A 72,089-nucleotide genomic window follows, 5' to 3' on the forward strand; every position below is an offset into this window, starting at 1 on the left:
TCTCAAGGATTAGTGGACAGGAACGATGTCATAAGCCGTATGAACGTGTATTGGACTGGAATGATGTCGTCATAGACTTTATTAATTTTTAGTGGATAGGAATAATATCTTGAACCGTCTGGACGCGTTGTAGACGAAATCTTAACACAAACCTTCTCAACAGGTTGTGGTCAAGGAAGATACCGTAAACCATCTGAACGTGTAGTGGACGGGAATGATGCCATAAACCGTCGTCTGATTGCGTGCTAGACTGGAAGGATGTCATACACCGTCTAAACACTAGATTGCGAATAAAAACATTGAGAAGCAATTAAGTGGCGAGCTAATATTTAGCACATTCTTTCGAAAGACGTATTTACAAAAATATGGTTGTAACCATAGGCGATTTTATATACCTTAGAGCAGAACTTTTAATTGAAGGGCTAGCTATGGCCTCCTAAACTGAACAAAATCGTCTTGAGCAAAAAGGAAACAACAAAATACGATTATTGGGCCTGAAAGGTTAACATATTCATGTTGACAGTCTTTCCTGAAGTTGAGTAAAATCATCTAAGGATATCTTGCACATAATGCTAAGTATTTAGAATAAAAAGACATAATACCTATTAATATATTTAAGAGATATTTCTTCTAACCCCTTATTACCAAAAAATTTAATAATACTGAGCTTCAGTTGAGATTCAGGAACAGTCTTGGATATTCTTTCGCAGGAAGAAAAATAGTATCTTGTACCATCTATATGTGTACTGCTGAAATAAATCATAGTTTCAACAAATAATATTCTCGTCACTATGGCTTGATTTTTTAAGGACGACAAGGGAAGGCGAGTCCTTTCTATTTGTCCTCCTACAAATTCAGGTAATACTTGGTACAGAGAATTACTAGTAAGTTTGCGAGTACATCACATCACTGTTGGGAGCTGGATTAAGTCATTTGGCTCAGTGACTGGGAATGGTTTGAGTTAATGGTCGTAAACAGAACTAATAAACACACTGACAAGCAAGTGATGCGGTGGCTGCAACAATAAAGAAGTTTGGTTGTAGCAATAACAAAACTGTGACAGCAGCAGGAAGGAATCACATGGTGGTACTGTACGAAAAATATACGGTCGTATTCAACGAAACTTATTAGATATCTTAACACATGTTTCTTTGCTGTTTATTCTGATTATTACACCCCGTTATCATTTTGAATATTTTTGTGATAAGTATACTGATATTAAAACGATATAAGTAACCTGCAACGGAATGTTATGGTGCAAAATAAAAACATATCCCTAACAATGTGGTGCTACGTAGTCTCCACTGACGCTGATAATGCGGTAACTGTCGCTTCTTCGTAGTGAAAATGTTAACTGAGGCTCTGCATCACTTTAATTACGATATATTTCCTTTAATCTACGTAAATGCGTCTGCTTTTGTGACTGGACGTGTTAGTGTGCGAGGTTACTATCATAAAGTGTCAAATCACTGGCCATATTAATGGCAAGGAAGTGTTTGGCCAAACTGGTTAACATTCTTTACTCTAACAACAACACATATTTTTATCTTATTCTTGCTACCGGGAGACAATGGAATTTTCTGTGAGGCTGATCAACTCTTTTTTGACAGTGTTGCTGTTGCATTTTCCCAGCTAACGCCAGACGATTGTTTTTTCATCTGAGTGAATATGAGGAACCTGAGTGTGATACAGTGGTGCGATATGGTGAGAGAAACTGAGCTCGAATGATCCCATAAACCCGCCCAACACTGATCATAAAGACGGTGACTGGGGATTGAGATGTGCAGGATATGACGTGCACGGTGTACGGGTTAATGGTGACAGCACTCTCACATCATCATTATCTTCGGCTTACTCTCGTTGTCAAATCCTTATACAGTAGCTGCCTACTGTGAACGTACCGGCCAACTACACTTATCCCCATTACTTTTAGTCGTACTGCTACATTTTCCCATCTATTTTCACTATGGTCAATTGATAGATTCAACCCAAGTAAAAGGCGGTGGAAGGCGGAACATCTGAGGAGAGTGATGCTGGTGAGATCTACTCAACTTCCTCCCCACTCCCTTCTCTATTCCTTCTCGTTTATCTCTCCTCCCATTCTTCCTCCCCGTTTCATCCCCCTCAGCACCATGTTCTTCCTATCCCCCTCATCTCCCTTCATCCACTGACCTTCCCCCTCCTCATAATTTCTTCTCTTCCTTTCACTATTTCCTTCCCCCCACCTATACACACATTGCATATACTGCCAAAACAGACGAATAAAGGTGTACCTAGATCAGTCTGTATTAAGATCGTTAAAAAAGATTTAGCGACTTGGATTCTAGACTTCGGTGCAAATCTATAACGTTTTGTTAACCCTTCAGTTATGTAGTAAGGTATATCTTTACAGTAACACATTCAGTAATTAAGCACATTTATTCTAGAGGAAAATGTGAAAGTCGTAAAAATCAAGTAGCAAGGGATGCTTCCGTATTAAGGAGAACAGAGTGCAGCTGAGCAGGGAGCCGTATATAAAAGTGTAAATGAGCAGTACAGAGCTCTCAACATCAGCCTATTGAGAATTACTGATTTGGAGTTTGGCTTGACACGGGGTCCACCAAGACGTAAAGTAACGTATTGGTAGGATGAGTATGTAGAGACGCAGTTGAAGAGAAAAGAAACCATTTTCGGGAATGGAAAAGGGGAAGGTAACAAAAGAATATTGGGCTGCTACGAGTAGAGCTAGAAAGAAGATATACTTGGCAAAGTCTGAGTCTCGGAGACTTTTACTGGATAACCTAAATAGTGCCGAATGGATAAATATGGTACCTAAGGTAACTAAACAGATGGCAAGAGAAAATAGGGATGGCACATGTGGGCAGTGAGTGTAGAATGATGAAGGAATGATGGTCGTGGATAATGATGATACTGAGGGCGTTTGGATAGAGCATTATAACAGGTTGCTGAATAAAGAGTTTAATCGCAACAGCGAAGGTTTGGAGACAAAGGATTCAGCGTTTGGGTCATGGCCATTGATTGATGTTGGAACCGTGAAACCGTAAGCAGCTGGAGTAGGTGGCGGGTGTGTCTGGGATACCTTCTAAGATGTTCAAGGCTTCCGGAAATATAGGAATGGGTATAGTAACCGATTTGATAAATTCTATTGTACATTTTTTTTTATGTGTCCGACCCTGGGCATAGGCTTCACAGCATGCTCCCAAGACCCAGTAGTCCTCCTACATACCATACACCTCTACATGTCACCTCTACATATATGAGTGTATTGTTTCAGATCTCTGAAGTAATTGTATGTGTGTATAAGGGAAAGGGGTGATGCCGTGGAAAGAGGAAATTATAAAGGAATAAGGCTTTTGGATCGGATAATGAAGGAAACAGAGAGAGAGGAAATTATAAAGGTATAAAGCTTTTGGATCAGATAATGAAGGAAACAGAGAGAGAGAGAGAGAGAGAGAGAGAGAGACAGACAGACAGACAGACAGACAGAGACAGAGACAGACAGACAGACAGACAGACAATTTGGAAAGGTATGATATGCGAAAGGACGAATATTGATGAGATACAGTTTGGACTTACGCCAGGCAAAAGGGACACCGCTGATGCAATATTCATTGTATGACAGACTCAGGAAAAAATAGAGTAAAAAAAAGGGAATCGTTTTTTATTATCAATGATTTTAAGAAGGCCTTTGACAGAATGCCCAGGGAGGTGGTGAAGTGGGCAATGAGAAAGACTGGGACTTGGTGATGGCTGATTCGAGTATTCGTAGCATTGTACGGGGGGGTTCACACACAGGCAAGGTTGAACGGAGGTTTGAGTGATGAGTTTTCAGTGAATGTTGGTGTTTATCAAGAGTAAACATTAAGTACCTTGTCGTTTATCATAGTGCTTGAAGCTCTCTCACGTGACTTCAGACCAGGACGCCCATGGGAGGTGTTGTATGCTGATGCCCTACTGTTGATTGCAGAGAATGAGAACGTAGATGAGGAAAGATTTAAAACGTAGAGAGACGGCAGGGGTACAATGGTTTAAGAGTATGTGCACATAAAAGAAGAATGTTGATATCTTGGGCAGGTGGTGTACTGTCAAAACAGAGGAAATGTGGCCATGCGCAGTTTGCCACAAGGGTGTGGTATGTAACTTTTCCTGTGTATTGTTTTTAAACTGCGGGTTCAATAGAGATGCTGTTGTATTAGAGGTAGGCTAAATAATGTTGCCTTTGTGCATGCGGTGTGTATGAGAGAGCATGCAGAAGCAGAAAGGAAAGGAAGGATTAATCTTGCTGGAGAATTTCTTGAATGTGTAGAGAAATTTTTTTTCATTTCGGGGATATGATATGTGCTGGAGCTGGAGCTGGGGCTGCAGCTACTCGTAGCTCTGTGGTTAAGGCAAGGAGTGGTTGGAAGAAGTCCAGGAAGGTGTTGCATCACCTTTTATATAGAGGGCTCTTCTTCCATGATATGGAGTCTTTTATGCTGCATGTGTTAGGAGTGTAATCCTATACGGTAGTCAGACTTGGGCAAAATGAGATGAACTGGGCATATGGTGAGAATGGAGGATGACTGCTTGGCGCAGTGTGTGAGAGGCTGGGACGATGAGAGTAGTGAGGGGCGAGGTCAAAAATGACTTGGGACAAGGTTAGTGAGTGTGAATTCAGGGACAAGGATGAATGAAGAGGCTGCTGGAGAGACTGGGCCTCCCAGAGTGCCGCCATCAGGTAACCACGGCCGACGCATCCAAGCATATCGGAGCTTTCTCCGAATCCCACATTCATTTTCACCGGTCCTGTCAAGAAACAGTCACTAAAGACATTATTTGATGAAACAGAAATAATTGATGTGAAGGATGTCAGGAACGATTTTCATCACATTTAAGTAGCGATCTGAAAACTTACTGAATGGCAGTTCAGAACTTACATGATGGAAATCCTTATTTATTATTCATTTACTATAGTCCCACAGGACTGTAGGTCAGGTATAATTATTCCTTTGTACGAAGTAGAGAGAAACTCAGTGGAGCACGACTGTCAGACAAGGGCAACGTAATTTTCAAACCACTCCTCATAGTGGGTTCGGTTTTCTCAGCATTGATTAGGGTTTCGCAAAATGTGTTTCCCGGATCCATAACGTGTAATACAATCTGGATCGAACTCAAAAGATAATCGATTGTTCCGTGGGACATGGGCTATCCACCCACCAAATTTGGTCCAAATCTTTCATTTGGTTTTTGAGTAATTTTGATAACAAACTAACAAAAAAAAAAAAATGAAACTACCATAGGCAAAGCACATGCCGGATGGACTGGATTGGAATTTGGATTCATTCAAACCATGTAAGCACCGCTGAAATTTATTCTGGATGAAAATATGAATATTTCTCAGTACACTGTATTTTCACTCCTCTGCTTACTTTTCACTGGCGTGTAGGCTAGGCAGTCATCAGGCGAAAATTTTCGTGCTTCAATGCGAGCCACGGGATGGGTTTAGGAGTCCAAAAATTGCATTGCCAGGTGCGCCAGACGTTTCTCTTCACTTTGGTAAGAAATTAAATTTCCATTTTCGGAATGAGAAAAAACAGTGCTGGGGTCGGCCACTGGGTCCTGACCTTTTCCGGACCCACGGCCACCAAGGGATTTCAACCCCCCACCCAGCCCAGGACCTTTGACTGATTTTGATGAAAAACAATAGGCTTCCAGGGTTTATGGATATCTATCTTTTTTTTTTTTTTCAGAATGGTTTGGCTCAAAATTGTGACCTGTAGAGAGCAGACAAACAACAGACAGACAGACAAGTAGACAGACAGACAGAACTGACCAAAATGCTTGTCGGATCTTTCGATTCCAGCACGCAACAAAACATACGAAACTGACCAACATGACTCTGGCAAGCAACAAACAGGGGTGAAAACATCCCCCATCCTTACCTCAACACATTACACGAATGGTTCACCACAAAAAGATTCACAATGGCCCCAGCCAAATCTACAGTGACCCTTCTCACAAACTGGACAGCAGGACATAGTCACATTCCACACCCCACCATAAATAACACTCCCCTACCACACACACACACACACACACACACACACACACACACACACACACACACACACAGATTTTGAACAAATTAGAAAATCTGCTCTTGCTTCGCGAATGCAGGTGTAGCAAACAAACTACTTCTGGATGAGTCTCATTCAGTTCAGGAAGGGACAGGGCTTTATCAGTTCAAAGCGGGCTCAATCAGTTCTGGAAATTACTACATCAATTCTGGAAAGGGCTTAATTAGCTCTAGGAGTGAATGTATCAATTCTGGAAAGGATTTAATCACTTGAAAAAGATGCTTCATCAGGTTTGGAACGACTCAGTCACTTCTGGAATGGAATATGTAAGCTCTGGAATTAATTGTATTATTTCTGTAAGGGTAATTTTCAGTTCTGAAGTGGGTTATTATTCCAGTTCATCAACATCAGTACAGCAGTGGAAGAGGTACTGCTCCACCCAGTCCCAGAGACACTGCAAAGTGGTACAGACTTAGGCTGGAATCCATCCCCATCCGCCACTACAGAACGTGACGTTTGTGACCTCTATTATCATTCCATTACTCTGCAATTGCCTCAGATTAGGAGAGATTGGGGTCGATTTGTTCCTTGTATACCTGTATCACGGAGATCACGGGAAAGGGGTGGGGTATGGAGATTAACGACAGACAGACAGACATATGAGTAGGTAGATGAATATATAGGCGCATGGATAGATGGAAAGGTTGTCTTATGCTCTTTGCTTCAAAATCTGCCGTGTATCTCGATGATCATAGCTTAGGAAGTATTATATGGAGAATGAGGGATGGGTTATAGCTAGCTAAAGAGAAAAACAGATAACCTAGTAGTCACATGGATGAATGATTAAATTTGGTTAGGTTGTTGCTTCTTTGTCAACATTTATGAGGAAGCTGCTTGGACGGTGAACAAATGGATATAAGCCATTTGCGGGCTCCTGGCCTTTGAATCCTTCTTTGCATTGGAGTGGCCAAACTTGGGCTGTCTGGACTTTTTTACTCCTAACCCTGCCATAGAATGGGAAAGAAGGTCCAGATGATAAGATAAAATGATATATATATATATATTATATATACCTGACTTCCAATCCTCCAGGACTCTACCTTCCTCCCAGGCCAATCTGCACATTTTCCACATCCATTCTACTACTATCTCTCCCCCATGCTTCAGTATTTCACCACACACTCCATCAATTCCTGGGGCTTTCCCCAATTTAACTTTCTTCATTGCTTCCACAACTTCTATCCTATTGATTTATTCCTGTCTTCTCACCTCCCTTCTTCTCCCAGCCATTCCCCAGTCACTTATACTCGCATTACTTCCATCCTCTATGTTCAACAATTCCTTGAAGTGTTCTCTCCATCTGCTCACTTTTTCTCCCTTCTCCACTAGTATTCTACCATTTTCATCTTTCACTCCCCTGCTAACTTCACTTCCACCCTGTCTTACTTTTTTCACCTCTTTCCAGAACATTTTCTTACAGTCCCTCCACTTTACACTCAAGTTCCTTCCAAATTCCTCATCCTCTCTCTTCTTACTCTCTTTTACTAATCTTTTCATCTCTCTTTCTTTCTACATATAACTCTCTCTTCCGCCTCTCAACTCCTTCCACGCCCCTATTTCTCATCCATTCATTGTATGCTTTCTTCTTTTGTGCCACAGCCCGTCTCACCTCTTCATTCCACCACGCTGTTCCTTGCACACCCCTCCGTCTTCTCTTCATGCCACACACCACATCACATGCTGCACATATTTCTTCTGTGAATATCCTGCACACACCTTCCACGTCCCCCATCTGCTCCAATTCATATTTGCCCAATCGTTCCTCCACTTCTCTCTTATACTCTGCCTTTTTCTCATCCTGTTGTAACCTTTTCACTCTCCTTACAAATACTCCTTCTTCCCGTCCTTCCCTTCTTCTATTTCTCCATCTCAATTGGATCTTGATTCTGGCCACCACCAAGTAGTGGTCAGAAAGTCCACTCTCCCAATCTCTATAAGCTCTTGCATCCATTACACATTTTCGCATCCTTTCATCCACACACACATAATCAATCATTGCCTTCCTTTCATTCAGTTCACCACCCACCCTTCTCATTACTCGCCATGTATACCTGTGGATCATTTTGTGCCTGAATAGGGTATTGGCTATCACCAACCCCCTCCCAACACAAATGTCCACTAACGCACTGCCATTCTCATCTATCTCAGCAGGCACACCCACTCGCCAACTATTTTATCCACTTTCACATTCCCTAGTTTATCATTCATATCACCGATCAATAACACTCTTTCCTTCCAAACTTTTAAATGCACGCTTCCACATTTGTCCAGAACTCTTCTCTCACTCTGCTTGCACGATCTTGCGTTGGCGCATACACACACACAATTGCCCACATTTGTATTCCAACTTTCAATCTTACCCACACAATCCTTGACCCAACTGATCCATACTGTCTTATGTTCCTCTTCCATCTTTTACTCACAACTATACATATTCCTTCTTTTGCCCTCTCATTCTCACCTACTCCTGCACATATACCCCATCCATCCTCCCATTCTATCACACTCTCACCTCTCCATTTAGTTTCAGTTATTCCGCATACATCAACTTTCGCACCCTCAAGCACCTGGACAATCTTTCTCTCTTACACCTCATCATTCGCTCCCCTTACATTCCATGTTCCAATTACCATGTCCTTTGTCCGGTCCTTGATCGTCATGTTTTGGTCAGTTCTTGTCCGAGGCTTCTTGTTTGTCTTTTTATTTAGTTGTTTTCTGGGGATGGGCACTAACCCTCCGCCAACCTTTTTAGTCTCCTTTTACGACAAGCAGGGATACTGGGGGAGATTTCTTGAAAAAAAAAAACTATATATATACACACACACACACACACACACACACACACACATATATATATATATATGTATATATATATATATATATATATATATATATATATATATATATATATATATATATGTAAATAGTAGAGCATGTGTAAGAGTGGGAAATGCTGTGAGTGATTAGTTTCCCGTGAGAGTGGGGCTGCGACAGGGATGTGTGATGTCGCCTTGGTTGTTTAATATTTATATGGATGGTGTTGTAAGGGAGGTGAATGCAAGAGTTTTAGGTGGAGGTCTGAGTCTGGTGAATGTTGATGGTGGAGAGTGGAATCTGATGCAGGTGCTGTTTGCAGATGATACTGCACTGTTGGCTGATTCAGAGGAGAGATTGGACAGTTGGTAGAGGAGTTTGGAAGGGTGTGTGAGAGGAGGAAATTGAATGTAACCGAGAATAAGAGTAAAGTGAATAAGTGTACGAGGTTGGTAGATGGTAGGGGGATGAATATAGTTTTGAATAGTGAGTTGCTTGAGTAGGTAGAGTGTTTTAAATATTTAGGGTCACATGTTGCTGTGGATGGAAGAATAGATGCAGAAGTGAAGTTTAGAATGAATGAAGTAGGTAAGGTGCTGGGAGGAATGAAAACTGTGTTTAGATGTCGCTCACTTAGAATGGATGTAATGAGAAGGCTGTATGAGGGTGTTGTGGTACCGACTGCGTTATATGGGTCTGAAACATGGAATATTGGTGTGGCGGAGAGGAAAAGTTTGAATGCAATGGAGATGAGGTGTCTGAGGAGTATGTGTGGAGTGACACGAATGGATCAAGTGCGAAATGATGAAGTGCGAAGGAAAACTGGAGTTGTTCGGGAGATGGCTGGTAGAGTTGAGCAGAGGGTGTTGCGATGGTTTGGGCATATGGAGAGAATGGATAATGAGCGATTGGTGAAAAAGATAACTAGGTCTGATGTGAGAGGTGTAAGGCTGAGAGGGAGACCATGAATGGGATGGATGGACAGTGTGAAGAGAGCGCTGGATGCGAGAGGGATGTCTGTTGAGCAAGGAAGAGTGGCTGTGCGTGACAGAAATAAATGGAGGAAAATTGTGAATGAATAAATGATGACGCAGCCCTGAGGGGATATTCTCCCGCATTTGGTCTGATCAGCTAGTCAGGTCAAGTGCGGGTAAGGGGATGGGTCTATTATGATGTGGCAGGGGTAATCCAGCTCTGCTGTCGGGCCCTGTTGCGGATGTCACTGATTGCATTGCGCAGTTGACCCTTGTGCGGTGTGGTGCGGTGAGGATCTGTCCGTTCTCCCCTTTGGGGGCCGAGATGCGAATGAATGTATTTGAATGGATGAATAAATGGGGAGTGTGTCGTCCTGTCTCGGCTACCTCCCTTTCCTTGGGGGAAGCAGCCTAGGTATATATATATATATATATATATATATATATATATATATATATATATATATATATATATATATATATACACTGAGGTGGTTTGGCCATGTGGAGAGGATGGAGGGTGAACGACTGACGAAGAGAGTGTCTGTGAGTGAGGGGGAGGGGGGAAGAGGGAGGGGGAGGCCGAGGATGATATGGACGGATGGGGTGGAGAGGTATATGAGAGAGGGGGGTGTGAGTTGGGAGCAGGGCAGTGAAATGGCGGGGGACAGGGCGACTTGGAGGCGATTTGTTTGTGGCCACCCCAAACGGGATTGAGGCGTCTGGCAATATATATATATATATATATATATATATATATATATATATATATATATATATATATATATATATATATATCTATATATATATATATATATATATATATATATATATATATCTATATATATATCTATATATATCTATATATATATATATATATATATATATATATATATATATACACACACACAAATGAAAAGGCATACCTCGACATGAATACACAGCATCATCATCCTGATTAATTTGGCTGATGCTTAGGTACCAACACGTACCATACCATCTTCGGAGCCAAAATCACGAAAAGCCGAAACTGTAGAACAGAATGAGCGATATCTCAAGAGACTACTTTAAAATTTAAAGTAGAAACCACGGAAAGACAAAAGGCACCTTAGGGATCAGAATCTTAACACTTAGGTAAGTCTGTCAGAACAGGACATCCTTACACCAAACCCCTGTTCTTCGCGATTCTAGACCAATCACACACTCACGACCACCCAGCGTCTTCTAACTCTTTCTCAGTTGTCGCCAGTAGCATGTCAGAAATGGATCTATTAATATTGGAGTCATTGGTGTCTTATCGTGATAAACCAAATAAAAGAAACTATGAAGTTCCAGTAGAACTGCTATGCTTCTAAGGGCACTGTGCATACCTAATTTTAGTAGTGCTACATACTCGTAGGAAACTTCTGTCGGTTTCAACTTGTCTAGCTGTGATTATAGCTTTCTATTACACGCACTATTTCTCCCTATGTAGGGACAGTTTTGATTAACATTAGGAGAGGTTATTTGAAATGTTTCACCAACCTTCAACCACAAGACCAATTCATTGAACTAAAAAGAAAAAATAATCAAGAGAATGCAATATCCACTCCCACCTGGATGAAGGGCCGGATATTTGATGTTAACAGCTTACCTTTTTCTTTGTCTTTGACATTTGACTGATTGTTCTTTAAATCGAATCCTATTATCAATGCCTTACCCATGAGCCTTCCACAAAATATATTTCTGAATACAAATTGTAAGCTGACATTGGTCCTTGATATATTCCCCAAAACAGTAGGTCAATCCCTTGCTAATCCTGATTCCATACAACTAGTTTGCTGAAAAGATAACAGTTTTAGCTTTAAATCATAAACATGCAAACAGGTTGAAGTTTGACCCTTGTCGGTAACTTCAGCCTTTGATTGTTTTAAAAAATCTGTTATTTTTATTCATGCCTTACCATTACCTCCTCCACAATGTTTCTCAAAATCAAATAAAATCTGTTCAGGTTGGCCTAACTTGGTTAACGTTTGACCTAGTTCTGCGAGCTTGACCTTTTGCCTTTTGTTACCGTTTATTGTCGGTGTTCCCTCAGCTACACACACACACACACACACACACACACACACACACACACACACCTAAGCTACGAAGAAAGACTAAATAAACTGAATCTACCAACACTACAGGAGAGAAGGAAAAGAGGTGACATGATAATGCTTTATAAGTGCATATCAGGAAAGGAGAAAATAGACATAAATGATTACTTAACATATGGAGAAGCATCAGCAAGAGGACACTGCAAAAAACTGCATAAGAAGAGAGGTGATAAAGACGTAAGGAAATTCAGTTTCCCAAACAGAGCAATTGATCAATGGAATGCACTACCGAATGAAATAGTGTGTGCCAAAACAATTCACAAATTTAAGGATATGTACGATAAATATGGTCTAAGACACGGGACAGTACGAGCTTGACTCATTCCTGTAAAGATACAATTAGGTAAGAACAATTAGGTAAGAACACACACACACACACACACACACACACACACACACACACACACACACACACACACACACACACACACACACACACACACACACACACACGCGCGCGCGCGCGCGCGCGCCAAGCAAAGTATAGCACCTGCACTAATTTGGCAGGTACGGGTGTCAACAAGTGAAGGGGGGAAGATTATACCAGTTGAAAAAAAATAGCATCAGTGCCGAAGTTAAGGACGGCCTGTTTAACTACAACGTGCAAGAAAAAAAATTTATAGATGCTGAATATGCTGGAGAGGTGGCCAGTTCTTGCCCATGCTTGAAGCAATTGAGAGAGAGAGAGAGAGAGAGAGAGAGAGAGAAATTAACTTCATTTACTTCGGCAATACTTCTCGTTTGTCTTCTTTGTACTCCCAGATGATTTCGCCAATATTAGAAAGAACCACTTAATGGGCACGTTAAAATCTTCCTTGGACAATCTTCATCTCACTGCACTCGTTTTTTACTAACTCTAAACTTCCTGCACGCACTCTCAACTAAATCAACTCGTCCGTCGTTTCTTGAAATGGATTAGGCTACTTGAGTTCTTCGGACCACCAGATGTTAGTGGTGCTAACATTAACTGAACAACATCATTTTGTGTTATCTGAATAAGATAGTTTGGAGAATTATTCAAGGATTGGTCCCATTAGTACAGTGACGTCCTGTTTTACAAGAGTTTTAATATCCTAGAATCTTTAGTTTAGGTATAAACAGATTTTGCGATACGGATGAGTTAGATATTACAGTTCTTAACCCATTTACGCCCAGTGTCCTCACTGCAGGACAGAACTGGTCATTTTCTAAATTTAACTAGAGGGGCACTCAGTGGAGTACATCTCGCCAACAAGGGCACCGTAATTTTCAAACACTCTTCATAATGAGTCAGGGATTCTCATCATTGAGTAGGGTTCCACAAAATAAGTTTACCCGATCCAGAATCTGTAATACAATCCTGATCGGTTCCAAAAGTTAATCGATTGTTCTCTGGGACATGGGCTATCTACCAACCAAATCTGGTCCAAACCTCTCTTTTAGTTTTTGAGTAATCCTGCTAACAGACTAACAAAGAAACGGACAGGGGTTAAAACATCCTTTTCTTGTAGGAGAGAAAAATATCCAGTCATCTCTTGGGAATCAAATATTCGCGTAATCAAAGTTAACTCCGACCGGGGCATTCTGACCACTACACCACCAAGAGATCTGCCCCAAACCTTTATCGATTGTTCCCTGGTACATGGGCTATCTGCCCACCAAATGTGGTCCAAATCTCACTTAAATTTTTGTGTAATCCAGCTAACAGACAAACAAACTACCAAACAAATGAACAGGGGTGAATACATATTCTCCTTGTCGGAGAAAATAACGAAGGGGACCCCGGATCAGTGACCTACGAGCTTCTTGACTATGAGCCGATAGGCGGATGTCACCCCAAAGTGGGTGTCTCCAGATTCTTTAAACTAACTGTACAAATGACATAGCAGAATGTACAAAGAAGGATACACAAACAACCTTTGTATTTGCAATTAAAAATTTAATTTCGAATATCAGATTTAAACCCCATTTAAACTTACACAATTCCCTAATGAAACACATTTAGCTATATACGAAAGCATACAGTATATATCGGTATATATACATAAACCCCTCCCTACAACAGGGACTTAGCAACACACACCTACACACACACACACACACACACACACACACACACACACACACACACACACACACACACACACACACACACACACACACACACACACACACACACACACACACACACACACACACACACACACACACACACACACACACACACACACACACACACACACACACACACACACACACACACACACACACACACACACACACACACACACACACACACACACACACACACACACACACACACACACACACACACAAGACTAGAGGGAAACCAATTAGGATAACATACACCCAAATACCATACTTATTACTGTCCCACTTCAAAGCAACACCGCAGTCCCCCACACAATAACCCCCCTGGGACCTGAAACAGACTAACGGTGTACTGAACTCGTACACCTCGCAGGGTATCAGCTACCTTTAAACTACCAGAGTCTCGGACTCCGATACAGCCAAACCTAGACACAATAACATAGCATATTAATACCAGACAATATGTAAATAACAAAAAGGAATGTGCTACCTGAGCTCCACAACAACTGCTGCCCTTCCACCGCCTCCACTGAACACTGTCACTCGCACTGAGTTACTTGACTGCTTTATAATCTCAGCACTTAACTGGGGATCCCCTTAGCCACAGTGTAAATCCCGTCATACACCCAAGGTTCACCATAACACTAGCACCAGTAACGAGGCAGCAGGAGGCGCGACACAGTCCGGGCAACAGCTGGTATGGAACTGCCAGGCCACTCTTCCTTCTCTCTCTCCTCAGCTCGGTAACTGGTTACCAAAATAGATTTGTATACATACGAGATACACCAAATCATTAACTAAAGGTTCATACTTTTGCTTGCATTAAACAATTCCAAATACACACAACTCATTAAACTAACGAAAACCATTTGACAATATGAACAGAACAATTACTAAAGACTTATTAATCATTATCAGCTATTCTTCAAATATCTGAACCATCCAGCCAAATTTGAAACAGGTACTCGACTCATCTTCATAAAGCATACCGCCATAAATGAACCCTGGAAATATATATATGAAATAGTATCGAATTTATTAGACTACTCAAGAAAAAAAAAAATCAAAACAAAACCAGCGGAAAAGTTGCTGACAATACCTCCCCATTTAAGAAGAAAATCTATTTTCTTATTACATTCTGCTCAAGTAATCAGCTCCTACATTTTCACTACCCTTAATGACCTTCATATTCAACGTGTATGGCTGCAGAAATAAGGCCCATCTCATCAACCTCCCATTAAGGTTCTTAGCGGATTGCAAGTACACAAGTGGCTTATGATCAGTTTCCAAATTAAACGGGTGCCCATACAAGTATGCCTCAAACTTTTTACACCCACACCAGAGCAAGACATTCTTTATCTATAACCGAGTAGTTTCTCTCCCTGGGTAACAGTTTTCTACTTGCATACGCGACAGGTTTCTTCACTCCATCTTGCTCCTGCAGTAGCACAGCACCCAGTCCTTGGTCAGAGGCATCTGTTCGTAGAGTAAAGGGCCGATTCACATCTGGCAGCAACAACACAGGATCTCTGGAGATACGCAACTTCAATGTTTGAAATGCATTATTTTCCCTGTCAGTCCATTCCAACACATTTGGTTTCTGTTTCCTAGTTAGTTCAGTGAGGGGAGCAGCAATGGTTGAGTAGTGGGGAATAAACCTTCTATAATATCCACTAAGTCCAAGAAAAGACCGGAGTTCCTTCTTTGTCCTAGGTGTGGGAGCTTCATTGATACTGGTTACTTTGTCCTTCATTGGTTGAAGCCTGTCACCCCCACAACGTGGCCCAGATATTCCAAGCTGGCCATGCCCACATGGCATTTGGAGGGACGAGCTGTAATTCCTGCCTCTTTCAGCTTCCGTAACACCTCACCCAAAATGACCAAGTGTTCCTCCCACGTCTGTGTGTGGATTAATATGTCGTCCAAAAAGTGCTGTACTCCCGCCATACCTTGAAACACCTTCCTCATTAGCCGGTTAAAACTAGCTGGAGCGTTGACTAATCCGAAGGGAGAACTTTGAACTGGAATAATCCTTTATCTGTTTGGAATGCAGTGTAGGGTTTACTGTCCTCTTCTAGTGGGATCTGCCAGTATCCCTTACTCAAATCAATCTTCGTGAAAAACTTGCTTCCATTCAACACTCCAAAAATGTAATCTGGGTCAGCCATTGGTTCACAATCAAAAACAGTTAAGGCATTCAATTTCCTAAAGTCCAGACATATGCGGTTGGACGAATCTTTCTTTTGACTACCACCATTGGTGTTGAAAAAGGTGAGTTAGAAGGCTCAATGATATCCCATTTTTTCATCAGTTCTATCTCCTCATTTATGGATTCTCTTAAAGCATATGGAATGGTATAGGGTCGAGATCTCACTATCTGTGGTTGGGTTAGCTCTATCTTATGCTCAAGCAAAGATGTCAAGCCAGGTTTACTGGACAATACTGGACTAAATCTTTGCAGAAGTTCTCTTACTTGGGTTTGCTGCTCCGTAGATAGATATGGGTTGATGTGTACATCGGTGTAGGACTCCTTACCCTGTACCCCGGGCAGAACCAAATCTTCACTCCCGTAGTCTTCCTCATCTTCGATTACAGCCCCAACATCATCTGTTCCTGAATTACCATTCTGCCTGGTGAAATAATACTTGAGCATATTGGCATGAAACACTTTAAATTTCCCATTAATTTCTATTTCGTAATCCATTTGACCTTTCCTACGTTGGATGGCGTATGGACCTTTCCACTGTAGAAGCAATTTATTATTTGCAGTTGGGAGCAAAACCAATACTTTGTCCCCAATAGAAAACTTTCTCTCTTTGGCATTCCTGTCAAAATAACGTTTATACTTAGTTTTTGACTTTTCCAGCTGTTCCTTTGCTAGTCTACACGTCTCCTCCAATCTTTCTCTCAGGTTAAAAACGTATTGGTAGCTAGTAAGCACTTCTCCTTCCTGTTTTTCCTTGTCCCATAACTCCCTCAAAATACTAAGGGGGCCCCTGACTGTCCGCCCATACAAAAGTTCAAAGGGGAGAACCCTAGGCTAACCTGGGGAGCCTCCCGGTAGGCAAAAAGAACAGCGGGAAGGTACCTATCCCATAACTTTGGCTGCTCAGCACAGGTTTTTTTCAACATATGCTTAAGTGTTCCGTTATACCTCTCAACCAGTCCATTTGCCTGTGCATGATAGGGAGTAGTGGGAAGATGACGAATGGAAAGCAACCTCCTTACCTCTCCCATCATATCAGAAGTGAATTGAGAGCCTCTGTCAGAAACAATTTCTTCTGGTACACCCACCCTTGAAAATATCTCCAGCAGAGCCTCTGCCACGGTCTCTGTGTCCACCTTACTCAATGCCACTGCTTCAGGATATCGAGTGGCATAATCCACCAGGGTCAAAATGTAGCGCTTACCGGACTCACTTCTGGGTTCAATGGGCCCCACCAAATCCACTGCCACTCTCTGAAAGGGTGTATCAATCAAGGGAACCTCACCTAATGGTACTTTACCCACCTTCCCTTTGGGAACTGTACGTTGGCAAATGTCACAGGATAAACAAAATCTTTTAACATCAGCCCCCATTCCAGGCCAAGCAAACTCCTGTTCTATCTTTCCCAACGTTTTATCACTTCCCAAATGTCCTCCAAAAGGCGATTCATGGGCAATACTCATCACCATCTCTCTAAACTTCGTAGGTAAAACCAATTGTTTTATATCCTTCCCCTGAACACACTTTGTTCTAAATAACAAACCCTTTTCCACAGAGAAACTAGCTTTCTTAACGGTTTGAAACCCAGAATGGTTATCTTGTGCATATTTGAGCCAACAGCGTAATTGTTCGTCATCCTGCTGGGCCTCCTTCATGTCTTGTGCATCCAGTTGCAAGTTGTCCACAACTTTTAACTTCTTTGTGGTACGAGTTCTCTGGGATGCTGCCCTGGTTGCAACGGCATGGCTCTCTAGTAGACTTTCTAATTTTGTAGCACCTGCAATATTCCCAATTATTAATTCATAAACTGGATCATCCATGCAAACTGCCTCCACTTGTCCCGTGTAGTATGGAGTTTGAACTTCAAATTTTGCCAGCGGATGCTGTTCCACCTGTCCATTGACGAGTCTCACCTTCCTTTGCTGTCCCGTGAAGCACTCCTTCGGTACCAGTCCTTTCTTTACTACTACCCTACTGCATCCCGTGTCGCGCAGTACATCCACCGCATGGCCACACACAAACCCTTTGGACACTGGCATCCTCGCTAAAGCACTCACTACGTCTACTGTCTGTCCACACAGTTGATTCCTGGAAGTCTTGTCCTCACTGCCTGGGTTAGAATCAGTCTCTGTACAGAGATTCACTTGTGGTCGACTCCTGTAACCTGTACTCGCATTACATTGTCGTGCCTGATGACCTGGTTTCCCACATTTGAAACACAATCCTTTCTCTACAAATAATGTCCTCTTATTACTTTGTTCCTCACTGTGTTTCACTGCAGCATCAGGTTTCTTTACCCCTGAAGAGGAGCAGCATGGTGTACGGGCATTCTGTAATAATCCACCATGAGCTCGGACAAAACCTTCTGCAAGATTTATCATCTCCTGCAGGTTCTGTGGTGTTCGTTCTCGTAGATATACCTGCAAGCTTTTTCTACAACAATCAAGAAATTGTTCTGCTACAATTAATTCACACACCCCTTCGAATGATTTATCTGTATTAGATAACTCTATCCACCTGCTTAACAAATTTTGCAGCCTAGTTATAAATTGTGATACTTTCTCAAAACTTTGTGGTTTTGCCGTACGAAATCTCTTCCGAAATCCTTCTTCCGTGCACTCAAATCGGTCCATAAGAGCAGTCTTAACACACCCATAATGCACAGCTTCCTCCGCACTGAGTCTTGAATACACCTCCAGTGCAAGGCCCTTTAGATAGGAACTGAGTAACACTGCCCACCTATCCTCTGGCCATCCCACAGCCCTAGCAAAAATTTCAAATCGTCGTATATATGAATCCATGTCGTCAGTTTTCTCGTCAAAAGGCGGCAGTGAAGGACCTTTAACTTGCATCTGTACCAACGACGGCTCTAACACTTCCGCCACCCCCTCCTGAGTTGACTGAGTAACCATTTGACCCCTAGTCTGAGCAAGTCGCTCTTCCAAGTCCAATCGCTCTTTTAATTGTCTTAGCCTCTCTTGCTCCATTTCTAATTGGTCATTGTCCTCCTGTCGTCGTTCTGCCCTTTCTGCTCTCCTATTCTGTTCAACGTAACTTCTTTCAGCTTCAATAAATTTTCTCAGCTCTTCTCCTTCATATCCCAACTCCTTTCCTAAACTGACCAAAGTCCCAAGGTCGGACATTTTGAGGTTAATACTGTCAGCACTCAAACCCAACAAATCCTCTTTGTAAATTCTGGTATCCTGGCAGGAGGTCGCCATATGTCACCCCAAAGTGGGTGTCTCCAGATTCTTTAAACTAACTGTACAAATGACATACCAGAATGTACAAAGAAGGATACACAAACAACCTTTGTATTTGCAATTAAAAATTTAATTTCGAATATCAGATTTAAACCCCATTTAAACTTACACAATTCCCTAATGAAACACATTTAGCTATATACGAAAGCATACAGTATATATCGGTATATATACATAAACCCCTCCCTACAACAGGGACTTAGCAACACACACCTACACACACACACACACACACACACACACACACACACACACACAAGACTAGAGGGAAACCAATTAGGATAACATACACCCAAATACCATACTTATTACTGTCCCACTTCAAAGCAACACCGCAGTCCCCCACACAATAACCCCCCTGGGACCTGAAACAGACTAACGGTGTACTGAACTCGTACACCTCGCAGGGTATCAGCTACCTTTAAACTACCAGAGTCTCGGACTCCGATACAGCCAAACCTAGACACAATAACATAGCATATTAATACCAGACAATATGTAAATAACAAAAAAGAATGTGCTACCTGAGCTCCACAACAACTGCTGCCCTTCCACCGCCTCCACTGAACACTGTCACTCGCACTGAGTTACTTGACTGCTTTATAATCTCAGCACTTAACTGGGGATCCCCTTAGCCACAGTGTAAATCCCGTCATACACCCAAGGTTCACCATAACACTAGCACCAGTAACGAGGCAGCAGGAGGCGCGACACAGTCCGGGCAACAGCTGGTATGGAACTGCCAGGCCACTCTTCCTTCTCTCTCTCCTCAGCTCGGTAACTGGTTACCAAAATAGATTTGTATACATACGAGATACACCAAATCATTAACTAAAGGTTCATACTTTTGCTTGCATTAAACAATTCCAAATACACACAACTCATTAAACTAACGAAAACCATTTGACAATATGAACAGAACAATTACTAAAGACTTATTAATCATTATCAGCTATTCTTCAAATATCTGAACCATCCAGCCAAATTTGAAACAGGTACTCGACTCATCTTCATAAAGCATACCGCCATAAATGAACCCTGGAAATATATATATGAAATAGTATCGAATTTATTAGACTACTCAAGAAAAAAAAAAAATCAAAACAAAACCAGCGGAAAAGTTGCTGACAGCGGAGGGCAATACGCTTACTGCCCTTCCGGCACAATCTTTCGCACAGAAGACGTAGAAGCTAATGGGTTAAGTCTTTTACTACGAGAAGTCCTAAACCAAATAAGAGTCCGATGGTAACTACAGTACAGGGTAAAAATTGCGATTACACTGAAGGGGTAAAAACTGCGGTCACATTGAAGGGGTAACAACTATTTTGTTTTTCTTAGTTATCCTAGGCTTATTATCCCTTTCATCCCGAGGACGTCTTGTTTGGGACCTTTGTCCTTACTTCTAAACGATTTTATTCATCACAGATAAAGCGGGGTTAATGAAAGGTCGCCCACCTGATCCTGGTGAAGGCTAAATTATTCCACTGAATATCGTTTCCCTAAACCCCTGCCTACTTATTCCCGACTTTTCTGTCCTCCACGCTTCCCTCTCCTCTTCCGTTACATCTCCTCCCAACCCTTTTCTTTCTCACTTCCATTCATCTACCTCTTTCTCTTTTTACCTCCACCTCCACTCAGTTGTTTCTCACCCCTCTCTTTCTTCTTCCTTATTGCACTCAACTCATTACCCTTACACCCCTCCTGCCTCCTTGTACAATCGCTGTCATAAAAATTGATCCGTTCTTTGCTGATATACTGTAGTTCCATTCTCTCTACTCCCACCTCCCTCAGTCACTTTCGGGTGAAAGAATGGAAAGGGGGTGGAGTTGTCAGGGGTGGAGTTGTCAGGGGTGGAGTTATCAGGGGTGGATGGAAAAGGTGGCGAGTGGTGGCAGAAAGATTGTAGACAGACGTATAATGAAGAAGAAACATTAAACTCGATTTCTCCTTGGTTTCTACAAGCAATATTACCTTTTGGCAAATATACTTGGGTTTTAGGTTTAAAATTGAAGTGTTATTCATGCAGCTTTAGAATAAGAGGCCCTGACTTGGGAAACAATAGTCTGCTGCTAGTTTGGGAAACTATCAGCTTGATCTTTGTATGGTTTAGCAGTTAAATGCTAGGGTGGATAAAATCACATATTGACATTTGTGTTAACATTTGTAATAACCTTTATCTTCTGGTAATTATATTTTCTTTCGAACGCATATGCACTTTATTTCCATTTTAACAAACATTGTTTCACCAAAACACCATTTAATCTAACAACTGGGATCATATGATTGCAAAACATACAGTCCTTATGCCATACCGCGATAGTGACGTAGATCTACGTACCCCTCTAAAGCGCTGCAGGACGTAGATCTATGCCCTGCAGCACTGAGAAGCCACTGCAAGCAGCCGAAGTAAAAAGGAAGATAATATCGTATCTCGGTAACATCAGACATTTCTCTGCTATGCTTACAATACTGATACAGGAGCGCGGGAGGCAAGTGACAGTCATTACATAGACTAGTGGAATATCAGGAAAATGTGGCTGTATAAAAATCCTCGGTCATTTTAGAGTCAAAGTTGGCAAATAGGCTTTCCTAGGGTGTTTTTTTGTGCTGAATCCATTTTTGCTGTTTGCCAAGCTGTATCCCGTGCGGTTTTGCTTCTAGTGGACAAAATCCAAGATGGCCACCATTTTTCAAGAAAATGCATATTTTGAAGAATTGCTTCAAATATAAAATATATTAATGGATATAATGCATTGCACAAGCTCCTAATGTACATATTGATAATAAAATATGTAAAATGTGTGTCTGTGTGTAAATAAAGCATCATAAACAGTGAAAATCCAAGATGGCCGCAGTTTTATTTGATTGTTGATATCTTTGCTTCCGGGAACGATGTATATGGTATGTTTTTGTTTTATTCTTGTCCCTTTCTCAACATTACTCTCTGAAAAGGAGGAACCAAAACTGATACCAAAATAACAGGCTCAAGAAGGATTTATTGAGATGATTCATGTGGCTTTGAGACTGAGAGGTGATATACTGGCACATCCCATGTACAAGGGATTTGTTGTCAATGAAGATGAAATGATATCCTGCATCCCAAATAGCCTTTTTATGTTCCTTCGGTTGATGTTTGGTGGACAGAGTCTTTCGGAAGCAGACCCAGACGACGTAGCAGACGATACAAAACAGGATGACAGTCAAGCAAAAGTTCTTAGTATTGCACAAGACTTGGTTTACAACGTCACTAGAGGTAAGCACTGGACTCCTAAACATCTTGGGCTTGCCAGCACTTTGCACCAGGCTACACGGTCTAAAGAACTTGTTGAACTATTTCACAAAGCTGGACACATTATAAGTTACCCGAAACTACTGCAGGTTGACACATCCCTGGCTGAGAGTACACTGAAAACAATGGATGCAGAAACAGGAGCAGTGATTCCACCAAACTTTGTACCAAACAGATTCGTGCACTTCACGTGTGACAACATTGACATCAACGACAACAGTTTTGATGGTAAAAACAACTTCCATGCCACACACATCGCTGGATGGCAAAGAGGTCCCGAAGCGGACATAGGACTGAAGGACCTTCGACCTTCCCCAAACACGAGTCTGAAAGTTCCTGAAGTCATGGATCAACTTTCACCTGCTTCAGTGTTGACAGGAAGACTAGAACCTAGAGCAACTGAGGGCATCAACAAAGAATGGTACAATGAATCAAATGATGACAGTCCATCAGCAGCTCAAGCCATTGCCAAGGACATGGCCTTTTTCCTGAAACGACAAGATGTGGACATCAAGACAGGCTGGACACATTTTAACCAAAGCAACTGTAGCGCCAATCCTGAAATGACGAGTGTTGGTTACATACCAATTGTCCAGGCCCCAGGCCATGAACTTGACACTCTCCATACGGTGGTTCAGAGATGCAAACACATTGCAACACAACTTGGACAACACCAAGCCGCTCTGCTGTCTCAGTAACCTTGAAGATTTCAGAGGTCGAGTGGTGCCAACTCGACTCGGTTCAGCAAACTTACTGGCTTTGATGATTAATATTTTTAGTGTAGGAGATCTTATTTTGATGTATTAAAGCCACAAAAAAAAAAAAAAGTCCAAAATCGGTTCGCAAGCTCACAGTCGCTCTGCTTTCTCAGTAACCTCGAAATTTTCAGAGGTCGAGTGGCACCAACCTGACTTGATTCAGCAGTTTTCCGGCTTTGGTGATTACATTTATTAGTGCCAGAGAGCTTATATTGATGTATTAAGCCCATTTAGCCAAAAAAAAAAAATCCAAAATTGGTTCACAAGCTCACAGCCTCTCTGCTTTCTCAGTAACCTCGAAGTTTTCAGTGGTAAAGTGGCACCAACCTGACTGGATTCAACCAGCTTTCTGGCTTTAATGATTATTTTATTAGTGCCAGGGATCTTATATTGAAAAATTAAGCCCATTTAGCCAGGAAAATAAATCCCAAATCGGCTAGTGTAGAGGGGTTTCTTTTTTTTTTTTTTTCTTGCCCAGCATGGTACGGGTTAACATTGATAATAATTTCTTAGAGTTCAGTAATATCTTTGCTAAAGAAATGCAGTAAATGCTGCAGCACAAGCTTAGAAGTGTGAGGAATAACACTAAGGAATGCTACACGCTGGAAGGTGGTAGTGATAAAAGACACGGAGAAAAATGCCATTGATTTCCTGTCCTCCAATTTGACTCCTCTCACAGCCTCCCTCGTACACCCACAGTCGCCCAAAACACCTCCGTCAGTCTACAGAAAGCTCATAACACAGAGATTTGAGAAATCGATTACACGCTTCATTAAAGTGGAATTGTTATTCATTCTAGCCATTTCTTCTTAGACAATACAGTGTTCACTGGGTGGTTTGCTGGTAGTTTCCCAGACCAAACAGTTCACTGCTTCCCAGTTCAGAGCCCATTGCTAACGTTACATATATGACCCGTTTACACAGTCCCAAAACATAAGTATTATCTGTTATTACGTGTTATTTTTTGTCCTGACAGGAATATCGAGTTCAGCTTTTCTCCTGCACTATACGCTTGTATATCATGTCTCCACTAACTCCTCACCTTCTCTTCCCCGACCCAGACTCCACCTGCTTCCTTCCCCATAAACCTCAGAGACTGGTGGGTGGAAAGGACGGGACCAAACCAAAAATGGGTGGTCATTTTTTATAACCGCCATTGTGCTTTTCCACTTTCCACCCTCTATTTCTCCTAATCTGTCGCTCTACCTTCCACTAACTTTACTTCCCCTCACCTCTTCCAATCGCACTCATTCTCTCCATAGTTTCCATCTCATTCATTTTTCTTTCACTCATCTCTACTTTCCGTGTTCACTCTCTCTTTAGCTTCCTTCTCGGTCATTCTTTTTCATCTTTTCCCATATCCTCAGTATTCCAGGCTCAACAAGTGTTTGCTGACATACATTTTGGGTGGAGAGGTTATAAGGGGAGAGGGGTGGGGGATGTGGGGGAGCAGGAGAGTAGAGGAACTGTTATGCGCATTGAGTGAAGATGGAGGGAGTATGGGCGACAGGAGCAGGAGAGAAAGGAGGAGACGAGATATAAATGGGAGGAAGAGAGGGCAGAATGAGTTGTGTAAGAAATAGATGGGTGTGAATGGAAGGGGGGGGGGATAAGAAGAGGAAGAAGACTAAGAGACTGGAGATGGAGGAGAGGTAAGAGAGGACAAAAGGGTAGTTACAGGAGAATAGTCGATGCTGAGAAGGAGTAGAAAAGGGAAGAAGGAGAGAGACTAGAAGAGAGGAGAGGGAGTAGCAGAGAGGAGAGGGGAAACGGGGGAAGAGTAGGAGAGCTGGGGGTGGAGGGGGTGGAGGGGGTGGAGGAGGAAGTAAGAGAGGAAAGGGGAGAGGATGCAGAAGAAGGAAGAGAAGGGGAGGGAGGAAGTACGCAGGGAAATAGGGATGGGCTTATAGCGAGTGAGTCAAGAAAACGAGAATATGAGCAAGAAGGGAAAAGGAACAAGAGAAGGAGGACAGAAACGGGGGGGAGTTGGCATAATTGGTTTTATGAAATTTTGTTGAGTTGTTATTACCAGAGGGGAGGAAGGTGCGTGGAGAGATGAGGGATGCAGTTGAAGGCAGGGAAGGAGATGAAAAGAAAGGAAAGGAAGAAAGATGTATTGTAATCTCCAGGAGCACTGCTAACACACACACACACACACACACACACACACACACACACACACACACACACACACACACACACACACACACACACACACACACACACACACACACACACACACACAAAGAACAAACTAGTTCCCTTGCAACATATTTCCCTATTTGGCATAAGGAATTCACATCTTATAAAAATTTATACACATTTGATAATGACTTAATAGCAACAATCGATATCTGATATCTTGCGCCTATTATCCAGCCACTCAGCAGTGCAAACAAACACACACTAATGTATAAGTGTCAAATGAGCTGACACAGAATTCGATCTGAGAACATCCCAGCTCGACAGAGGAAGGTCACCAAGCAATATACTGTTCAGCCGGGGGATATAAGTTTCAGACGATTTTATGCATCTCATCAGAGAAATTTGGAACTGGAAGGGTAAGATACAGTCCCTATTAACTCATCACCATGGAAACTATAAAGGTAATGGTGGAGAAATCAAGGTCAATTGCTTGAGTGACGCATAGTATATGCACGGCTCCAGGTTTGGCGCCACAAATCAGAGCCAGTTTGTCTAGATTTGTTGCGTAAAGCCTGTCTGAGGCACTTTATTAGTTGTATCTACCCTCACTCGTCACTCATCCACTCGCCAGCGTTTGAGAAGGTAAAATATTTTTCTGCTAAAAGTGCTACTCTCCCCCATTGCATCATGGATAACAATGAATTATGCTACCCACGAGAAATGAGAGAAGTGCAATTTTTATTATGATTCGCAACAGTTTCACAAGCTTTTTACACCACCTTCAGCCTATCTATAAAATTACTGCATGTTGTTACCTTTGCTCATTCATTTCGTAAAAGTGCTAATCGCGCAATGCAAATGTTTGTAAAAGATAAGTAAGTGCATGTTCGTGATCAGTGTTATGTATTCTATATTTTCATAGAAGTTCTTACTGAGCGACATTCTTTCCCCTGCATGTCAGGTATTACGTTGATTGAACTATAGTGAAGAAGAGGGGTTAAACCATTCACGAAAAGGAGACTCTCACGAACTGAAAATAAATCTAAATGAACACAAATATGTATGTACGAGTAAAATATGTCCTTGGTCTCAAGGGAATAAATTAACATAATACATATTTCTTGGGATCAGTCGATCTATCTATCTATATATCTAGCTCTATTCTCTCTCTCTCTCTCTCTATTGTACATCTGCTTGCCCGAAAATACTTGCGGGACTACCTAATAGCCTTTTCATCATAAAATGTTTGCAAATACCATTATCTTTGTTTCCATGCCAATATTGAGTCCAAAATGACCAGTTTTGACCGAAAATTCGAAAAAGTTATTTCCACATATTTTTGCGTGTCACAATTTCCGACAATTTCGAACCGTCGCGTCACACGCGTTCGTCATTGTTTTTGTATGGTATTTTTCTGACACTCCCTTGAGTAACTCCGACGTAATGCACAACACCCTCCCCTCAAAAAAAAGTCGATACCTATTATCGTCTCGACGAAAGAAACAAACAAACGAACAGAGAAGACACACACAGTTTGAATTTATTACTTACTAGTGTTTACTCGCAAAAATTTGTAGGACTAAGAAATAGCCTTCCGTCACATTATATGTGTTTCCATACCGTTATTGAGCCCACAATGTATAATTCTGACCAAAAGTCGAAGAAGTTATTTTCGGATCTTTTCGAGAGTCACAGTATCTGACAATTTCGCGCTCTTGCGTCGCCTGCGATTGCCAATATTCTTGTTTGGGATTTTTTGGACACTCCCTGGACTTCCCCCGACCTAATGCAAAACTAATTAGTTTGATATCTATTATAATTTTCATAAAAGAAACGGAAAACAACACACAGACACACACACAACATGACTTTGTGTATATATATATATATATATATATATATATATATATATATATATATATATATAGAGAGAGAGAGAGAGAGAGAGAGAGAGAGAGAGAGAGAGAGAGAGAGAGAGAGAGAGAGAGAGAGAGAGAGAGAGAATTATTTGCCTGAGTTACCGTAACCTTGATGGTCTATTCCATGAGACCCAGGATTCCCACAACGTGCCACCCAACTTCACACGTCACCTCCTCGGCACTAACAGCCACAGGTGCTGACAAACAGCCCACACATGATGTTGCTGCGAACTTCGGTTGGAGTAGTCGCGACGTTCATCCAGGAACTAAAACACCTCATGTTTCTTTGCACTTCGCCGTTGGAAGAACTCTGGTTCATCCCTGGTGAAGTGAGGTCGATCACAACGATGAATGTACTGCACCTGTATGATGGCCCCACAGAACCAGTTCTTTCCTGTGGTCGATGGGTTTACTTTGAAGGAAAGGAGTTGAGGGACGTTTGTATAACCAGGCTGAAGGATATACCGGCTTTATCGGTGCCACAAATGGAACGTATCCCAATTTAGCACCATTACATCCTTGAGTCGATAGGTTAAAAGGAAAAATACGAAGGAGAGTGTTATTTACATTTGGAAAACCTTATGTGATCCGTAGCGTCCAAACCCGCCACTCACCTGATTACCGAGAAGAGACAATTTTACACTGATCCATCAAGGGGTGACGAGATGACGTGAGCAGTGGCTGGCTGGGTGAGTGGATGGAGAGAGAAGGTAGGGAGATGTAGAGGTAAATGAGAAAGAGAGAGGGAGGGGGGATTGAGTTCTGCACCATAGGAAAAGCTAATAGTATGGAGAGAGGGCAAGGAGGACGGAGGAGGGGAAAATGGGAGAGAGAAGGAGGAAGGAGGATGTGGAGGGAGAAGCAAGAACGAAAGAGGAAAAGGAGAAAAAGATGACCAAGTGAAGCTAGGGAAGAAGAAAAAAAGATAGTTTTAGAAGGGAGGCTTGAAAGGAGGATAGGAAGTAGTGGAGAGTGTGGTGAGATTCTGTGATGAAGGTGGAGGTGAGATGAATTAAGCGTAGGGAAATATGGAGGAGGAGAGAATAAAGAAGAACGAAAGCTATGGAGGAAGGTAGAGGAAAATACACATGGAGTGACAGAGTGAAGTGAAAAAAGTGAGTGGTGGGAGAAGAGGGAAGGAGAAGTGGAAGACGAGAGATGGAGATGGAGAGGCATTAGTCACGGAGGAAGGAGGAGAATAATTAGAGGAGAAGGAGAAGGAGAACAATTAAGAGAAGATTGTGATGGAAAAAGGATGAGGATATGAAAAAGGAAGAGAGATGAAGAGAGGAGGAAGGAGAAGTGATTGATCCAGAAAGAAGAAAGGAGGGAATTTGAGAGGGAAAAGAGGAATATGGAGGAAAGAGTAAGGATAAGATTGGGCAATATGCAAATGCGTGTGGCAAAGGAAAAGGAAGGCATGATGGAATTCTGGCCGGAGAGAGAGAGAGAGAGAGAGAGAGAGGAGTGGAGCTGTTACATAGGAAACTAGAAAGCTTTCAAAGAGCGCATACCTCCGCCAATGCCATTGCCATTAAAAAGAATCCGGATCCCGATGCGTGAATATAGGATTTGGATCCGGATCTGCCCCATAATTTCAGCAATACTTTCCTGGTCCATGGCCCACCTTTCCACAAAATTTCAATGAAATTAATTGAGAACTTTTGGAGATATTGTGCGGGACACTCCGGATACGGATCCTCCCCAAATTTTAATCATTTCTTCCTTCGCCCATGGCCCACCCTTCCACAAAACTTCATTAAAATCCGTTTGTAACTTTTTGAGTAACGTTGCTAACAGACAGACTATCAATTAAACAGACAAACAAACAAACGAGCAAACAAACGCCGGCAAAAACATGACCTCCTTTGCTGAGGTAATAAGTATAAGAAAGTAAGCAATGTAGATACTAGAATATTTTTATGTGGAATGAGATCTGGCGAATGGAGCTTAGAGTGGGACGACAGCAAGGGAAATGAAGAACGGTTGAAACATTTCTTACACTTATATTAAAGGAGATCAGACCTTTGGGTGGTAAAAGAGTGGGAGGAAAGAAGGAATAAAGTTTACAGTAAAGCTCAAAAGTGGGCAAGAAGAGAGAGGCTGGAGTTCTTTGAGTGAGGAAGGAAAGAGAAGCTGAAAATGTATGAGTGGCAAGAAAGTAAGAGGAAAGAAGCATACCTTAATATACTGCCAACACCCGCACAGCATCACCAATATCTTGTGCCACCATGAAAACTAACTTACATTTTTATAACCTGTCGAAAAATTATATAGTGGTAGAGAAGGTACCTTGAATCAGAAGATAATGCAACGCCTCTTGCACATACCTGATGCAACTACACCTCACACTGCCACTCCTCACACTGTCACAGTTCACATTATTACGCCCAACACTATCTTAACACACACTGTCACCCTTCATACTGACATTCCTCACACTGTCAAACCTCACATCGGAACAGCACAAGCTGCCAGATCTCATGCGTCACACTTAACAGTACCATACCACATACTACTATATTTTGCACTTCTCTCACATTATCACGCATCACCAGACATGTTGACGTACCTCATACAACCACATCTCACATTATAGCACCTCACACTGACATACTTCTCATTAACGCATCTCACACTACCACAGTCATCATTATCATATTTCACGCCTGTCAAGCCTCACATTGATCACACTTATCGCTACCACACAGTACTATACCTCATACAGTTATATCTCACACTGCAGCATCCCACACTGCCACACTGCGCACCTAGTACCACACCACACACTATAACACCACAGTACCACAGCATACAATTCCACAGCGCACACTACTTCACCACAAAATCGCGTGCACGATGTCACACCACACACTACCATCCCACACTGCCACAAAGACACCACCACACCATACACTGTCCAGGCTTACAGCCACGACATGCACAGCAACACCACAAAGAGTTGTTCGATATACATATACATCACACACTACCAAACCCCACAGTACCGCACCATTAACTACAACATTACGAGTTCGAACCATACACTTCCACACCATACTCCAGGAGTTAAAGAACTACCAACTACAAACTGTTACAGCACACATCATTATACAACAAACTCCCACTCCACACACCACCACACCATACATTACTACGCCACACACTGCTACACTACACTATACATTCCTATACCTCACACTGCTACACCACAATATACGTTACTACACCATACACTGCTACACCACACAGTGCAGCATTACACAATATCCTACCTCACAAACCACAACGCACACCATCACATCGTACACTGTTATACAACATTGTACCACTTCACATATTGCCGCGTCACATGTTATTCTACCACATACTACAACACCACACAATGCTGCACCACCTTCCACACCTGACATTACCACATTAAACATAGTTCCAAACCACTTACTATGACACCACACACCAGACAACGACACACTACCATACTGCACACTACTACACCATATACTGACACACCATACAATCTTCCACTACACACTGCCACATCACTCACTGCAACACCATTCTATGCCACACAACACTGCCACACAACACACTGCCACACAACACACTGCCACACAACACACTGCCACACAACACAGTGCAAAGCAACAGACTACCACACCAATCACTACCATACCGTAGTCCACCACACTACATACTGTCATACTACATCCTAGCACGTCACACACTACGGTAGCACATCACACACTACGGCCGAACAGCCACAGCACATAATATCACACCACATGCTGCCATTCCACACACTGCCGTACTTGGTGGTAGGTGTTCGCGACCATCATCCACTCACTTGATGTAGCGCTGCCAACTTCTTCCATTACTATCATTTTGTTTCTGTGTCTGCCCTCCTCTCTTCCTACTTCTCCCTTTCCTTCCTGTCACTTTTCATTATTAATCTCTCCACTTCAGGTGGTTCTACACTGAGTGACAAATATAATGTTTTTGTGCAACCCAAGAAACCATTTACAACGCTGGGTGGTAACCATATAACCATATAACGGGGTGATGTGGAACCTTCCATGGTCCACCTGCTAACTGGGTGGAGAAACAAGTGCGGCATCCATCCAAGAATCTAACCTCTACACTTTTTCCCGTACCTCACTGTTGCGGGTGGGCTGCTGTAGTAAATCCCAATCCTTTAAGACCGAGGACGTCCTTTATGCTGTATCATCCTGCCTCCGGATACTTTTATACATTTGAAGACAGAGTAAGCTGGAGCTGTTTGGTAAAATCTAAATGGTATCACTTCTACGGATCTTTCTAGTGTGTGAAAAACAACGGCTGGAGATAACAATCTATCTGTCTATATACAGTAACTAGGCTGCTTCCCTCAAAGAAAAGGAGGTAGCTGAGACAGGACGACACACTCCCAATTTACTCATCCACACACACACACACACACACACACACACACACACACACACACACACACACACACACACACACACACACACACACACACACACACACATTTATTCGTATCTTAGTCCCAAGGGGAGATGGGACAGATCTTCAGCGAACCACACCGCACGAGGGTCAACTGCACAGCGCAATCAGCGACATCTGCAGCAGGGCCCGACAGCAGAGCTGGTTTACCCCTGCCACATCATCATGGACCCAACTTCTTACCCGCACCTGACCTGATCAAGAAGAACAAATAAAAAACATCATCAGAACCGTAAAAATATTATTCATATGCACAGATATCCAGTATTCTCAATGTCGCTGTCACTAAGGAGCTTGGAAAGCCATTTAGAGAAAAACAAATGAAGAAAAACGTTAGTCTGGATAAAATCCTGCAGTGTTGCTCATATCTCAAGCTAGTGGAGATGATCCTAAATTCAGTGGGTCTCTCTCTCTCTCTCTCTCTCTCTCTCTCTCTCTCTCTCTCTCTCTCTCTCTCTCTCTCTCTCTCTCTCTCTCTCTCTCTCTCTCTCTCTCTCTCTCTTTCTCTATTTTTGTATGGACCTTGAAAAATATCAGTGGTTCCCTGTAATCGTATTCAAGCTAAGTTTGGCATTTGCCATCTGCTTTATAGTATTTTATGTAAATCAACTGTGCGACGCTTATTTAAAAAAAATAATAATCCCCGTAGGTGACCTTACACACACACACACACACACACACACACACACACACACACACACACACACAATAATATGTATATTATATCTATATCTATCTATCTATCTATCTATCTATCTATATAGATATAGATATAGATATAATATAATATCTACCTATTTATCTATGGATGTATGTATGTATGTATGTATCTAGATAGATAGATAGTTATAGATATAGATATATAATATCTATTTATTTATCTATTCATCTATCTGTCTGTCTATATATTACCAGACGCCTTAATCCAGTAAGGGGTGACCAGTAACAAATCGCCTCCATGTCGCCCTGTCCCCCTTCATTTCATTTCCCTGCTCCCAGCTCACACCCCTCTGTCTCATATACCTCTCTACTCCATCCCTCCATCTCATCCTTTGCCTCCCCATCCCTATCCCCCCCCTTCATCTCACTCACATACACTCTCCTCGTCAGTCTTTCGCTCTCCATCCTCTCCATATGTCCAATCCACCTCAGTGTGTTTCTCCTAACGCTTCCTTTCACATCCACATCCACACCACAACGCTGCTTCACTTCCTCGTATGTCAGTCTCTCTCTTCATGTGACTCCACATGCTCCTCTTAAAAAACTCATTTTCACTGCTCCCACTCTTGACTTCTGTCCCTCCAACAAGGTCCAATCTTCACATCTATACGTTAGAGTTGGAATCACAATACTGTCATGTAGCAGCTTTTTCACTTCCATGCTCACTTCCCTGTTGCTTATCGCTGCTTTCAAGGAATCAGCAACCTTTCTTCCCTGTTGCACCCTTTCAAGCACTTCACCCTCTAAACTTCCATCCTTACTCATCACACTACCCAAGTACTTGAACCTACTCACATTTTCCATTTTCTCCTCATCCAGCCTCACTGTACATTCACTGACTTTACTTCTCTTGAACACCATAACTTACACATATCTATCTATCTATCTATCTATACATGTATTTATATACATATAAATCATCCAGGCTAAGGTCAAAGACATTACAGAAGTTATAAAAGAACAGAAAAGGAGATGGGCAGGTCATATAGCATAAATAAGGGATAACCAATGGAGCAAAAGACTGACTGACCGGACTCCAAGAGAAAGTAAGAGCAACAGAAAAAGGTCAGACAAGATGTGTAAAGATGAGACAGCGAAGTTTGCCGGGAAATGGCAGTGATTGGTGCAGTTATGGAATTCGTGGAGAAGGTTGGGGGAGGGCTTTGTTCAGCAGTGGACTTTCAGTGGTTGCTGTTGTTGCTGATGCTGCTGTTGATTATATATATATATATATATATATATATATATATATATATATATATATATATATATATATATATATATATATATATATATATATATATATATATATATATACACGGAAGAAAAAAAAAATTAAAATTAAGCGAATGTGTCTTGCTTACAAAGTCATTATTCTGCACCAGTGAAGTTTCCCAAACTGATGTCCACTCAGCACAGCAGTGGAAATAAAGATTCCATCTACCGTAGACAGTTCTTTAATTTCAAATGCAGGGGAGTTTCTCAAACGTAGCATTTGCCTGACACAGACTGAATTACGGAAGTATGTAAGTAATGGATGTGTTGGCGTTATGTTGGGGACTCAAAGTAGTTAATCACACGCATATTTATTTACCTAAAAAATTTCTTACTATTTAGCTAGTGATCAGTAAAGAATTAATGCAATTAAAAAGCTGAAACAAATCTTCGTAATATTCTAATTTCGTTGGTATATCTTGGGTTCTATACAGTTGTTATTTTCTGGATGCAGTGAGAACAGCCCCAATAGATTTTTTTTTTCTGAGAGGTTAATTGTTTTTCTAGAGGTTAATTGATTTTTATGATAAACAATTCTTCACAAAGTTAATCATTCCCATAAATTATTTTCATTCATTACGTATATTATTTTTTTCCTGTGCTTCTCATGCGGCAAGAAAGGATTAGGTGATGAATGAATGAATATTATTTATTTCAGTATTCATTTCATTGTGGTTGTGAAGTGTTTCATAGCTGAATGAGTGAACATAAATTTGTAAAAAAGCTACTGTATCTTACCAACAATTTAACCTCAAGGAAATTTATGGTTCCATTTTCAAACTATAATAAACCGACACAAGACACTTTCTGTCATTGTTGTGCGACTGTTCCCTGTTCCCTTCCCAGACACAGTGATGGAAATACTGATGATCTTAAGGTTAAAACTTCAATCATGAGAGGGAATGCAAGCTTTTAATTTTTGACAGATACTTATGGAACGCCAGTGATTACTCTATCTGATTAGTCTACAATCTACACTCCACGTTACAGTTTTATTAGCAAAGATGCAGGAAGGCCAGATTTATTCAGTTTTCGCGATGTGATTTAGTAATTACCAAAATGTAAGGTCTTGTATTATCCTTTCCGATGTACAGTAAACCTGAAAAAAATACTCCCATAACTTTAGTGAGTCTATGTTTCACAGAAATGTCAATGATTCAAAGAAAAAAAACTACATTCTGAAATAACATTTTGGTAAAGACACACCTCCCGGCCCATGGGGAGCGATTGTTTTAAAAAAGAATCTAGGAACTCTATAATTATACTCGAATACTGTTTTGTATCTGGGTTCTACCTCACCCAATTAATGGTATGCTGCACTTCACGATGATGATCATGAAGATTATAACAGCACCCTCCATGTCCTCGCCATAATGCATTGGTGGGAGGAGAGAGCACAGATGGCACCACATAAGCAAGACACACAACCTACGCTACGCTACAGTAAATATCAGTTGTGTCCGTTAGTGTCGTGCGTATAAATATTTATAGTGCTGCGTCTTCCTGTTTACCTCCTATTCGCTTGCATTACCTTCATACAGTCTCTCTCTCTCTCTCTCTCTCTCTCTCTCTGTGGGGGGGGGGCCACGGGAGGGACTTAATGAGATACATTTGCTCAGTAATCATCAGTTCCCTTTCTTGGCGATATGAAAACGTGGGAACTCCGTTTCACCAGCCATCTGAACCTCAACTCCTGGCCATTTTTTTTTTCGTGCTATTTATCAGTGTTATATTAATAGTAACAAATGCCAGCAAACTCTCTTTAATATGTTCCTCTAACTATCGTCACGAATCTCCATTGATATTACACTATATTTCGTATTCAAAAGGTATACCGATATTATGCTGGCGTCAAAGAACACCATTACAGAATCCCTGTTATAGTGGTCCACAAATCATTCTCATCAGAGAATCTTTTCACAATGACGACCACGTGAAATGTCCTGGAATATCGCTTGACTATCTTTCTATACATTTCTATGACAACTGTAGCCCTTCCTTTAGTATCGGAATGCGGAATATCATTCTAATCCTCAAAGATTTATTGTATTTCCCTCACTTTGATTAAGTTTTTTTACAAACTGGTGAGGGAAACCTGAAAAATAATTTAAATGAAGAAATGTGTCGCACATTTCGTCATCCTTTTCAAAGAAAAGAACAAGTGAAGGAAAAACAAATATATAAAATCCAGACTCCAGATTACAGGTGTCCTTTATTCATTAAAAAAAAAAAAAATCGAAAAGTTCCTCTTGAAATACCATAGGATGAAGTTTGGGGGTAAATCAATCCGGGGAAATGAGTTCCAAACAGAACCAATTCAGGGAATGAAAGAATTCTTATAAGCAGAAATTCTGTAATATAACAATGTGACAGGCAAGTCATGAACGCAATCAGATGTCCAAGTAGTACCTGGGAATGAGTGGAGAGGTGGCACAATGGATGCAACTTCGTCTGAGCATTTGTCATAAAACTATATGTAAAATAATGCAAGCGCAGTAACATTCCATCTTTTATACAGAGGAGGTAGTTAAGTTGTAACTGAAGCATTATTAATTATTTCCACTGCTTGTTCTGAATTGTGTAAGGTTGTTTTAGTGCAACCTATCCACATTGACTATTACGTTTATTTGCTGGTAATTGTAGCTGCAGTAAATGTTTTACACAATCTCATGATTTCATCATTTGATTACTGCCTCGTACTTGGTCGTAGGAAATATATATTTATCTATATCTATTGCCATAAGCCTAAATCCCGCAAAGGGGTGGCCATAAACAAATCGCCTCAGTGTCGCCCTGTCCCCCACCATTACGCTGCCTTGTCCGAAAATTTTACTCCCCTTCCCTCATATATCTCTCCATTCAATCCCTCCATCTCATCCTCGGTCTCCCTCTTCTCTCTCCCACACTCCACCTCATTAACATACATTCTCCTTGTTAGTTTTTCACTCTCCATCCTCTCCACATGGCCAAAACATCTCAATATATTTCTCCTTATGGATTCAATCACATCCACACCACAGTACTCCTTCACATCCTCATTTGTCAGTCTGTCTCTCCAAATAACTCCACATGCCCCACTCAACTCATTACCTCCGCTAAGGAGGTTATGTTTTTGCGGACGTTTGTATGTTTGTCTGTCTGCTTGTTTGTCTGTTAGCAGGATTACTCAGAAAGTTATGAAAGGAATTTGATGAAATATTGTGAAAGGTGAGCCATGGGCCAAGGAAGAAATGCTTAAATTTGGGGGCGGATCCAATTCCGGATCCGGAGTATCCCGCACAATATCTCCAAAAGTTCTCAGTGAATTTCAATGAAATTATGTGGAAAGGTGGGCCACGGACTAAGAAAGAACTTATTAAAGTTTGAGGCGGATGCGGATCCGGATCCGCATCCTATACTGTATCTACGGATCAGTTAGCAGGATTACTAAAAAAAAATTATAAAAAGATTTTGATGAAATTTTGTGGAATGGTGGGCCACAGGCCAAGGAAGAAATTGTTGAATTTTCGGGGGGATCCGGATCCAGATCAGGAGTATCTCACGCAATGTCTCCAAAAGTTCTCATGGACTTTCAATAAATTTTTGAGGAAAGTTGACTATGAGCCAAGAAAGATTTTATCAAGGCGGATCCGGATCCGGATCCTATACCGAGGGATCCGGATCCGAATCCTTTTTAATGGCATTGGCAGTGGTATGCGCTCAATGAGTACTTTCTAATTTCCACTGCTCTTACTCTTGACTTGTGTCCTTCAAACAAGGTTCAAGCTTCAGTTCCATATGTTTGAGTGGGCATCACGGTACTATCATGTGGCGACTTTTTTTTTTTTTTTTTTCGTGCTCATTTTCTTATTCCTTATCACTGTTTTCAGCTAACCAGCAATCATCCAGGAAATAACACGGTGGTAAATATATATGTGAAAAACATGTTCAACTTATGTCATTTATATTTTCAGTGGAGGGTAGGATATTATAAGAAGTGTGATGCACGCTGCCATCAACAACGTGATTCGAACCCCTAGCATATGAATGACAGGCAATATCTCTACACTGCGTAGCAATAACTCGAGATTTTTATTTTGCCATCCTAACCTAATTTCCTTAGTATGTTTTTACCTATACTCTGAATTTAAGACAATGATTCCTCTTTTATCGTTATTACCCTTCCCTCTTTAAACATTCTTGCCCTATATATAAACCCTCATGATGATGCACCACCTAATTTCCAGCCAATAATGACAGTATTCAGTGTGTTCACAGTTCCGTAAATGTACGACCGTTTTTATCAAGAAAAAGAATAACAAACTAAAACATCCATAACGCTTTTGCAAATATTCATAAGCGCCTAATAAAAAGTTGGACTCTGTTGCATTTGATTTTGTTGTGTAGTTAACGTTTTTTTTTTTTTTTTTTTTCTTGACGTACTGCGTTGCAGCGCGGACCACTGTTTACATTGATGAGGGAAGCTAGTCGAGCTGAAAGTGGCTGAGGTTTAAAACTAAACATATTTGGTAATCTTTAATTAAGAACAGTAGTGAAACAAAGTCGGGTAGTGTGTATTGCATTCCATTTAAAGGTTGTAAGGACTTGTAGCTAAATAAGCCAAACGGAGAAGTCCTTCGATGAAAAAATAAAGCATTAGAAGTCTTTGGAAAAAACAACACAAGAATATAAGTCTTTGGATAAAACAGCACAAGAATATACGTCTTTGAAAAAAACAGCACAAAAATATGTCTTTGGAAAAACCAGCACAAGAATCTAGTGGTTCTTAAAAACGTTGAAGTTTTTATGAGTCACTGGATTGATTGGAATAATATATATATATATATATATATATATATATATATATATATATATATATATAGCCAGACGCCTCAATCCCGTTTGGGGTGGCCACAAACAAATCGCCTCCAAGTCGCCCTGTCCCCCGCCATTTCACTGCCCTGCTCCCAACTCACATCCCCTTCTCTCATATACTTCTCCACCCCATCCCTCCATCTCATCTTCGGCCTCCCCCACCCTCTTCCCCCCTCCATCTCACTCACATACACTCTCTTCGTCAGTCTTTCACCCTCCATCCTCTCCACATGGCCAAACCACATCAGTGTGTTCCTCATAATACTTCCTATCACATCCATATCAACACCACAACGCTCCTTTATATCCTCATTCGTCAGCCTGTCTCTCCATGTGACTCCACAGGCTCCTCTTAAATAACTCATTTCCACTGCTCTCATTCTTGACTTGTGTCCTTCCAACAACGTCCAAGCTTCACTTCCGTACGTTAGAGTTGGTATTACAATACTGTCATGTAGTAACTTTTTCACTTCCATGCTCACTTCCCTGTTTCTTATCACTGCTTTCAAAGAACCAGCAACCTTTCTTCCCTGCTGTACCCTTTCAAGCACTTCACCCTCCAGACCTCCATCCTTACTCATCACACTACCCAAGTACTTAAATATACTCACATTTTCCAATTCCTCACCATCCAACCTCGCTGTACATTCACTAACTTCACCTCTCTCAAAGACCATCACTTTACTCTTCCCTACATTCACCTTTAGATTCCGTTTCTTACACACTCTCCCAAACTTATCCACCAAGCCTTGCAGCTCCCATTCGTCTTCACTCAACAACACAGTATCATCTGCAAACAACAGCACAGGGAGCTTCCAAACACCACCCCCTCCCACCAGGGCCACTCCAACATCCACCACCCTACCCTGTACCTCTTTTATTACCCCATCCATGTACAGATTGAACAACCATGGAGACATGACACATCCCTGTTTCAACCCAACTTTCAAAGAGAAAAATTCACTTAGTTCATCATCTACACGCACTGCAGCCTTCGCACCATCGTACATATTCTTCACAGCATTCAACAACTTCACATCTACTCCATATATTCTTAACACTTTCCACAATCCTTGTCTATCCACCCTGTCATATAATTTCTCCAAATCCATGAAAGCCGCATAGAACTTCTTTCCCTTCTCTAGAATCTTTTCCATTAAAGATCTAAATATGAATATCTGATCTACACAACCTCTTCCCTTCCTAAAGCCTCCTTGGTCTTCTCCAACTAATTTCTCTGTTCTTTCTCTAACTCTGTCAATAAGTATCCTACCATACACTTTTCCTATTATACTAGGAAGACAAATGCCCATATATATATATATATATATATATATATATATATATATATATATATATATATATATATATATATATATATATATATATATATATATATATATATATATATTCTCGTATAAACAATCGTATTCTGTTGAAAGGTTAATTGCAGAATTAATTTTAATTACGACTAATGCCTAAAGGGATTTAAATGATGGTTTAAAAAAGCTTCACGAATAATTGGAGAAGTTATTATTGGAGGATGGTAAGATTAAGAAAAATAATGTATGTTGTCTGGATATTTTATTCCATGTATCTGCATGAACTACCATTTTTAATTGAGTAATCAACTCTCTCTCTCTCTCTCTCTATATATATATATATCATCATCAGCAGCCGTTTGAGTATCCACTGCAGGACCGGCCTATCCCTACCGAAGCAGGGACGATACAGCCAATGTATCTCTACCAAGTGGCTTAGGCTGTCTGGTAGAGACTATGTAGGGTGAGAAGTGCTTGTGAGTGTGATTGTAGTGTTGTAGTGGCTTTGGATGTGTGTTTAGTCTGTGAACCAAGTGTAATCGGCCCGCGCAAGCCGACTGGGTGCAAACATACTTTATAGTAAGCGACACTGGTTCAACCACAGCACCCCTGGTGTCCGCCAATGCAGTACGTGGCCGGGTGAACACTCCCAAAGTTTATTACCCTGGCGGGGCGCGAACCCTGGTTCACCCGTGTACGAAACGCACACTCTACCACTGTATCACAGAGTCTCTCTCTCTCTCTCTATTTTCTTTGTGATGGGTGGGAGCACTTACCATCCACTCACTCGACGTAGTGTTGCTTTCGGATGTCTGCCCTTTCCTCTCCTTCATCCTTCTTTCCTTCTATCCTCATCTGACTTTTCTTCATTCTTTCCTCGTCCTTCTGCCTACGGGTGGCTTTACACTCCCTCTGCTGTCTTTCATTCCTTCATTCTTTCCTCTTCCTTCAGGCTGCGGGTGACTCTACACTGAGTGATAAGCCAAATGGTTTCCTGTACACCAGGAAACCATTTACTACGCTGGGTGGTAACCATATAACCAAATTTTGTCGCCTGGTAGTTTAGTGGTTAATTACAACGCTCCAATCGGACTGAGCCAGTGTAGGTTACTTTCTAAGGGGTAGTTGGGATTTATTGCTCACGTAATGCCATTCAGGGATGAGTGAGGCTGGTCATTAATCTTAAATGTCAGGACCAACTTGCATAGTCCCGGGCTCCTACGCTCCTTATGGGGCAACGTACGATTGGATGATGAAATGGTGATGATATATACAGTATATATATATATATATATATATATATATATATATATATATATATATATATATATATATATATATATATATATATATTTATATATATATATATATGTATATATATATATATAATATATATATATATATATATATATATATATATATATATATATATATATATATATATATATATATATATATATATATATATATATATATATATATATATATATATATCCCGTAAGGGGTGGCCAGAAAAATCACCTCCATGTCGTCCTGTCCCCTGCCATTTCACTGCCCACCCCTCAGCTCACCCCTGAGTACTAAAATGCACTCACATTTTCCATTTCCTCATCATCTAACCTCACCGTACATTCAGTGACTAAATTTCTCACGAAGACCATTACTTTACCCTTACATACATTCACTTTTAGATTCCGTTTCTTACACTCTCCCAAACTCATTCACTAAGCCTTGGAGTTCCCTTCCTCTTCACCTAGCAATACAGTATCATGTGCAAACAACAGTACATGAAGTTTCCAAACGCTGCCCACTCTCTTTAGGGTCGGTCCCACATCCACTACTCTACCCTGTATCTCTTTTATAACCCCATCCATATACAGATTGAGCAACCATGGAGATATGACACATCTCTGTTTCAATTCAACACTCAGACTAAGAGATTCACTCAGTTCACTAGCCACCCATAGCCTTAGCACCGTCATACATACTTTTCACAGTATTCAACAACTTTCCATTTACTTAAAATAGTCTTAATATTTTCCAAACTCCTTGTCTATCCACTCTGTCACATGCTTTCTTCAAATCCATGATTTAGGCATACAACTTCTTTCCCTTCTCTAGAAATATTTCCACTAAAGGCCTAAGGATGAATATCTGATCTACACAACCTCAACCCTTCCCAAAACCTCCCTGTTCTTCTCCAACTAGGTCCTCTGTTATTTCCTTAACTTTATCAATAAGTGTCTACCATATACTTTTCTATCTGTTATATATTGCTTCCCTGCCTGAACCAGTGATTAGTGAGTGTGATTACCTGGCAGTGTGGATTATCCGACAATTCTTAGATGCAATTTTCTATAACTTTTAGTATTTTACGCGGGAGCAAACAATTCGAATTAAAGGAGTTTTCATTTGTATTAGACTTCATCCAATCCATTTCCCATACACACTGTACTAAAATTAGATACAGACTAGATTCACAACAGCTGTAGAGACGGATGTGCAACGCATGACTGTCCTGGTCTGAAGTAGAAGATGGTGTGCAATACAATACAAAAGTGTCTGTGTTTGAGAGAGAGAGAGAGAGAGAGAGAGAGAGAGAGAGAGAGAGAGAGAGAGAGAGAGAGAGAGAGAGAGAGAGAGAGACAGACAGACAGACAGACAGACAGAAATGGTGAGCTGTCACTATAATTTACCTTTAGAATAGTCTGAATCCCCTGTTGAACAAACTCAACAGACTAGTTATTGTGCTGTACAACATTTCTGAAAAGACAATTTCGCAGTCGCAGATATATCCTTCACCCATAGACTTACAACACTCAGATTTTTTTTTCCTGATAATACATTTGTAGAACCTTAGACACCACCTTCGTCTGTGTACCATGAATACTGAAATATTCCTGTGACGGCGGTTGTGGTATTGGTTGTGATGATGGCAATAGGCATGATGGCAGTAATGGGGACTATGATAGATGGTGATGGTTGTAGAGATGATACTGTTTTTTTTTTATTATATTACTGATTCTAACATTTAACATTAATCACAAACTATAATGAGTTACTTGAGAGGAGCATGTGGAGTGACATGGAGGGACGGGTTGACGAATGAAGAAGTGAAGGAACGTTGTGGGGTAGATGTGGATGTGGTTGAAAAGATTAGGAGAAATACACTGAGGTAGTTTGGACATGTGGAGAGGATGGAGAATGAAAGACTGACTAAGAGGGTGTATGTAGGTGAGGTGGAGGGAGGGAGAGGGAGGGGTAGACCGAGGATGAGGTGGAGGGATGGAGTTGAGAGGTATATGAGGGAGGGGGGGTGAGTTGGGGGGAGGGGAGTCAAATGGTGGGTGACAGAGTGACTTGGAGGCGTTTTGTCTGCGGCCACCCTCTGCGGAATTAGGGCGTCGGGCTATAGATAGATAGATAGACAAACTATAAGCCTATTTGTTTACTGATAAAACCGAATGCGACCTCTGGTTGCGTAATAAATCCGACTTCCTATCAGCGAATGCAGTTATAAGCAATTACTTGATAAAATACGTTGTTTACTACAATATTTCAAAATAACTAAAAAAAAAAAAAAAAAAAAAAAAAGGATACGTGTTATATGCCCCAAGCTTCCCAAGAGCAATGTGTAGTTACTACATTACAGCATGAAACACGTAGGCTACTACGATTCTGTTCTTTTTACTTTGCCACACCAGGGATCGTGTGAAACATACCAGTATCCTTTTTTCCTTCTACTCAGGGTAACGAAAAAGTAGGCTGGATGCGCAGGCCAGCTTTTCCATTACTCTGCCTTATTTGGTTGGCTCCATTAAGAAGCAAAAGTAGACAGAAATTGCTTCGCAATCTAATAACTGAAATCTGGCAATATCTAAATCCGTGATATGTAAATTTCGTGGCCTCATTACGGGGTATAACCATGAAGGAGAACGGGGAAGCAGGGGGTTGTTTGAGGTGAGGGAAGGAAAGAGGGTTAGTCAGGAAGGGAGGAATGGGGAATAGATAACAAGATTATAAGAAAGGGGGAGAGGATGAAAGGATGGGTGGCAGCCGTATAATATGACGATAATGGGAAGGGAGAGATGGGGAAGGTGCGAAGGCAACTGAAGGAAAGGGAAAACAGGAAGCTGGGGGAAACGGAGTGAAGGGAAAACGAAAAAATGGTGAAAACGGAAACGATAGTTGTGAGAGGGAGAGATTGGGTAGGGGGGTAAAACGGGGAGTAAATGAGAAAAGGATGATAAAGATGGGATTAAGAAAGAGGAAGTGAAAAGTGGGGATGGGAGGGTGATGGTGTAAGTGAGACGAAGGGAACTGGGGAGGGGAGGGGAAGGTGAAAGAAGGGAGAAGTTGGGGGGGAAGAGTGGGTGATTAGGAAGGGTATGAGAAGGAGAAGGTGCAAAAGGTGGGAAGGGTATGTGAGAGAGGGAATGGAGGGATGAAGAAAGAAGAGAGGAAGGAGGGATGGGCAGAGTACTCATGATAGCCTATCTACGTGTACCCGGTATTGTACTTTCAGTCTCCAACCCACTCTCACCTCCACTCAAACCTCACCATCCCTCACCTTCCACTCATTTTTCCCCCTATCTGTGTCCATTTCCTTCTGTAATTTATCATCATCATTATCAACATAATCATCATCAACTGAGTCTGTTCTACAATGGACTGACCGAGGTTGTCAATGAACAGAATGAAATGAAAGAAGGAAATGGAGAGTACTAGAGAGGCACGGGTGACGGGGCGAGGTGAGTGGGGAGTGGCTAAGATCATAATGAGAAAAGAGTCCAGTGGATCTGACATACGGAAACGTTATATCAAACCAGTGTGAATCAATGGAGGTAGGGCGATGTAATGGAGGGACGTGGGAGTTAAAAAAAAAAAAAAGAGAGAGAGAGAGAGACAAGACGGCGCGTTTACAGAATGCATTACCTTTCATTACTCGTACCATTGCGCAGACCAGTTGGTCTGATGGTCGAAGATTTGACTATGTACTGTACTGTGACCACCTTCTTCAGTTGCCTACAGAATGGAATCTCTTCATCCTTGTTTTACCCTTAAATGTTACACAAAGTTTAGTCGAAGTCATATAAGAGCTGCCTCAGTTGACCTTGCCTTGTGACCTTAATCATTGGTCTATTGTTTTAAAAAACTATAGGCCAACCCTTTGGCTAATCTTTGACCATTCCACTAAGTTTGCACCAAACCAGATTAAAAGTGTTTATTATTTTGCCCACACACAGGCACACGAGTTTAAGTTTGGCATTGCGCTGTGGGCATGACGTTTGACTGATTGTTCTCAGATCTGACTCACTTCGTTGTTGCTGTAGACTGAACCATTCCACCAAGTTTGGGCTAAAACGGACAAACTCTATTTGAGCTGATTTTGGAAGATCAAATGTTGATCTAGTCCTGTGACCTTGACTCTTGACCTATTCTCAAAAGTAACGGGTCAACTCCTTGACGATCTTTAAACCTCTGCACGAAGTTTGGCTAAAATTGAACACACACACACACACACACACACACACACACACACACACACACACACACACACACACACACACACACACACACACACACACACACAGGTTATGTAAAACATAATACCTGCTCTCTAGCGAGCATATTAATACCGAACTGAATGTGCTGCTTTGTGCATCCTAATGGTAACGAGCGAAGTAATAAAGAAGGAAGGAATTAGAAATAAGGGATTACAGACGAAATAAGAGCCAGAGAAACAGAAAAAGATTGAGAAAGAGATTTCCCATTACAGAAAGGAAAAGGAGATCACGGAAAGAAGAAATGTCTGAAAAACTGACTAACCAGGAAAATGGGGAAAGAGGAAATGTGTTGCAACTGGAGAGAGAGAGAGAGAGAGAGAGAGAGAGAGAGAGAGAGAGAGAGGGAGAGAGAGAGAGAGAGAGTTTATGAAGACAGTGCACTGGAGAAATTTGGTAAATACACAATTTGTCGTCGTTATCCTGATCCTATTTTCCATTATTATCTTCATCTGTTAAATATTTTTTTTTTGTTCTTTCCAAACAGTTTCATTAATTTTATTAGAGGCTTTTTGAACTGGAAGTGTAATATACCCCATTTATGAACTCTTCACTACCTGTGAGTTCCACACTGAAGCAGGTCGTTGAAGGAAGAAGAGACCCAACACAGTGCATGAAGTTTCATGTGGAATTTCGCATGGGTGGTATTCAGTCGTCAGTCTTCGCCAGCCAGTTGATACAGTAGTTGTGAAGCTCATAGATCCATACCCCGGGGTTCCCTACCCTGGCAAGTTTTTAAGTTCTCAGAAAGTGGCCAATTTGTCTGTCAGTTGGCGGTAAAAGGTTAATACAATGAATGGGAGATATATGAAAATAAAAAAAGCAGAACCATAAAATCTTCAGTTTAGTCATCACATTCGCCATCGAAAATTTCATCTGCACTTCGAAGACAACACCCTCCTCTCTCTTTAAAAAAACAAAAAAAAAATGACGCCTGTAGACAGACTTCTTTGTCGCCTGCCAACATTAGAAATCCGTGCGGCTGTTGATATGTACAGTTGGAAACAATTACACGATCGCATCACTAGGTTTAGAAAGCCATTGTTAAGTATCTTATTAAAGTCGTACATCCAAATGAAGAGTGTGAACTTTTTCTTTCGTCAACTGTAGGGTAGGTCTCCAAATATATTGAACTGCATATCCCCTTCTTGTTTCTTCATTTCCATACCGGTACCTCATTTATTCACAATTTCGTTCACCACATTGAAACATCTTCATTGCCTCCTCACATCTTCAAAGTCACTCTTACATACCAACCCTTTTCACGTACACTGAACGACAAATATCGTTTCGTGAAATTAGGTGAAAGCATTTGCTAAAAAGCTTAAGTTTTGGTGCACTCAGCTTGGTCATGCTGTTACCTGGTACCACTGACTTGCCATTTGCTCCAGGTGACCAGCCTGTAGATGTAAACATATTTTTGATAACTAACAGAAACAAATCATTGTGTTCTTCCGACTGCTAGTTTTCCCCTATATCTATCAATGTATCTATCTATCTATCGATAGACAGATAGATACATAGATAAATAGATAGCTACATAGATATAGATATAGATATTGATAGATAGATAAACGGATAGATAGATAGAGATGAATCGTTCCACATCAGTTCTCTTTTTAATGACATGTCAACAACACTGCAGCTCAATTAGCTGAAGACATGTCCGGATACCAATTCTACTTCTTTATTAGTTTAACTTCTTAGATTAAATTGATAATGATAAACTGTGATCGTCAGTTTGTGTCAGTGTTATCAAGCAAAGTTGTCCAAGCTATTCTACTTATTAGGATAGTTATAGCTGAATGATAATCGATTGCTTGGTTATGAGTGACGAAATAATACAGGCTGGAGTTAGACAAACCAAGACGACATACGCACAACTATTCGTGTGATTCATTCTTCGTGAAATTCGTCTCTTACGGCAAAAGCACTGCTTGGAGGTGTTGCCTTCCATCGTCGTGATTACATTCTGGACCTGTATTGGTGTGATAACACGGGTAATCTGAATGATGACCCCTCTCCTTCCTACCTTCCTCCAAAAATCGCCTAGTCCACGTTTCTAAGATTAAGCTTACACTGAATATTTGCGCAGTCAATTCAGGATTCTCAGGGTTCTCTCCCCCTTAATCTAGGTATATCATTCCTTCTCTCATCTTTCTAGTAATTGGATGCATGTTGTTTGGCCTCTCCATACCACTTCCTAACCCTGACTTTCTCATGCTGGAACCTCTTTAGTGTGTGATCAGTACGAAAGAACTCCCCACTTTTGAAAATCTTAATGTCCTGAAGGATCCTCCGCTGAGTTCCTACAAGGATAAGGTCAGTCTCCTTACCAGTGCCTCCCGTACTGAAACACTAATTGCAGCAGTGAACATCAAGAGCCTGGTGCAAAGATCTAGCAAATGTGAGCTTGCAATAATCTGTAAAATCGAGAAGGTAAAAGTTACTGAAACTCCTAGTTCCAGAGCTATGGGAACCTATACATTCCTTGAGGCCTTCCTTGTCAATGCAAGCGACTGTACTGAAGCCGTCCAGGACCAATATATATATTTCACAAGGAGCACTATTCCACATATAAGTCGAGTTGCCGTAGAACAGCACTTTCTCCTCAAGATCACTACCGTAATCTCAGCGGGAGCGGAGATTGCGGTACGGAAATATCCTTCAGACTTAGCAGCATAATTTTGAATCGAAGTAGGCCTGTTGGTACAAACAGCAAAATGAACAAAAACTGCCTCAACACCAACCTCAGGATGGACACCATTGTCACAGCTAAACCAGTAGTATGTGTAACCATGACAGTTCATCTCACAAAGACCAAACCTTCTCATCTCAGAGACTGCAGCTATGCTAACACTCAGTTCAAACACCTCTCACTATAATGAAGGCAGTCGGTTGTTCCTATGAGAAGTTTAGAACGTTCCAAACCCCCACCCATAGTGCCCACAGATGATTAATTGTGCGTCTCGCACTTAGGGTTCGTGTGTATTCTGTATCACCCTGATGTCCATTAAAAACAGGACAGGGGCAATGGGGTTACTCTCTATCCCATCATCGGACTGCAAGGGCCCCAGAGACATTACCAGCAGCCATAACGATGGGTACCACCTTGACAGGATACGAAAAGTCGTGCCCTGTCAGCATCCGAGGAGGGACTCCCCATGCAAGCCTGGGTTAGGACCAACAGAAAACAACTGATTGCAGGCACACATTGTCTTTGTCTATCTATCTATCTATCTATTGCCAGACGCCTCAATCCCGTTTGGGGTGGCCACAAACAAATCGCCTCCAAGTCGCCCTGTCCCCCGCCATTTCACTGCCCTGCTCCCAACTCACACCCTCCTCTCTCATATACCTCTCCACCCCATCCCTCCATCTCATCCTCGGCCTCCCCCTCCCTCTTCCCCCCTCCACCTCACTCACATACACTCTCTTCGTCAGTCTTTCACCCTCCATCCTCTCCACATGGCCAAACCACCTCAGTGTGTTCCTCATAACATTTCCTATCACATCCACATCCACACCACAATGTTCCTTTATATCCTCATTCGTCAGCCTGTCTCTCCACGTGACTCCACAGGCTCCTCTTAAATAACTCATTTCCACTGCTCTCACTCTTGACTTGTGTCCTTCCAACAATGTCCAAGCTTCACTACCGTACGTTAGAGTTGGTATCACAATACTGTCATGTAGTAACTTTTTCACTTCCATGCTCACTTCCCTGTTTCTTATCACTGCTTTCAAGGAACCAGCAACCTTTCTTCCCTGCTGTACCCTTTCAAGCACTTCACCCTCCAAACCTCCATCCTTACTCATCACACTACCCAAATACTTAAACGTACTCACATTTTCCAATTCCTCACCATCCAACCTCACTGTACATTCACTAACTTCACCTCTCTCAAAGACCATCACTTTACTCTTCCCTACATTCACCTTTAGGTTCCGTTTCTTACACACTCTCTCAAACTCATCCACCAAGCCTTGCAGCTCCCCTTCGTCTTCACTCAACAACACAGTATCATCTGCAAACAACAGTACGGGGAGTTTCCAAACACTATCCTCTCTCACCAGGGCCACTCCAACATCCACTACCCTACCTTGTACCTCTTTTATTACCCCATCCATGTACAGATTGAACAACCATGGAGACATGACACATCCCTGTTTCAAACCAACTTTCAAAGAGAAAAATTCACTTAGTTCACCATCCACACGCACTGCAGCCTTCGCACCATCGTACATACTCTTCACAGCATTCAACAACTTCCCATCTACTCCATATATTCTTAACACTTTCCACAATCCTTGTCTATCCACCCTGTCATATGCTTTCTCCAAATCCATGAAAGCCGCATACAACTTCTTTCCCTTCTCTAGAAACTTTTCCTCTAAAGATCTAAGAATGAATATCTGATCTACACAACCTCTTCCCTTCCTAAAGCCTCCCTGTTCTTCTCCAACTAATTTCTCTGTTCTTTCTCTAACTCTGTCTATAAGTATCCTACCATACACTTTTCCTATTATACTAAGAAGACAAATGCCCCTATGATTACCACACACTTCTTTTTCCCCTTTTCCTTTGTACAAGGGAATAATTATTGTCTTTGTGATTTCTCTTATAAAATTTATTTATTTATTTATTTATTATTGGTATTGTTATCATTATTATAACTCACCAAACCTGTGGTGAGTTATATTGTTCTTGTCAAAATTATTATCATCATTATTAATACTATTATAATTATTAATGATATTATTATTATTATTATTATTATTATAAGTCACGCATGAGAAAGAAATATGCGGTGATGCGCTGTACAAACTTAGCTGGGAAAAATCAGCGGCAGGTGGGTTACGTAGCCGTACTCTCGACCGTTGTACAATATGGTGCATGAGCAGCTCGCGTGTGGTGTAATGTTGTCCGGTAGTATATAGCAACTAGAATTGTGGCTGATGTACGAAAAGCAACGACACGAATCTCTGGTCTTGCCTTACAAATTGGTCAGGCTATTATTAGAATATTTAGATGACACTGGTGTATATTTTCTATTGTGGGAAAACGCTGAATTTCTGGGATGAATTATAGTGCTACAAAGCCCAATACATTCTTTAGTTATAGTCTTTAGCTACACCCTCACTAGTTTTACGGGCACCATTCATACATACACTGTGGAACAGGGCTTAGTCTTTGGGATGTATGCAAAAAAGTGACTCTAGGTATACTTCATCATCATCATCATCATCTTCCGATCCCTTCTTCCTACCTAAAGACACTGATGAGAGAAGATCCAAAGTATACCAACATTGTAGTATGCAAAGTTAAAGAAAATACCAGATTGTTTCTATAAACATTACTCACCGACAGAGAGAATATTTGTATATACACTGTAGCCTGTACCTCAATCATTGTGGTGTATTATAAGGGAGGGCCAGTTCCCAGATTCCTGAGCGTTCCATATTGGTAGTCAGAGAAGCACGGCGAGCTGTGACTGAATCCACCACACATGCATACTGAACCACACCGCCTCCACTTTCCCTTCTCTCCTCACCGATCCCTCACCTCCTCTCTCGCCTCTCAGCAACCCCTTATGTTTCCCTCTGTATCATTCCCTTACCTCACTTTACCCATACGTAGCACATTCCCTTGCCAATCGCTAGTTCCCCTAACACATCTCTTTCCCCTTACCCATTTCTCTCACCTCCCATCCTCTTTGGCATCCCATTCTCCCCCCTTTGCCAACCTCTCATACAGCCTCCTATTATTTCCTTCACCTCTCTTTCCTAGAATCAACTCCTCACAGCTCCTTCCTTTCCCTACTTTCTCCCCACAAGTGGCTGATATATTTCTTCTTTCCTATCACTGTCCCTTCACTATTATTTCACCACAATATATCGTCCCCTTCATCACCTTGCTAATCCCTGATGTCATTAGTTCTTCCCCTCATCGATCCTCCATAGCTCTCCTCATCATCTCATCCACCCCTCACTCCTCCCCTCTTTCCCTCATCCACCCCTAGTAATACATCTCTTTCGCTTTCCACCATGTACACCTCCCTTCTTTCCATCACTCACCTCTCGCACTTACCCTCGCCATCCTGTCTTTCCCGTCACACCCTGACATCTCCCTTCGTCCCTTTCGGCCGATCATTGTTTCCCCCAGTCCTCTTCGTCCCTCACAAAACCCCCACATCATCTTCTCTTTCCCTTCAGTGATCCCTACGTTTCGCTACGTGTGGTGCATAGAGGTGGAAAGGGTTATATATGTGCTACACATTCCTTCCACTACAATTCCGAGAGTGACGTGTGGCACTGGACACATCTTCAAGGACCTCATACAAGACAACGAGAAACAATGCACCCCTAGACACAGCGTACTCAGGGCACTTACAGGGACGGATTCTGGACAACAAAAAGAAACACTCTCCCTACTCTAAAAGCAATAAATTAGAGCAATGATGTCCTATGCCTTCGAGGCATGGGTTTCCATGCTTTCTACAACCCGTTACAACACCTTGCAGACCATACATATTAATGATGTGCACATCATAACTAACTTCACCGCAACCACTTCGCCTGCTTACTTATCATTTGAAGCTAATGTCTTCTTTGTTAGAGAATATCTTGATATGAGAAGGACTCAGTTCTCCAAGGCAACTTCTGTTAACAAGCACCACTTCTGTCATTTCATGACGGAACCATACAGCACAACTAGGGACATGAAACAATCACCACACAAACATTACCAGACACTTTTCAAGGACATCACACCACAAGACATTCCAACACTCTGATCACGAGGTTTGCATTACAACAGCTCGATCAGAACACTGTTACAAGCCCTCCATCCCGGACATTTGCCCATCATTTCTGATCTACTGTACCTAGCTAGGCGTAGATCAGGACATTACCCAGCCCTCCCCAATTACAAGCTGAAATTTAGGTTGACTAGAATCACACATGACATGTCCCGCTTGAAAAATAGGCCTAAACAAAACAACACAAGTAATGTACCATTGAACATGTCAAACGAAGACGCAGACACAGCATCAAAAATAAAAAGAACCCATCCGATGACCCAGTAGGGGCAGCTGCTTATCTGCAATCAGCAGGTCCGCTCGCCAGATATAACGGGATTAAACGACAGCAGTGCGATAGTAACTCTGTTACATAAGTATATGTATGAGTGCATACGTGATCACATATAAACGTATGCACATACATACATACATCCATATATACATACGCAAGCTCATTTTTCATACTTACATGAATGCAAAATCTGCAAGAATATACGCATGCACGTACATACTGTAGGCCTACTGTACATGCATAGACACAGGTAGCCTACATTCACACATGCACAGTGCATAGAGGGACTAGAGCATAGTAGGAGAAATAGACACAATATACTATAGTAAACATGAAGCACAACATGAAGTAAACATGTTCAACACCCCCTCCTCCATAAAAACAAAACCTGCAAACCACACCACAACACCACAAGCCCTTCCCTCTCCCTGCAGACACACGCATACACCTCCACACACACTTTCAAGGACCAAACAAACAACACACACCTTTCTGACCAAAGGAACGAAAGTATCCTCACCACAAGATACACGGAGACGCAACGCAAGGAAAGATTTTACTTGGAAAACTTTACTGGACGAGTGAAGTGTGCAGGAAGAGCAAGAGCAGAATGGGAAATAGAGCGTGAGGGGAAGTGAAAGGGTTAGTGGAAAGAGGGTTGGGACGGGGAGATGATGGTGAAATGGAGGGATGAAGAGGGGAAGAGGGGAAGGGAAAAAAAGAAGGACGAGAGCGTAAGGAGAGGAGAGAGAGTGGAAGGAGGGCGGAGAGGAGAAAGGGGACCGGAAGGGGAGAGGGTGGTAAGACGGGAATGAGAAAGAGAAGCTGGATGAGTAGGGAAAAGGAAAGAAGGATTGGAAGAAAGATGGGGTGGAGGATTTGAGTGGGGAGAGGGGACTGAGAGGAGAAGATGTAAGGATATGGAAGGAAGTATGAGGGGGAGAATGTGAAAGAGGAATGGAAGGATGACAACCACACGGAAAGGAGATGCGGGGGGGGGGAGAGGGAGAAGGGAAAGTAGCGGAGAAGGGTGGAAGTGGGGAGAGGATGAAATGAAAGAAGGAAGAAGGAGTGAGGAAAACTGTGGAAAATGAATAACGACAGAGAAAAATGGTTGTAGGCCCGGGGAAATAGCAGGAAGGAGGAAAAGAAAGACATATTAGAAAATGAGACTAAAGGGGGTGAGTAGGAGGGGTAGGAGGAAAATGGAAAAGAAAACTGAGAAAAGAAATTTAACACCTGGACTGACAGACAAACAGTTAGATGTTAAGAGAAATGAGAGCAAAAGGTAGGGAGAAGTTAGGAGAGGGGAGAAGGGTGGGAGGAACAGCAGGGAGAAAGAGAGAGGAGAAAGGGAGAGTGGAGAGAAGAATGGAAGTAAGAAATGAAGGATTACATCAAGAACGGAGAAGAAAGCTGGAAAGTGAATTCTAGTCAGGGAGAATAAATGAGAAATGCTAAAGAAACATAAAAAAATAAAAGAAAATGTAAAAAAAAAGGAGATGAAAGGGTGGGGATTGGGGGAGAGAAGTGGTACGAGGAGGATACAGGAAATGGATGAAGATGAGAGAGAGAGAGAGAGAGAGAGAGAGAGAGAGAGAGAGAGAGAGAGAGAGAGAGAGAGAGAGATGGGAAGACAGCGAGGAGGAAAAGTTTCAAGAATGAAAGTAACTCAGCACAGGAAACGTGAGGCATGGAGCGATGGAGGCATGTATGTGTGTGTGTGTGTGTGTGTGTGTGTGTGTGTGTGTGTGTGTGTGTGTGTGTGTGTGTGTGTGTGTGTGTGTGTGTGTGTGTGTGTGTGTGTGTGTGTGTGTGTGTGTGTGTGTGTGTGTGTGTGTGTGTGTGTGTGTGTCTGTGATTTTTGGGTCTCATTGGTTCCGAATGTGCAGAGTCTCAGTGTCCAAAGAGGGTAAGGTTAAAATAGTAGCTCCAGTTTTTTCGTAGAATATACTGAACGTTGACCTATCATTCTGAGTATTTTTTATGTAGGTATCGGAGCTAAAGACTCGTCGATTCAAGTCGATTCGGGCCAAGACAAGCTAGAGTATTTTTATTTAAGTCTGTAGCGTGAAATGTGATTTGAGCTTACAAAATACTTCCATAACTGAAGTACTGTTCGAGTAGCGCCGAATCTCTCTTTCAGAGCTTCAGGGTGAACACCTTTTCCTCCATAAATATGTGTTTAATGATTCTCTCCGTCGGTCGTCAGAATCCTCCCACAGACAACAAAAATACAGATTAAAGAATATAGGCATATTCCTATAAGCTCGCAAAGCTTCTCTTCTTTAAAAATATATAAGAAACTTTGTTCAATCCAAAACCAAAATTAGATCATTTCGGCACATCCGGATATGGATGGATTTTACTGCAATATGAGGTGTATACAGTATATATTTTAACAGTCACGAGATGAGGTTATGGAACATATTATTTCTGTTCTCATTTATATTAAAGAGTACAAAAGAAACCGTGACATAATTGTCTCACAGTTCTGATGGTAGTGAAGCTTGTATAACAGGAGGCAGTTGTTTTAATGAATGGTTTACAGTCACTAATTCCAGTTCCCACTGCAGGTCAATGTATAAATGAATAGGTTATGAGAGAAGGAAAGCTCAAGCAATGGAGAAATGGATGATAACGGCAATGGAGGGTAAGGCTGGAGTATTTCAAATTTAATGTATGTAGATGGTGTTGTGCTGGTGGCTACTAGTGAACAAGTGCATTCAAAACTGGTACGTTGCTCTGCTGGTGTATCTAAAGTTGTGCCTTTAAAATGATAGTCCTTGAGAGAGAAATTGCTGCCAGTGTGATGTGTCGGACACGTGTTCTGCTTGCCTGAGCATCACATTCCCCGCCAAGTTCTGTATGGCCAACTCCCTGCAGCACTTCGCAACCCAAGGGGATAGAGGAAGGGATAAAAAGACGTAAGGACGACTCCAAAGAAATTCAGCACCATGTCAAGAGATCTTGAAACCAATGCCTCTGATGGAAAACAATGGCGAACCCACTGTTGCAAAAGATCCATTCATCTCAAGGAAGCTGGGAACCTTGCCAGAGAAGAGCATGGACAACAGAGGCACAACCAAAACAGAGTTCTCCCAGGAAACTCAGACTTCGCCTGCCGACTGTGTGGCAATGTTTGCGGATCCAGGATTGGTCTGCACAGTCACATACTTACGTAGGCGCCAAAGACTGAGAAACACACCATCCTAGTGAGTATAGTATCCGTCGTCGTCTGCACTAGAAAGACAGCTGTAAGTGTGTGTGTGTGTGTGTGTGTGTGTGTGTGTGTGTGTGTGTGTGTGTGTGTGTGTGTGTGTGCGCTATAAACTCAGGGTGACAGAGAACAGTAGAACGAGAATAGGAAGGACTTGATAGGAGTGAGTTAAGAGAAAGACAGAGGTGGAGAGAATGAAGAGGGAGGGAATGAATGGGAAAGGTACTGAGTGGGGAGAGGAGGAAGGATAAAGGAGGGGGAAGAGACAACGAGGAGTGGAGTGAATGAGAAAGAGGAAGTGGGAAAAAGAAAATGGACAAGAGGGAGTGACGAGAAAAACGAAAGAATGAGGGAAAAAGAAAAAGAGGGAGAAGGCAAGGGAAGGAAGGAGGAGAGAAGCGTACAAGGAAGAACAGACAAAAAAGAGGAAGAAGAGAGGAGAAAGACGGAAAAAGAAAAATATGAAGAAGAAAAATGAGAAGAGATGGGAAAGAGGGAGAAGAAAATTTCTAGGAGAACGATAAAAGAAAAGGGATGACAGATGAATGAAGGAGGGAAGAGAAGGTGGGAGATGTGAAAAATGCGGAGGGGGAGGACAAAAGAAAGAGGGAAGGTGAGGACAAAAGAAAGAGGGAAGGGGAGGACAAAAGAAAGAGGGAAGGTGAGGACATTATTATATATATATATATATATATATATATATATATATATATATATATATATATATATATATATATATATATATATATATATATATACTGTATATCAGAATAATTCATGCACGACAGAAACATTCCCATCATATTAATGTTTCGGAATGTGTAAGCTGATTGTTTCTGCAAAGCAGTAGTGCCATTATAATTTGCTGCATCCTATTATTTGATACAAATTTCAATTAATTTTATACTCCAGAATTTTTTCCTCGAAAACATGCATATATCAGTAAGTAAACAAATAATTATTCAGTTAAAGAGGATTTAACCTAAATCATACTTCTTCTGTTCCGTGACGCCTTTTCCATTTCAACTGCATTACGACCAGTCGATTGTATTAAAAGATTTTATTCATCTCTGGCGAAAAGGATGTTGGTTACGGCTAAATCTACCCTTGTAGTTTGAAGAGTCTATTTAAAGCTCAATTTAAATCATCCGGGAGGCGCTGGAATTAAATGAACAATTAGTCATTGGCGTAAAGTGGTTAAAGGCATTAGTGGATATTCAGTCTAACTGATCCACTACGATTAGCTAACTCCTCAATTTTTTATATAATCGATTGGTGGAGGAAAAACAGTGTGGTTGATGAAAAGGGCCTCCTTCATCCAATGGTGACAAGATATGTCGACGGCTCTGTTGCCAGTTAGGCAAACTTTGAACTTCCTCCCTGTCCCCCCAAAGGAAAATGTTAGTTCATTCTTTCATTCATCATTCAATCCTAGCAAGTTGGTCCTGACATTTAGGATGAGAGTGACCAACCTCTCTCCTCCCTGAGTGGCATTACTTGAGCAATAACCCCCAACCATTCCTTGGATATAAACCTTCCCCGGCTCAATCCGATTGGAGCTCCATAATTACCCACTAAACCACTAAACTACCAGGCGCCAAAATTGGGTTATATGGTTACCACCCAGCGTCGTAAATGGTTTCCTGGTGTACAGGAAACCTTTTGGCTTGTCTCTCAGTGTAGAGCCACCCACAGGCAGGAGGAAGAGGAAATAATGAAGGAAAGAAAGAAGTGGGAGTGTAAAGTCACCCGTAGGCAGAAGGACGAGGAAAGAATGAAGGAAAGACAGAAGAGGATGGAAGGAAAAAAGGATGGAGGAGAGGAAAGGGCAGACACCCGAGAGTAGCACTACATCGAGTGAGTGGATGGTGAGCGCCCCCACCTACAGACAACAGAGAATTTCATTCTGTAAAACACTGATTTCAAATCCGGATGAGCCTCGAGCTACACGAAGAAGAGGAATAGCGTGAAGACCCTCCCCCCCATCATGCAAAAGTTGCTAGAAATAGTGTATACATTACTGTTGTTCTGGCAGCCCTCTTTACTCCTGACTTCACGACGAGAACCTGTGTAAACCAGAATGGCCGTGTTGTTTGGGCCAGACCCATTTTGAAGGGACATTTTGCGTTAGATGATGGTATACTGTACACATCTGATCTCAGAGTCTTAGGTCGGAACAGTTATACTGCATGACGCCGGGGATGGATCGGGAGGGGGAGGGGGTGGGGCGATGCATCCCCCACCGGCTAGAGAGAGAGAGGGGGGGGGAGATTTTTTTCTTATATACAAGGTGAAAAGATAAATTTAGCTTAGTTTACTTTTCTAATTTCAGGCTAGGTTAGCATATTTAGCCTAATTTAGACCAATGTCATTTTTTTAGCCCCCTAGGCATTTTTGCATTGTGACGCCACCATCAATACGTTTACTATTTGTATGGATGACAATATCTCTATTATCAAATCTCTTGTGTGTGTATGTGTGTGTGTGTGTGTGTGCGTGTGTATATATATATATATATATATATATATATATATATATATATATATATATATATATATATATATATATATAAGTTTTACGGAAAACGAATAACAATATCTAGCATCTATAATTCCTCCTTCTCGTTGAGTGTGACTTGTGAGTCAGAGTGAAAGACGATCATTTGCTGTGAAGCATATGCTATGAAAGGATAGATGTAGCAGCAGTCAACGGAGCCACATAGGTTTGTTTGCGTTTTATTCTCATGCTTTACAGTTCAAAATTAGGTTTTTTCTTTTCCAGATAAGTTTACTAACATTAATGTAGGATGGTTAGGCCCAGAAAAGGGAGTGATAAATAAAAGAAAAAAAAAAGGCACGAAAAAGAAAAGACATTTGATTTTGCATTGTAATCTGAGAGTCTCTGAGATATTAATTTATTGTTAGGTAACTTAGGCATTTAAGACTCATTTTGTAGTTTGTATGCTGATCTAGTACGTTAAGATTCTGAAAAACTGAAAACACATTTTGTTCATCGGTATATGTTGGTATTAGCATTTTCTCTAAAGGGGTGCTTTTTTTCTGAAAAAAATATTAAACGATGAAGATGTTGTATATATATATATATATATATATATATATATATATATATATATATATATATATATATATATATATATATGCAAGGTATTGGAAGGATAACATATCATAAAATAATTAAACATGTTACTTTGGAGTATGCCTGTACAAGCAGTTTCTGACATCTGTTTCAAGATTCTTATTCTGAAGCTATTCAAGAGTGAAAATGTTTGTGCAATGAACTGAATTTGCCAATAAAACTTTTCAGTAGTCTGTTCAGTGAATCAGTCATTTTCATTTCAACTGACTGAATGTGATCAGAATATTCATGTCATTTAACTAATTTTAGATACACCTGGAGCCTCACAACAAGAAAAATTATTAATGTTTGATGATGAAATACGATCTAATGGCAGTACACCTGGGTTGCTGGCAATATTGGTACTAAAATTTGTTGAATTTACATAAAATTCACAATAACAAGTTGAGCATAAATAGAACAGATATTTGGGACTAATCAAGCATTTTCAGCATTGCAATACGTCAGGTCTTTGGTCGGTTCAGACGCCCCCATCGATAACTCCTGGATTACTCCTGCATGACGCCTGTTTTTTAGCGATTTACATTTTCCCTTATATCCACCATTGTGTTACTGATGCTAATTATATTGATATAAGAAGTGCATAACGTACAGTGAAATACTAAAATGTCATATGCAGAGCAAAGAGTACATTAAGAGGCGCTGCGATATATCTGGCAACTAAAAGAGTACGACCCATGAACCCAAGAGGTTTCGTAGCACTCTTCTTTAGCGATTTATTTTGCATATTATACTGACATTTTTCTGTTGCTTCATTTTTGTTTTTCGATTGTCAACATAGCTTGCATAAATAACAAAGATGATAATACTCATTCTCTCATGCTCATATGACTCACTGAAGAATGTAATAATTGTTTAGAGCTAGATGGAGCACTAGTTTCCTCGACAATGAGATAGTTAATTTTAACAGTCCTATCACTTTCCTTGTTTTGAGTCAGTCTCACTTAAATAAATTCCTTTGGTGTTACCTGGAATAAAGTATCATGGTTTTCTTGGGTATAACAGGTAAAAAAAAGAAAGAAAAAAAAAAGAGCATTTTGTTGTTCAGAAAAATAATCCTATGGAAAAGAAGCGACACAAAGTCCCTAGCGTCGGTATCAATACAAATAGTGAGAATGCATTTTTCTTTATATGTCCGACTCTGGGCATAGGCTTCACAGCCTGCTCCCAAGGCCCAGTAGTCCTCTGACATACCATACACCTCTACATGTCATCACTTCGGCGCTAACACCCACCATCCATATTGAATACATTCAAGGGCTGTGTCATACAAGACTTGTGTATTGGTATTATCGGTAGTATTTTTACGGCATGTCGGAGGGTCTTCTGGCAGATCAGTAAAGTCTGCTTTATGAATTCAAATCCTTAAAGTGTTCCCTGCCCCAGCGTGGATTTGAACCTAGGTCCGGTAGGACTGCAGGCCACCTCTCTATTGATTAAGCCACCGCCTCCCCCAGACAAATTAGATGATACATCAATGGGCATTGACAGGCTCAGCGTATGTGGTGTGTTCTTAATTGTTCTTACCTATTTGTATTTTTACAGGAATGAGCCAAGCTCGTACTGTCCCTTGGTTTAAACCATTTTTATTGTACATATCCTTAAATTTATGAATTGTTTTGACAGATTTCATTCGGTAGTGCATTCCACTGATCAGTTGCCCTATTTGGGAAACTAAATTTCCTTACATCTTTATCGCTTCTCCTTTTATGCAGGTTTTTGCAGTGTCCTCTTGTTGATGCTTGCCCACATGTTATATATTTATTTATGTCTATTTTCTTCTTCCCTGATATGCATTTATATAGCAGAGTCATTTCTCCTCTTTTCCTTCTCTCCTGAAGTGTTGGTAGATCCAGTTTTTCTGGTCTTTCTTCATAGCTGAGATCACTTAAGCCTGGCACCCATCTTGTAGAGGCCCTTTGAACTTCTTCAATCTTATCTATGTGTTTTTTGAGATGTGGATTCCAGACTGCTGATGCATACTCCAGGGTTGGTCTGATGAATGATGTTATTATCTTTCTCAGCATGTCTTCATTTATGTATGTGAACGCTATTCTCATATTCTCATATTTGCAGCAGTGTATACATGTTCCGTACCTTCTCACTGATGTGGTCACACCTAGGTCCTTCTCTCTTTCTGATATGTGTAGGGTTTTACTTCCTAACTTATAATCTCAAACAGGTCTTTTTCCACTTTTACCAAACTTGATTACATGACACTTCTCCACATTGAATTCCATTTGCCATGTATTGCTCCATTCATGAAGTTTATTTAATTATTCCTGTAGCTCTTTATGAGAGTCAGTGTTGGTAATTCTCCTTTGTATTTTTGCATCATCAACAAATGTATTTAGATAGCTTTCATTTCCAATGTTGTTGTCTATGTCATATATATACACTAAAAACATAATCGGTGCCAGCACCGAGCCATGTGGAACTCCGATTGTCACTTCCCTCCATGATGAGTAATTTCCCCTTGGTACTGTTTTTATTTCCCTTTTTCTGAGAAACTTTTGCATCCAGCAGTACAGTTTGCCTCGGATTCCTCCTTAACGGTACAGTTTCAATAAAAGTCTTTGGTGCAGTGCTCTGTCAAATGCTTGCTTGAAATCTAAGTAGATACTGTCCACCCATCCTTCTCTTTTCTGTAATGTTTCTGGTACTCTATCATAGTAGCTCAACAGATTAGTAACACATGATATTCCCTTTCTGAAACCAAACTGTCTTTCTGTTATCATATTGTGTTCTAAATGATTTACCCAAACTTTTCTTATCAGCTTTTCTAATATCTTAAAATACTGGTTAGTGATACTGGTCGGTAGCTGAGTGGATTTTGTCCACTCCCCTTCTTGAAAAAGGGAACAATGTTTGCTTTCTTCCAAATATCAGACAGTTTACCTTGACCTAAGGATTCCTTGAATATTAAAAATAATGGTCTACTTAACTCCTTTGCACATTCATGTAGCACCCAACATGAAATTTCATCAGGACCATTTGTTTTTCCTTTGTCTGTTTTACTTAACTCCTCCTACATATATTTTTCTGATATTTGTATATCTGGTAATACGTGTGGGCATGCATGCTCCATACCATCCCCTTTAAAATTATTTTCTCTAAAAACTGATTGGAAATTCTTACTTAGTGCCTCACAAATATCTTTCTCTTTTGTATAGGAGATCCCCTCATCCGTAATGGATTGTATTTTATCTTTTACTTTGGTTCTGCTTCGGATGCAGCTGTAAAATAGCGTCGGTTGATCACTACTTTTCTTTATGAGGTCTTCCTCAAACTGTCTTTGGGCTTCTCACCTTACTCTTGAATAATCGTTTCTTGTCTGTTTAAAGTTGTTATATGCCCTCCCACTATTGTGTCTTCTGTATCTATTCCACAACGTCTCTTTTTTCTTTTGATTTTTTACATTCTGTGTTAAACCATTTCTTTATTTTCTTTTCTGCTTCTTTATGCTGTGGGATGTAATTTTGAACTCTTATTTCATAAAGTTCATAGAATTTTTTATATATAACATTTAAATCTTTTCCTCTAAGCTCCTTTTCCCAATCTATTTCTAAGAAATACTTCTACTTGTGACGGTGTATCTAGTTCTGTTTCTTTGATGTTTAGATTTTTCTTTGTTATTATTATAATTCCTTCTTCTTTTTTAAAGTTCCTATCTCTTCTCCATATATTGTATTCCTCTAGGTTTAGGATGTCGTTTGATATCCTTGGTGTTAATTTTGTTTCTGTTAGGCAAATATGTGGTTCATTTTCTTTGATATAATAATTCATCTCTAATAATTTAGATACCATTCCATCTACATTTGAGTACAGCAACTTAAAAATCATCTTGTTTACATATTTGTCATGACTTGGGTCAACTACCTTCCGCCTTTTTATTACCTCCTGAATATGTACCAATTTCGTACCTGCAATCCAATTACTTTGTAAAAAAATGTCATCTTCTCCTCTGATCTTCCCTCGTTCTTTGTTTTTGCTTCCTCCCTCTTCTCTTTTAGTAACTCCAGTTCCTCTTGAGTTAGGCATCTTTTTATCCATACATTTTTGAATTCCTCTTTTTCCATAAGTTTCTTTGCATTTTTTTAATATCTCCTCCACAGTGTTTACACTCTGGAAGGTTACATTCAAGGTCCTTGACTTACTTCTCTCATATTTCCCTAGCCTTCTGTGTTCCTCTGTCTTTATTACAGATTTCCTCTGATACTTCCTTCAATATGCTCATTACATTTACCAACTCCTTTTTGTCTCTCGAGATTTTTTTTTTTCTTCCTCCTCTATACCAGTGATTACTATAGATTTGTTGATATCTGCTGAATCTTTGACCAATTTGGGATTGTTTTGGATTATTCTTTTCACTTCCTTTTTAATGCTTTTTTCTTCAACTCTTGTTTCTAAGTCTTTCTTTACTTTCACCATTTCAGCATTTGTAGTTTCCACATCATTTTTGTAGCTTTGCATCGCTTCATTCACCTGGGTAATCTTCTCCTCAGTATCACTGCTCTGATCAGTCAGATTGCTTACTTGCCTAATTGTCTATGTATCATTTTTGAACTCTTCCATGATACTCTCGTGGCTGACAACTGTACTTGCCATTTAACTAATCTTCCGTCTATAAGTGAACCCACCACAACTGTCAGCTCATCTTTTCTTGTGTCTTTCTTGTTGACTTCCTTTACTAATTTTTCACTTTCCTCTTTTGCATGTGCAGTTGCTTCTTAATCTCATCCATTTCACTCTGAAATGTCTTCTCCAATCTATTTACCCGTTCTAACAGCTTATTGTATACGTCTCCATTTCAACCAGTTCCTGGTAGAAATCATCATCCTGCTTTCTACCTTTATCCCTTTTCTTACCTCCTTCCTTAGTGTGCGTGTGTGTGTGTCTGTGAGAGAGAGAGAGAGAGAGAGAGAGAGAGAGAGAGAGAGAGAGAGAGTTGGAGTACAAACCCCGCAGGAAACACAGATGGCACAAGTTGGGCCATTTTGGTGCGACTGTGTCTCGCCTGGAGTGGCTGGGGAAATGTCTGTGTGGGGGACAGCCCCGATGGGGAGGGATGTTTTTCAAAGAGGAAAGTGCTGATTTATTTAATCTATCAATCCGTAATGATATTTATTTATTTATTTGCTCACTTTGATTGGTCTTCGTTTTAACCACACATACAGTATTAATTATACGGCTAGTTTTCAGGGCATGAATCACGTTTCACTAGAGTTAATACCTTTCCTACAGTAAGAACCATTCCAAATGATGAAATATGATATAGAAAAGGCCTCTATTCCTGAAGAAGGTAAAGAGCAACATTCATTAAATCCTGCAGTACGTGACGTTTCGATAAATATAATTCTGACTGCAATAGTAAAATAAGAGCAATTACTATCCTACTAATTGTTAAAATATATGTAGGCAGAGATGCGAAGGAAGTGTTCAAGACGAACAATTTCTAACCATTTGTCTTCATGCAACCCCTGGAGAGAGAGAGAGAGAGAGAGAGAGAGAGAGAGAGAGACAGACAGACAGACACAGACAGACAGACAGACAGACAGACAGAAGATGGAAGGGAAGGGAGAAGAGGAAAGCAGAAGGTGGGGGAAGGGAGAATGAAAGAATAATTAAGAGCAAAATTGGAAAAGTGAACTGAGTGAAAAGATACACAGATATATTAACATGGGATGCAGATAGTAAAACATAAAATATCTGGGTTAACATAATGATATGAAAAAAGAGAAAGAGGAGATAAGGAGAAGGGGATAGGGGAGGAGGAAAGGAGAAGTGAAAAGAGTAGGAACGAAAAATTATGGAAACATTAGAAAGGACAGGGCTCGAGAGAGAGAGAGAGAGAGAGAGAGAGAGAGAGAGAGAGAGAGAGAGAGAGAGAGAGAGAGAGAGAGAGAGAGAGATGAAACCCATGAACCAAAACTGAGGGCCAATTAGTAGATTGCTTTAACTAGTACTTGCCTCCTTCTATATACCCATTTTTCTCCACCCAGCTCGTCTTCTTCCTTCTGATTCCACCTCTTCCTTCTCCCAAACTTTCCAAGTTCCTATTCTTCTTTCTCCTGAATGCTCTTCCTATTCCTCCTGACTTCTCTCCCTCCTCCTTCCATCTTCTCTTACTCTTCTTCCTCCTCTCCCCATCTCATCTTCCATATACTGACGACTCTTCATCTTCTTCGTCCGAACTCCTCTATTTCCTACTCTCGACTTATGTTCCTCCCTGTTCTTCCTCTTCTTCTTCTTCTTCCCTACTCGTCTTCCTCTTCATCCCCGTCCTTGTTCTTCTTTCCTCAAATGCTCCTGGTCTTCATCCCCACTCATTTTCCTCTTCCTCACGAATCCTATTCCTCTCTATCCCTACGGTTTTTCTTCCTCCTGACTCCCCTTCCTCCTCCCGTCTCCCTTTCCTCCACCTTCTCCTCTCCCGTACTTTTTTTTTCCTTTCTTCTCCCGACTCGTCTTCTCTTCCGAATTTTCTTTTTCCCAGAGAGTTCGAAGCATGCAGTCTCTCCAGGTAGATATTGATGAAGAGGAGGAGGAGCAGAAGAAGGGGGTGGGTCTAACAGAAAGCGGCTCCTAGCAAAGGGAAGCTTCCAGGAGCGCAACATATTTTATGGGATTCATTTTACAAGCAACTATGACATCATTTCCTGTGCTTGTCCCTCCTCATTCTGGCTCCTCTTTTCCCTCCTCCTGATTCTTCTCAGTTGTTCGTCATCGTTCTTACGTGTTATTTCAAAATCTATGTTTATTCTTGATTTCTCCTTACACTCAACTTCTCCTAACCTCCTCTTCCCACTTCTTATACCTTCTCCTTCCAACCCCTCCCGACTGCTCCTGACTTCTCTTTTGTTTTTCTCTCCCGACTCTTCTTGTTCCTCCTTCTCCATGATTCTTCTAATTCTTCCTCCTTCCGACATCTTCCGACCACGAGGTTAAGTTCAGGTAGGCTTCACTTACTCTTTAAGGAAACAGGTCATTCACAAGTTTGTTAATCTGCATGAAAGTAAGGTTAAACTTATGGATAGTACAGATCAAGAGAACTAAAAGCATGTGCATTTTGAGTCATAAAATATTAATAATATCTCAAACTGCACGTGCAGTGAACGATGACTCGGAACTCCGTGGCCTGTGGAAGTTGTCCAGAACATGATGAAAGACTCGTAATCGCTCGTATATAATATTCAGCGACGTTACTGTTCGCAACCTCACCTTAAGGTATCCTACCGAAACTGCTATCTGCAAACGATTAAATTCAGCCAGTAGAGAAGGGCGTCATGAAGACTATTTATAACTCATTCAGTGTTATAATACAAATTCGTGACATTATATTATTATTATGGGAACTAACAAACATAAGCGAAAACCCAGAAAGATTTGCTTAGTTTTATCCATCCTCACGATGTCACTCCGATTGTAACTGATTTTTCATAGCATTTGCCATTGTTTCAGGAGTGATTGTTTGTATACACAAACGTACCACTGAGAAAATTTACATGGATGGTGTTGTAAGGGAGGTGAATGCAAGAGTTTTAGGTGGAGGTCTGAGTCGGGTGAATGTTGATGGTGGAGTGGAATCTGAAGCAGGTGCTGTTTGCAGATGATACTGCACTGGTGGCTGATTCAGAGGAGAGACTGAGACAGTTGGCAGAGGAGTTTGGAAGGGTGTGTGAAAGGAGGAAATTGAAAGTAAATGAGAATAAGAATAAAGTGATGAAGTGTACGAGGTTGGTAGATGGTAGGGGGATGAATATAGTTTTGAATGGCGAGTTGCTTGAGGAGGTAGAGTGTTTTAAATATCTAGGGTCACATGTTGCTGTGGATGGAAGAATAGATGCAGAAGTGAAGCTTAGAATAAATGAAGTAGGAAAGGTGCTGGGAGGAATGAAAAAAGTGTTTAGATGTCGTTCGCTTAGAATGGATGTAAAGAGAAGGCTGTATGAGGGTGTTATGGTACCGACTGCGTTATATGGGGCTGAAACATGGAATATGGGTGTAGCAGAGAGGAAAAGTTTGAATGTAATGGAGATGAGGTGTCTGAGGAGTATGTGTGGAGTGACGCGTATGAATCGAGTGCGAAATGATGAAGTGCGAAGGAGAACTGGAGTTGTTCGGGAGACGGCTGGTAGAGTTGAGCAGAGGGTGTTGCGATGGTTTGGGCATATGGAGAGAATGGATAATGAGGGATTGGTGAAAAAGATAACTAGATCTGATGTGAGAGGTGTAAGACTGAGAGGAAGACCACGAATAGGATGGATGGACAGTGTGAAGAGAGCGCTGGATGCGAGAGGGATGTCTGTTGAGCAAGGAAGAGTGGCTGTGCGTGACAGAAATAAATGGAGAGAAATTGTGAATGAATAAGTGATGACGCAGCCCTGAGTGGATATTCTCCCGCATTTGGTCTGATCAGCTAGTCAGGTCAGGTGCGGGTAAGGGGATGGGTCTGTTATGATGTGGCAGGGGTAAACCAGCTCTGCTGTCGGGCCATGCTGCGGATGTCACTGATTGCATTGCGCAGTTGACCCTTGTGCGGTGTGGTGCGGTGAGGATCTGTCCGTTCTCCCCTTTGGGGCTAAGATGCGAATGAATGTGTTTGAATGGATGAGCAAATGGGGAGTGTGTCGTCCTGTCTCGGCTACCTTCCTTTCCTTGGGGGAAGCAGCCTAGGTATGTAGATAGATAGATAGTATCGTTCACTGCCCCTCTAGCTGTTACAGTAGGAAGCCACACACATTTCTCATGTACCAAGCCTGCAGCTGTGGGGTACATTCAGTTGGAGAGGGACAGGCCCGATGGGTAGACATACGCAGGCAGTTTGGGACGTGACCAGCATCACCTCGCAGCTTGTGACGCCACCTCTCCACTCGCTGTAGTTAGTTAGTGATGGACGGTCGAGAGAGAGATGGATAGCACGTGTCTCTATCTGTGGATCATCTGTGATTCCCGGAGATCACCCATCTCTTTGTCAGTAGCCCATACAGTTGAAGAGGGACACTCGTGAAGGACAGATGTGCGCTGTGGTGAGGATTTTCGGAGATGCGTTTACTCCCGAACTGTGAGCCTTAGCTCTGCAACGCCACGCCTCTCCTCTCACGTAGTTCAGTTAGCTGGTGCTGAATAGCCCAGAGGAGAATGGACGTAGCGCTGGAGCAGACAGGAAAATCGTCGAAATTATTCCTCGTCTTGCTGTGTTTTAGCTGGCGACTCGTTGAGCCCCGTGACTCAATATCTCCAATTACCATTAGCCTATCTTCTTTCTGATTTCTAGGTTTAAGAGAATTAGCTAGCTTGATTGTTTGATTTAGTGTATTTACTTGCTTGAGATGTTGAATTTACTTGCTTAAGTTCCCTAGTAACGTGAATTTATTTTGTTGTACGTTCTTCTTTTAAGCTTGATGCAATGTAAGAAGCGTGTTTAATTTTCCAATATATTCACTTAATTTGCTTGCTCCCAGTTTGCACAATCCTTTCATATAATATCACGACTGGTAATTAAACCAGTTTTTTCTTTTTAATTCATAATAATCCGTTGTGCCAGCTAAGAGTTTGCATCAGCAAGAACCTATTTAGTGTTAGTACTATTGACTGTCAGAGGGTAAGGACACTTTCTCCCATATGCCAGCAGTACTAATAATAACAGCAAACGTGAGTGATTATTCTCTGCTGTGTACTGTTGAAGAGAAAGCTCATAAATCTCGTCTCTAGAGAACTGGCGTCATAAGCCAGAATAAAGTAATTCTATAAATTTCTTACTTTTAGAGAACAGGCGACGTAAGCCAGCACAAAGTACTGTAATTATAAATTCTCGCTTATAGAAAACTGGCGACGTAAGCCTCATAAGTCGATCCCTCCTGTCAGTGGCTACATTCTTTACCTTCCATAAGCAGGAGTAATTTTTCTTTTCTCGCCGTGACAAGCGATGACTTTGTGGCGATTTAATCTTGAATGACTTCACCGTGAGACAAATACCAATGTGAATTCCATTGAATGTGGAGTTCTTAATAACAATGATTACCTGACAGCGGCAACAATTACATGAGTATTCACCCGAAGTGATTGCACCTTCGCTTGAGAAACAAGAGAGGGGGTTATGTTTTGATGTGTGTGTGTGTGTGTGTGTGTGTGTGTGTGTGTGTGTGCAATTCACCAGGTCGGTGAGGATCACGTGATGGTCATGATCATCAGCTTTTTACCCTCCCGGAGGAGAGCTGAGAGCTCATTTTGTCTGATCTAAGGGCAATGATGTGACCTTCACTCACTCACACACCCATTCCCTTGCTCAGGAGAGACAGTAACCACTCGCCTCGTGACTGAAACATTTCGCATCCTGAGCAAGGAGCGAACCCTCGTCTTACAAGATGGCAGTAAGGAACGTTACCACGAGTGTGTGTGTGTGTGTGTGTGTGTGTGTGTGTGTGTGTGTGTGTGTGTGTGTGTTGACAAAAAGAACAACTATCATCCTATTTAAACCAAACATGGAAGAAGAGCTGCGGGATAGTGAGTGGGTAAACATACTGCTTTGAGAACAATATTATCAACGACCAAGTTTACAATTGTTGGTGAAACGTTGACCTAACGCACTCAGCTTAATCAGTTTTATCTAGTTACGTCCAGCTTTGAGGGAAGTATTACAGGAAAGGCAAGAATATAGTGATTCAGCTCTGAGAAGTCAAAGATCTTAAAGCAAGGTCTTAGGGCAAGGTCAGTTAAGTCACGGTCTCAGGGCAAGGTTAGATATGTCAAGGCCTTAGGGCAAGGCCAGATAAGTCAAAGTCTTAGGGCAAGGTCAAATAAATTAAGGTCTTAGGGCAAGGTCAAATAAATCAAAGTCTAAGAGCAAGGTCAGTTAAGACAAGGTCTTAGGGCAAGGTCAGATTTCAATCTCTGTGTGTTTGTTGAAAGGAAAAATAATGATCCAAGTTTAACTAAACTTGTTGGAAGGAGTAAGGCTGAAGCAGGGTGAGAATCTATTGATTTTGATTCGGTCGAAGATAAAGGTCACAGTGCAAGGTCAAGTTTAATTCTTGTGTCTGTGTTTGAACAACATAAATTACTGTTTTCGTCGGATTTCGATCAAACTTAGTGAATGAGTTGAATATCATCCAAAATGGTGGTCACTTGTTTTTCAGAACAAAGATCAATGCTCAAAGTCAACTGAAATAGTTTTTAACTGCTGTAGGCCAAACACTGTGGAAGGGCTTAGGTTTTGCAAAGTTAAACTTCATTTTTCAAACAATCAGTCGAAGGCCAAGGTTACAGGCGAAGGTCAGAGGTCGTGGTTCATAGTCAAAGCCATCTCAAACGTATCTGGTCTGAACTGATGCAGATTAGGTGGAAGCATTAAGGTTTATTCAAGAATAAAGAACTCAGTTTTGAGAGCAATCTGTCAAAAGGCAAGGTTACAGCAGAAATTCAATATTCAGACCTTAAATCAGTTCGTGGGCCCGGGTGTTCTCTATGCAAGCCTTCTTGAGTTTATTATTGCTCCACTTTTATTTTTACTTCACCATCTTAATCTTGCAAAGCCGTTCTTATAGCAGGACCTTTACTAGGTTTATTACAAAAGTTAATAATCCATTCTGTGTGAGGACTAAACGACTGTGCATAGTTTTAGGAGGGATCATTCGAAGCAGAGGGGTTAGATAACGTCTTCATCAAAGACTTCACCTCTCTGCAAAGCTTAATAAAACCAATTGGTATCAGGACTAGCTGATGAATGGGGTGTACCAACAGAAGTGGATGAGTATGACAGTGCTCTAGTGGACATTTGTTTGGGAAGGGGTTGGTGATAGCCAATACACTCTTTAGGCACAAAATGATACACAGGTACACGTGGCGAGTGATGACAAGGGTGGGTGGTGAACTGAATGAAAGGAGGCAATAATTGATTATGCATGTATAGATGACAGAATGAGAAGGTATGTAATGGATGCAAGAGCATACAGAGGTTGGGGAAGTGGACTTCCTAACCACCACTTGGCGGAGGTGAAAGTCAAGGTTCAAATGCAATGGAGTAATAGAAAGAGAGAAGGACAGGAGGAAGTAGTCCATACCAAGCGGGTAGATAGATTGCAAGAGGATGGAAAGAAGGCAGAAAATTAAAGAGAAGTGGAGAAACGATTGGATAAATATAATATGGAGCAGATGCGGGAGGTGGAAGGTGTGTGTAAGATATTCTCAGAAGAAAGCTATGAAGCATGTGAGGTGGTGTGTGGGGTGAAGAGAAGAAGATAGCGGGTGCTAGGAACGGCATGGTAGAATGAAGAGGTGAGACATGCTATGATGCAAAAGAAGGAACCATACAGTAAGTAGATGGGAAAAGGGAGCGTGAGGAAGTTGAGAGGCAGAGGAGAGTGTTATATGTAGAGAGAAAAAAGTGAAACGTTTAGTAAGAGAGTGTAAGAAGCGAGTGCATGAGGAATTTGGAAGGAATTTGAGTGTAAAGTGGAGGGAAAGTAAGAAAATGTTCTCGAAAGAGGTTGGGGAATGGCTGGGGGAAGGAGGGAGGTGAGAAGGGAGGAGGAGGTCAGTAGGATGGAATTGTGGAAGCAGTTAAGAAAGCCAAAATAGGGAAAACCCCAGGAATTGATTAAGTGTGCGATGAAATGCTGAAGCATGGTGGAGATATAGTAGCAGAATGGATATGGAAGATGTG

The sequence above is a fragment of the Coenobita brevimanus genome, chromosome 116 (assembly GCF_032717465.1).
Source record: "Coenobita brevimanus isolate Jiangsu-jjx chromosome 116, ASM3271746v2, whole genome shotgun sequence".
In the NCBI taxonomy this organism is placed as follows: domain Eukaryota; kingdom Metazoa; phylum Arthropoda; class Malacostraca; order Decapoda; family Coenobitidae; genus Coenobita; species Coenobita brevimanus.